The following is a 70,702-nucleotide window of genomic DNA, read 5'->3' on the forward strand; positions in this document are numbered from 1 at the left end:
ATGGACACTCCAGTCTTCAACTACACCCAAGTCTGGGATGCAAGGGGGCCTGAGCAGCTGGCTAACCCAGGATGCCCCAGGTCACCATTTCCCAGACTCTAGGTATCCTGCCACATGCTGCACATGCAGCGTCTTTGAGTCCTTGCAGCCCTGTGAGGCACGCTATCATTACTCCCGTTTTACAGAGGAAGATACTGAAGCTCAGAGAGTGCCTGAGCAGCCCTGGAGGAGGAGTGTCGCTTTTCCTCCATCTCTGCCGCTGACTGGCTGGATGCACAGGAGGACTGGGTCTCCAGACAGGACTGTAAAGGGCACGAGGGCTGCTTGTCCTTATCAGAGGCTTCCTGAGCACCAGCCCTTAGAGACAGGGAGGAAGGCAAGAGTGCGCCTTTGAGGAACGCACAGCCCAGGAGTTCCAACAGGGCTGCAGTGGAGGCTAAGTTGCAGCAGGACTTTTGAGCAAGTATGTGCAGACACCAGCAAGAGCAATTGGAGACTGTAGTGAGCAGGGAAGGTTCGCAGGAGGAGGGGGACTGGAGCTGGTCATGGAAGGGTGAGGAAGAGTGTGCTTTGCAAAGGGGAGCTACGGGGAGAGCTGGGAGCAAAAACCAGGACTTTAGAGTTCGAGGCTGAGCAGGGAAATGACAGGAGAATGAGGGCTCCTCTTTGGCAGCACACCCTTGGTCTCCAGGACAGAGATAAGGTGCAGGAATATGCAGGTGTCCGGGGAAGAGGGTGTCTCTGGGAGCACATGCTTTATGATGCTGGCACCCACCTTGGTAGCAAAATGAGATTTGCATTTACTACAGTCAGAAAACCACTTGCCTCAGTGTGTGTGTGTGTGTGTGTGTCTAGGTTTGAAGCCTTATGTCAAAGTCCTTTGACATTCATGATCTCTTTGTCCTTTCCCAGCTACCCTGAAAAGGTTGGTCGGACAGAAATATCCTCAAAGACATAAAAGAGTGCCGGTGGGAGGAAACGTCTTGCTCATGGTCACCATGGGGCTCCATAGTTGAAAAGCCAAGGCCCAACCAAGACTGCCCGCCCCAGCTCCATGCTCCTGTCCCCGAAGCTTTGCCCAGATCCCCATCCCAACTCCCAGCACCCTGCATGCCATCTGCCTCCTCAACCCCTAGGCATTCTCCCATGGAGGAGAGAAGCACTGTGTGAGCCCTTGTGTTTGCATCAGAGTTCAAGGCCAGGGTCGACAGTTCATCTTCTCCCTAACCACTTTGCTGGCTTTTAGTGCCCACCTTCCTTAAGGAGCAACAGCCACAGACAAGAGTGAAGCCCTCTTCTGAGCCTCGGAAGGGAGTGGCTGGGAGGTGGTCCTCTGGCGAGGGCCTACTAATTTGACCCCTTCTTTCCAGAATCTCCAGTGGATTGGCACAGAGAGGACTGAGGGTCTGGGGGGGTCGACCTCTGTGCCTTGCCAATAACCGTGGGCACCAGCAAAGCTCTCGCCTAGTGCCAGGCACTGCTCTGAGTGTCTTGCGCATACACGCTCTTCACACCGCCTGGGGAGGCAGGTACGATTATAACCCTCGTTTTACAGGTAAGGAAAGTGAGGCACAGAGAGGTTAAGTGACTTTCCCAAGGTCATGCAGTGAGTGGCAGCGCTGGGGTTTGGGCCCAGGAAATCTGCCTCAAGTAGCTGTTTTGCCTCAATAAATAAAAATAATAACAACGACAGCTGCCATTTGACGACCCCTTCCTATGTGCCTAGTGCTTTAATTCCTCAGAGCAATGCTGTGACTTAGGCGTTGATGTTGTCCGAATTTCTCATTTCATAGATGGGTAAATGCCAGCTTAGCAGGGCGCCTGGAATGAGGTGACTGCAGAGGCTCGCAGACGTTAGGTCTGCCTAAACCGAAGCTTCCACCCTCCTCTGCCTCTGTGACTTTGGAACTTTCGGAGACTCAGTTTCCCTGTCTTAAGCCCTCTGCTCCTCTTGCTTCCCTGCTCCAGCAAGTGAGAGTGGGGTGGGTTGCAGTGCCTGGCGGGTGCGGGTCGCCGGGCAACTTCGGAGTCTTCCCTTCCCCATCGCCCCGCAGCATAAGTCCCAGCTCCCGGCGTTTTCTGTCTCTCGGAGAGTTGGGGCGGAGGGAGTGGCGGGAAGGTACCGGGTGGGCAAGGTCGGAGCTGCGTCACCGAAAGGCCTGCAAGGCCAGGGAGAGAAGGCCCCGCTGTGATTTGGGGAAGGGCCGGGGGGCCCATAAGTCACGTGCTCGGGGCTGTTGTGAAGAAGCGGACTGTCCTCTGGGAACACACAAGCGCCCCCGACTTGAGTAGGGGCGGGGAGGGAGAGCCGAGGAGGCAGGTTCTGGGCCAAGGGGATGGGGGTGGGGGGAGGTAGGGAGCACGCGGACAAAGGAGGCGGCCGGCGGCCCAGCTGTTTTGAAAAATGCTTCCTGTTTCTTTAAAGGCGCTCGCGGCTCGGGCGGCCGGGGCTGGGGAGGCGGTGGCGGCGGGAGCTGCCTCCTCTCCGGGCGGCGGCGCTGACTGATCTCGCGAACTGGGCTTCTGTGTAAACTGAGGCTAAACAAACACAGATGGAGCGCAGCGGGCGTTCTCCAGAAATGCTGGCAAGGCGGCAGCGACTTCAGATGACACTCTGAGCGCTCCGGGAACCGACAGCCCGGCGGCTTCGCGAAGCCGGCGGCGCAGCTGCCCCGGGCGAGGGGGAGAAAGGGAGAGGAGAGGGAGGGGAGGGCGGGCGAAGGGGGAGAGCCAGAGACTCCTCGGCGCTGAGCGCGGCGGCGGCCCGGGCAGCCCCACGCTCCTGCCTCGCGCGCCGCCCGCGCCATGAAGCACATCCCGGTCCTCGAGGACGGGCCGTGGAAGACCGTGTGCGTGAAGGAGCTGAACGGCCTCAAGAAGCTCAAGCGGAAAGGCAAGGAGCCGGCGCGGCGCGCGAACGGCTATAAAACTTTCCGATTGGACTTGGAAGCGCCCGAGCCCCGCGCAGTCGCCACCAACGGGCTGCGGGACAGGACCCATCGGCTGCAGCCGGTCCCGGTCCCGGTGCCGGTGCCAGCCCCAGTGGCCCCGGCCGTTCCAAGAGGGGGCGCAGACACGGCCGGGGAGCGCGGGGGCTCCCGGGTGCCCGAGGTCTCCGACGCGCGGAAACGCGGCTTCGCCCTGGGCGCAGTGGGGCCAGGACTCCCCACGCCGCCGCCGCCGCCGCCGCCGCCGCCTCCTGAGCCCCAGAGCCAGGCTCCTGGGGGCCCAGAGGCACAGCCTTTCCGGGAGCCGGGTCTGCGTCCTCGCATCTTGCTGTGCGCACCGCCCGCGCGCCCCGCGCCGTCAGCGCCCCCAGCGCCGCAAGCGCCCCCGGAGTCCACTGTGCGCCCAGCGCCCCCAACGCGCCCGGGGGAAAGTTCCTACTCGTCAATTTCACACGTAATTTACAATAACCACCCGGATTCCTCCGCGTCGCCTAGGAAACGACCGGGAGAAGCGACTGCCCCCTCCTCCGAGATCAAAGCCCTGCAGCAGACCCGGAGGCTCCTGGCTAACGCCAGGGAGCGGACGAGGGTGCACACCATCAGCGCAGCCTTCGAGGCGCTCAGGAAGCAGGTACCCGCTCCCTGCCGCACGCCCTCACTGCGCCCGGGGACGACTGCTGGAATGGGTGGACGAGTGGCCCGGGCGGGATAGAGGTGTGTTTAAAGGGCAGGCTGCCCCACCCGGTCCGACAGTGGTGCCCAGACAGGTGTGGGCAGTCCTGGGGCAGTGACTTTGCCACAGCGTTGGTATGGATCATAGTTTTCAAAGTGGCTATAAAAGTTGGGTATCTCTGGCCCGAGCACCCCCCACCCTCAACCCCCGCCTCGGGTTTGTAACGCTGTCTGCGCGTCTGACTTCAGCCTCCATAGTTCACTTTTATGGCAGCGAGTATTTGCTTGCCGGAATCCCCTGGGCGCGGTGCGGAGTGGAGAGGGGACATGTGGGAATCTGTCTTGGTCAGGGCAGGAAGAGGGGGAGCCTTCTCCAGGCATTTGGCATGGTCAGGGTCTTGGCCCCCCGTTGGTGGTGGCAAGACCCGGAACGCTGCGGTGGGACAGTCCGGGGGTGCTTGTCAGCCCCTCTTCAGGACCCAGCAGTGATGCCCCGAACACTCAGGTTGCTTGCGGGCTGTGCACTCCTTGCCCTGGCATCCTCAAGAACCCGCACTACAAGCCTGTGCCCTCTCCCCAGGGGTGGGCTCAGGAATGGGCTGGTGGGAGTCTTTCTAGGAGATCCCTTCCTTTCACCCGTGGTGAAGCAGGCAGCTCTGCTGAGGGGACTGCCTAGTTGGGGGATTCCCTCTGGGGCATCTTCAGAGACTAGTTCTGGGGTGAGTCGGGGACTTTTTAGTTTGGAGCTGGTGCCGGCTGCCCTAACCAGACAGTGCCCCTGCGCGGGTAGTGGAAGAATACTTAACCCAAGAATTACCTGTGATGGGGTCCGACAGTTGCTTGGGCTTCTAGGCTTCTTATTTTCTTAGCGAGAAGGAGCTGTAGGAAGGAGGTGGTGAGTTCTCTCCCACCCCTACACAGGGCGTGGGGAAGGGTTAGGGTAGATGTGGCTGGTTTGAAGGTTTTTTTTTTTTTTTTTTTTTTTCCTTTTTCTTTGCATGCTCTGCAGCTGACTTGCTGTGTGACTCCAGGAATGTTGCTCAACTTCTCTGGTCTTTAGCCAGCAACAAAACATTTCAGAAACCATGATCTTCTTTTTGGATCCTCTTCTTCCTGGGGGTTGGGGTGGGATGGGGCAGTAGTGCCTGTGTCCATCCATGGAAGGGAAATTGGATCCCTGGAGGAAAGAGGCCATATGACTTTTGAGCCAAAGTGTCTTGCTTGGGCTTGGGGAAAGTGGTGAGTGAGGTTGGGTGGGGGTGGGGGACGAGTGGCTGTCACAGACCAGGCTGGGCCTCTGCCCTCAGCCACACCAGCTGGAACCCTGGGCAGTGGGCCCAGTGGAGCAGTCAGTCCCACCCTGAGCCAGCAGCTCTGTGTCTGCATCGCTGGGTAGAGGTGGCGGTGTGTGGGGGATCCTGCAACCCACTCCCCAGGACAGAAGGATTACAGAAGGGCAGAGAGATACCTGTCCACCTGCCCACCTTGTCACTAGGGAAGCCCCTCCTAGACTGGGGAGGCACGTGCCCAGAGCCTCATCGCTGTTGAGTAGCAGGTCAGGGCTGGCACCTAGGGGCTCTGACTGCAGGTTCTGGGCCCTTCTCCTTCTATTACCCCTCTGTATGCTGAGACAATACTCATCTGAGTGCTCTGTTACATCTTATGTGCCCGCTGGCTTTTACTTCGTTCAACAATCAATTCCATCTCATTTGATCTAAACAACATCCCTGTCAAAACTGGATTAACTCATTTTATAGTATGGAACACTGAGGCCCAGAGATGGAAGGAGACTTGTCCAAGATCACTTAGTGGGTTAGGGAAGATGAGAGCAGTTTCTGGAATGCCCTCCTGGCCAAATGCCTCCCACAGTGCCATCTGTATCAGCATCACGTATCACCCCCCAACCCCCAGCCTGTGATGTTTGTTAACAATCAAGGCAGGGTACACACTTGGCAGACCCTTTGAGATGAGATTGTTCATCCTGGTCTCCTTTTACTTCCCCCATTACCGTGGGATGTTCTCTATAAAAAGGGCAAGTTCAGTGTATCTAAGCAGAAGGCACACCCATGCCCTCTCAGGGAGAGAGTGTGTGTACGATGCAAACACACAGGCAGGTACACACACACATGCTCCTTACACGTGCTCAAGAGCACACACAAATGCATGGTCACAAGTGCCTGTTCCTGTTTGTTTCCTCCTTGCCCCAGCCATTCTGCCCCTTCCCTAGAAAGGCTGCCAGGCCATAATGGCACCTGCCTGTTAGCTGGGAAGGAAAGAAATACAGCCAGGACGTTTCTGGTCGTAGAGCCAGGGGCCAAGGCCGCACCCACCATGTCCCCCTCACCACCATGGCACCCATTCGATAGGGGAAGACCTGTGTTCTGGAGGAGCCCCTTCCTCCTCTGGGCCTCAGTCTTCTGGGTAAAATGTATTCCTCACCCCCTCGCCCAATCCAGACAAGCTGCAGCTCTGGAGCTAGGCTCGGGCCTGACTGAAATGGGTCCTTGGAAATGGGAAAGGCAGATCAGCTCTGCCTGAAATGGGGCCTTGGCCAGTGTGGCACCAAGATGGGTTCTGGGATTGTGGCTCTGGCCTGGGACTTCGTTCTCCTGAGTAGCTTCCTGATACCATGAAGGAAGCACTGACCTGGGGAACGGGAGGCCAGGTATTGAGTTGTCCTCCCTTGCATGCCTTCTGTGTGGCTGTGGACAAGTCACTGACCCTTTCTGGGCCTCAGTTGCTGAAGTTGTAAAATGGTAATATTGCTGACCTCATCCACAGTGTTGAGAAGAGCAAGAGCAAGTGAGGAAAGGAAGGAGGCCTATAAGAGCAGTGAACATTTCTTTCCCTTCCCTTCCTTTTCCTTCCTTTCCCTTACCCCCCTCCCTCCCTCTCTTCCTTCCTTCCCTCTTTCTCTCTTTCTTTCTTGACAGAGTCTCTCTCTGTTGCCCAGGCTGGTTCACGTGATTCTTCTGCCTCAGCCTCCCGAGTAGTTAGGATTACAGGCGTGCACCACCATACCTGGGTAATTTTTTGTATTTTAGTAGGGATGGGGTTTCACCATGTTGCCCAGGCTGGTCTCGAACTCCTGAGCTCAGGTGGTCCACCCACCTCGGTCTCCCAAAGTGCTAGGATTACAGGCATGAGCCACTGTGCACAGCCAGAGCAGTGAACATTTCGTAAGCATCTCCAAGGTCCTCAGGGCTGGGCAAGGCTCTTGACAGATGAAGCAATAAGAATTCTTTAATTATTTTAATAACTGTCACAGAAACTAGCATTGAGCACATGCTTACTTTGTACCAGGTGTGGTGCTAAGGTTGTTATGTGTATTAGTTCATTTAATGAAATAAGATACTGTTATCACACCTCCTGCCCTGTTTCACAGATGGTGACTGAGTTTCAGAGAGCTTATGTAAGTTGTCCCGGTCTTTTGCCACTGCACGTGGCCTTGTGGGTTTTGTGCTACATGCTACCTTGGCACACCATTTGCCAGACTCTAGGGTGGCGGTGCTTCGTGGCCGTGTATGGTGGCAGCCTGCGTAGTTGTGGGCCGCTGTTACTGTGGAGCTTGGGTTGGACTCCCAGGGCCCCGACTCCTAACAGCTCTGCTCCTCAGCCTGTCTAATGTCCTGGAGCCATCTACCCTCAGCATGAGGAAGCCAGACAGGCTCCTACTGTGTCATAATCCACTGTCATCTCAACCAGGAAGGCAGCAGGGAGGGTGGCTGCAGGGCTGCAGATGGGGAGGTGCAGGTGAGAGAGAGAGAAGCCCTCTGGTCTGGTCTAGGCTGGGTGGTGTGGGGCAGATGGTCAGGCCATAGCACATGCCACCAGCGCAGCTGCACCAGAGCCCTCCCCACCGCCTCATGGAAGGCCATGTGTGCACAGCTGGCCTGACCCGGGAGTGCGGCTGCTCCCTGCCAGGTGGGAGGGGTCAAAGGGAAAGGCCGGCCTTGTGGGGTGGTGAGGGAAGGGGCCAGAGTGGCAAGACCTTCTGTCTCACAAGCTGTGCCCACCTTTGGGGCATGTGGTGTGCGTGTGGATTTTCTCCCTCCCCTCAAAGCCCCTCAGTGTTGATGGAAGATGGCAGCAATGGAAGGCAGTGCGGGGCCCTGGTTTCTGCCATGGTCCTCTCCACGGAGGAAGGACATGCCAAGCAACTGGGACCCAGGCTATCTCCCCTGCTGCCCCTGGGGCCTCCCAGTGGGTCCTTATGGAGTGAAGTCAGGGTTGCCCTGGAGGGAGCGTGGAAATGGTGCTCTCAGCACCTCCCTCACTCTGGAACCCCACAGGGTGCAAGGAGGGCGTGGGGAGTGCAAAGCAGCCTGTGCACCGTCCCCTCAGGCAACGAGGGACAGGCCTGCTTGCACTGGGGGCTCCATGCAGGTAGGTAAGGGTGACAGAGGCCTTCCTCCTGTTCCTTCATGTCCGCAGTCACCAGGGTGGCTGCTGTGGAGCCTCACTGCACTGAGTGAGGCCTTACCTGAGCCTGCTGTGTGGTGTCCGTTGTGCTGTCTTCCCATTTTACAGATGAGGACACTTACAGAGAGGTGATGCAGATTGCTCAAGCCCACAGAGTGACCAGGATCTGTACTCAGGCCTGTCTGGCCCTGGGGCCATAGCTCCTAACGACCAAGACCCAGTTTCTCAGGGTCCAGCCTGGTGGCAGTGCAGGAGGTTGGGATTTTAAAGGACCTATTTAGATAGACTTTGGGAAGGACATTGAACAGCTGTGGGTAGAGTGGCTTCACGTCGGGAATCCAGCACTCACTGACATGAGACGATCAGACGATAATTTCACTGGAATCCGGTGCTCTTCTGTGTGTAGTGGATGTGGTGCTGTTGGAGCTCTATGGGCTCAGGAGTCTTGGTGGGCTTCCAGGAGGGCGTCTTGGGCTGGGTCTGAAGGGTGGGCAGGAGTTGGCACAGAAGCAAGAGCATGGCGGGCTTTGAGGCCTTTCCTGCATTCTCTGGTGGGTTCTCGGCATTGCTTCTTTAGGAACTTTTCCCTCACTTGCCCCTGTGATCTCATTCTGAGGTAGCAGGTGTTCTAATGCCCATTTTACTGGTGAGGAAACTGAGGTCCTGTAAGCTTATGGATCTGCCTAAGGTCACCTGACTGGCCAGTAGTAGAGTCAGGCCCTCGGGCTCCCAGGCCAGTGCTCTTCATGTTTTTTCATGCTTGCTGGAACTGGGTCCAGCTTAGGGTGGGTGGGGTGGAATGTTTTGGGGGCATATGGGACCTTGCAAAAATGCCAAAGTCTGTTCCTCCAAAGTTTATTTTATTTTATTTTATTTTATTTTTTTTTTGAGGCGGAGTCTCGCTCTGTTGCCTGGACTGGAGTGCAGTGGCTGGATCTCAGCTCACTGAAAGCTCCGCCTCCCGGGTTTACGCCATTCTCCTGCCTCAGCCTCCCGAGTAGCTGGGACTACAGGCGCCCGCCACCTCGCCCGGCTAGTTTTTTTTTTGTATTTTTAGTAGAGACGGGGTTTCACTGTGTTAGCCAGGATGGTCTCGATCTCTTGACCTCGTGATCCGCCCATCTCGGCCTCCCAAAGTGCTGGGATTACAGGCTTGAGCCACCGCGCCCAGCCCTCCAAAGTTTAAAAATCCTTGTGGGATGAGCACAAGGCAGATCCTTTTACTTTCCTGGCAGTTGGGCAGTCTGTCGGGAGTGGGAGCCAGGTAATTCTGCCTCCTCTTTTGGCCCGTGTCCTCTGACCAGGGTGAGCCGACAACTGCTGTGGGGGACTCTGTAGGCGGTGGGGGTGGGTGGGCTCTGGGCCTTGCTGTGGATACTCTAAGAGGGATCTCATGGCATCATCGGCCCAGAACTCTCCATCCCTAGCTCAGTGGGGTGGGCTGCCTACCTCCCCATCTTAAGCTATAGACACTTATTCAGATCCCCAAGCAGTTCCTGCTGGCTAACTGGAAAGAGCCCAGCTAAGCCACAAGTTCAAAACCCAGCTCATCACTCACCAGCTGAGAGATCCAGGAAATTCCTACATGCCCGAGAATCACACGCTTTTCTGTAAAGTGGAAGTGGCCATTGCTACCTCATTGGGCTGCTTAAAAGATATTGTATCTTTTACAATATACAATGTACAGACATTGTATTTGAAACATCCACCCTCTGCCTAGCCTTAGTAGACGGTAATAACAGCAAAGTGGCCTGGGCCCAACAGTCATGGAGAATCTGTGCTGCTCAGACTCCAGTGGAAGCTGCTTGATACAGTCCTTGAAGCTCTGTGGGCTGCCCAGGCATTGCTACCCCGACTTTCCAGATGAGGAAACGGAGGCTCTGAGGAGTGAAGGCACTTTCCACAGTTACACCGCTTGTAAGTGCCTGGAATTCAGACCAGCTCTTTCCACCATACTTCAACGTCCTAGAACCAGAACGGCTGCTAAATTCTCACTTTGCAGTGGCGGCCCAGTCTGGGGTGCCTCTGAGCTGGGATGTTGGGGGCTGAGGGGCTGCATCCTGGAGCATGGGCACCAGGAGGATCTGGAATTGGCCAGGTGGTGAGGAGCTGCCCCTAGGGGTTGGGGAGGAGGAGAGGTGAGCAACCTGAAAGAGGCCTTTGGTGTCCCGTATGTGGCTACCTCTGGTGTGATGGTGGGAGCTGGGAGAGCCTAGTGGCTATGTGCCTGGTGTCAGTCAGATGAGTTTCTGACTCCAACCAGGTCTTAGCTGAGTGATCTGGGGCCCAATATGTCATCTCTGTTTTTGTGTGTACAGATGGTGGGGAAGGTTTTAAATGGGCTAATACTACCTGTAAATAGCTTCCACAGTGTCAGATATACAAGAGCTCAGTGGATGGGTTTCTTCTTGTTAGATCTAGAGCTTGACAGAGATAATAGGGCAAAGTGACATATCTAGGACAGAACTGTCCCAGAACCTGGCATGGGGATCTCTAGATTGGCCTTGGCCTCAGCTGTCACTTTGTGGTCCTACAGTGACCCTGGATCACAGGGTACAGATCCCTTCCAAAATCCCTGCTCCCTCCTGGAAGCCCAGCTGTTACAGGCCAAGGGCTCAAAGAGCTGGGTCTTTAAGGGAAACTCGTAGTGTGGCCTCTGTGTGAAAACAGTGCTGAGGGCTGTGTCACAGAGCTGCACCCAGTCCCCAGAGCCCCCCTCAGGCTGCCACACCCTCCCTGGGGTGAAGAGGAGGCAGAAGTGCTGGCTGGCCCCTGAGACCCCCTTCCCTGCCCCAGGACTACCAGACCTTGTTTATTTGTTCAGGCTGATAAAGCAGAATTCCCTGGACTCTGGCTGGGAACGAGCAAAGTGCATTGTTCTGCCAGCATTTCTGGGATGGGTTTGGAGCTGCAGCCAGGCCTGGGAGTGGGAGATGGGGTGAGGGGTGGAAATGCATGGGAATTGGCTTTCTCTGTTGCCTTCCTCTCCCTCTCTGGGTTTCCTAGTTTCAGCACCCCCAGAGGGTGGAGGGTGGGGCAGGCACGTGTCCTGGCTCCAGACCTCCTGCTTCTCACCCTCTCTGGAGCCCCTCTTTCAGGACCATAACACTTTCACAGACCTCTATCAGGCCTTACTCCATGCAATGCACACATCTCATCTCATTTAATCCTTACCACCTTGTGAGGTCAGTCCTGTTCCCGATACGACAGGGAAACCGAGGCTCAGAAAGATTCTGTCCCTTGCCCAGAGTGTTACAGCTAGACAAAGCTAGAGCCAGGGGTTGAATCCATGTTACAAAAAGGTACACTTAGCTTTATGCCAGATAGCTTCATCTTCATCGTCAGAGAGAGGAAAGGTGTTTGAGCCCAGTTCAAAATATTCCAGAGTGAAGATCCAGAGGGAGAGATCATTGATTTGTTCACTCATTGCCTCAATCAACAAACCCCTTTGAGGGCCTGTTACGGGCAGGACCTGTGCTAGCCTCTGCAGACATAGGCCTTCCCCCCACAGTTCATAGGGAGACTGAGCACTCAAGAGCCACAGTGTGCGCAGTTAAGGACAGATGGGGTGCTATTAGGGCACTATTGAGGGCAAGCTGTCCCTCCTGGTGTAGGGTAGGGGAGGTCAGGGAAAGCTCTTGGACACAGTGAGGTTTAAAGTGAGATCAAAGTGGGTGATGTGTTTAGGGTCCCCAGTCTGGGGTGACTGTCTTGTTCATGCTTTTTCTCCATGCTCAGGAATAGGGATTTCCATCCTTGGCACTATTGACATTTGGGGGCAGGTAGTTCTCTGTTGTGGGGGCACTGTAGGATCCTGTGCGCTGTAGGATGTTTAGCAACACCCCCACCTCCGTCCCTGCAATGCCCCCACTCCCCTAGGGCACAAAATCATCCCTGGTTGAGAATCACTGGCCTGAAAGAATGCCTGGCATATGGCGGGCGCTCACTAAATACTTGTGTAGATGCATCGTGCCGTCCCACCCGCTGTGGGATACGGGTTCATCAATGATATGGATGACACGTGTAAATCCTGAAGAGCCATAGCGAGGAGAAAACCAGGAGCCATAGTTGCTGGGTTTTTAGCCCTTTAGGTGAACAGTGCATTATAGGAACCGTGGGGTCTTAGTTAGCATCTATCAGGTTGATTTTGTGGAGCTATTTCCAGGTTCCAAGACAGAACTCTGTTCAGTGTACCACAGTCTTTGGAGCTTTTTGCTCATGCAGCACAAATATTGGTGGAGAGAGGTATTAAAAAATCAAAGGCTCCATCTTTCACCCCATACAAATCCCTGTGCAATTAGTGAGGAGCTGGTTGGTGATGAATCATTGACAAACGTGTCAAGTTTGTTCAGTGCTGTGTGTATTATGCCACTGTTGCCTGCCCAGCAGCACCCCAAGTCCTGAGGGCACCGAGTAAAAGATTTTTAAAAGATGAAAACCAGTCATGTTTGTGTCTTTCCAGCTGAGCACTGACACTTTCCTTCCTGTATGTCCCCAGAGTCCCAGGTGTGACATCATAACCTCACTCGAGCATAAGTTCTCTGAAGTAGGAATCAAGTTATTCGCTATTGTGCTCCCCAAGTGCCCAGCAAAACAGGTGTTGCTGAATGAATGAATGGAACATCAGAGCTGAAAAACCAACATGCCTGTTCTCTCAGAGAGATTCCTGCTCAGGAGGGTGGAGGACAGAGCTCCGTGGTGGCTGTGGAAATTCACTGAGCTTCGATTCATACTGACTGGCTGGCAGGCATGAGCCGAACCTGTTTCTTCCCCTGCAAAATGGGAATGTGGGTACATCTCAGAGCAGATGAGCCGACGTGTGTGTGTATGTGTGTGTGTAAACAGCAGGTGCATAGAGCAGATCGCAAGACCAAGGTGAAGGGCCCAGATATACCGTAGACAGGCCGCCTCCCATGCCTGCCAGGCTGGGCACCGCGCCCCTGCAGCCCCTCCTGACACTTTCTCCCCTCAGGTGCCATGCTACTCGTATGGGCAGAAGCTGTCCAAACTGGCCATCCTGAGGATCGCCTGTAACTACATCCTGTCCCTGGCGCGGCTGGCTGACCTCGACTACAGTGCCGACCACAGCAACCTCAGCTTCTCCGAGTGTGTGCAGCGCTGCACCCGCACCCTGCAGGCCGAGGGACGTGCCAAGAAGCGCAAGGTATGCACCAGCCTGGTGGGCGGTAGCTTCTGGGGAGCATAGGGGAGGCAGGGACAGGAACTTGGGGGTGCCCTGCATATGCCCAGAATTCTGAAGGGGCCAGAGAGATCAGCTCTTAGAGGTTTGCTGGGAGTTGCCTCAGCTTCAGGGCTCCTCAAATGCCTGGGATATAGGTGTGTCTCTCCTCCTGGTAACTGGCTGCTGGGTGGCCTTGAACAGTCACCCAGGGGAGAGGACTATTCATCTGCAAAGCCCCTTCCTGGCCTTAGGTGCTCTGGTGCTGAATTCCTTGGGTGGCCCCCGATAAATGTCATACCAGGACAAGATTCCCCTGAGCAGGGTGACAGCCCAGGAGAGCCCTCTGGCAGGTTTTGGGAGGGTGACTTGGCCTGTGGGTTATCTGAGGCTATGCATTAAGGGGGGTGATGGTCATTCATTCATTCATTCTGGAGAGACTGATGAAGCTCCAACCATGTTCCGAGCACACTGGGCAGGGGTATAAAGATGACAAACATGTGATCCTGGTCCCCATGCAGCTCACAAGAGGGTCAGGGAGACCCTCTTGTAAGTAGATGAGGGCAGGAGCCCTGTGCTAGGGGCAGTGGAAGCCTAGGTAGAAGAGAGACAGATTTCACCCTCCTGCCCATGGGAGTTTGAAAGGGCATCTTAGTGTCAGTGACGTTTCAGCGGGGACCAGCAGGACAACCAGGTCACCAGGCAGATGAAGAAGGGAACAGCATCCGAGGCGGAGGGAACAGCTTGAACGAAGCCTGATGTGGCTGGGGAAATGCGTGCAGGAGGAAAGGTGTTGGGCGCAGCTACAGGGCCCCAGATGGCCAAAGCTCTGGGCATTCCCAGTCAGGGGTCAGTGCTGAGCAAGGCTTAGTGCAGCCCTCTGGATCTCCGTTCCCACGTGGCTTCCGGGGAGAGCAACAGAGAGTGAGACCCAGTCTATGTCTGTGAGGCAAGATGCCTGTCCCCGCCTAGGGCAGGGGGCAGACCCTGTCATTCTCCATCCATCCTTTGCGCTGCCTTCTTCCTTCCTGGCCTGCCCCTCCCCCATCCCTGATATTCCTCTCCAGACCCCTTTCCAACAGGCCCCTCTGTGGGTTCTCCGGGTTTCCCAGTGGTCCCCCACGGACTCCAGGCTCATGCCAGGGAGGGCACCTCCTCAGGGCTCCCCGCTGCCGCTGCCACGGTAACTGCACGTTGCATTCCTGGGAGTGCTTTAACGTGGACCAATTAGACAAAATCCTCATCAAGTGGGCGAGAGAGGAAGCACCACTGGCGGCTCTGGGCAGCTTTCCTCTGGTACGTGACACTGGTAAATTAGGGCGTGATTGATGGCTCCCGCGGCGCTCAGTGACAAAGGAGGTTTGTAAACTCTCGGTGAACTTCCCCTGGCATTCAGGCGGTCTGGAGGTGTAGATGGGCAGAGTGGGCAGGCGCCCCGTCTCCATCTCAGCCCCTTACTGCCCTACCCCCACGCCCTCCTCTTCACCCAGGGAAGGCAGAAGCGCAGCATGGAGGTCCCACCTTCCCTTTGATTGGAGCAGGGTGTTGGGCTGGTAGGAGGCTGGATGCCTGGCTGGTGAGGAAAGAGGGACAAGTTGGGTGGAGAGGCCCGACAGAGCCAAGCTTTTGGCTTCCCCTGAAATCACCTCAAATCTAACATATCTTAGACACCGTGTGGGCCTAGTCCAACCTCCCCATTGTGGAGAGTCTGGGACTTTACCTGAGGCTACGGATTGTGGTTAAGAGCATCACACAGCCCTGAGTTCAAGCCCCGGCTCACCACCCACCAGCTGTGTCATCGTGCACCCATTGCTTAGCCTCCTCCACCTCAGTTTTCTTGTTGATAAGTGGGGACTGTGGAAATACTCACTCATGGGCCACTGTGAAGATGAAAGGAGTCACTGCAGGAGAGCGCAGTGTCTGCATGGTCGCCATCCTCAGGGTAATGAGCCCCTAAAATGCTTGAACTCTGAACTTGAGGCTCATCCTATGGGGCTTACTTATGTGGTGAAATTGCCCTGGAGGGGGATTTTGGGGGTCGAGATGGAAGTTCCACGGTAGGAACCGTCTGTTTCCTCTCCACCCTCCCTCCCCCACACCCAGCCGGGGCCTGAGGGCACTTCCTGCCTCCTGCCCTCTGTCTTTCCCAGCTGGGTGAGGAGGTCACCCAGCTGGGACTCTGGGAGGTGGGGTCTGTATGTCTTTGCCCTAATGACCTTCATGGTCTCACAGACTCACATCGTATGTGTGGTGACACATTTCTCATATGAAACCACTCAGGAAGCCCTGGCTGGCCTGGCGTCTCCCCATGGGGGCCGGTGGTCATAATTCCAGCCCTTCCCAGACCAGCCCCTTCCATAGTTTTATCTGGACAACCAGGATTTGACCTGGCAGCCTTTGCAAGTATGGGTATCTCAAGCAGCCAGATTCCTTCCCAGCTGGGGACCCCTGGAGTCGCTGGAACCCTCAAGCTCCCAGGCAGCCCTTTCAGGCAGACCCCGTGTCCCACCTCTGGGCACCTATGCTTTTGCTGCCATAATTGCTAGCTGTCACCCTCCCTGTCTGTCTACCTGTCTTTCTCTCTCAGTCTGGCTCACACTGTCCCCTCTTTATCTGCTCTCTTGGTGGGAATGTGTGGCCCCACACTGAAGCCCAGCATAGCTGGCCTTAGCTGGTCCGCTCGGCAGATGTCCTGCCCCAGGAGTGGACTCGTGGGCCCTGAGACTGAGTGGCCTGGAGCCCCAGGGCAGGGTACTTCCCTGGCTCCTGGGGCTGCTTGTCCTTCCCTTTTGTTGGGGGGTTTGAGATGGCCTGAATGAGGAGCACATCTTTAGATATGTCCTGGCTTTTGAATTGCAATTGGAACCTCACCAGTTTTATTTTCTTCCTTTTGTGACCTCCCAGCCTGGGCCTCTGAGGCCCCACCTCCATTTACAGAGATTCTGTTTGGGGAACAAACCCCCAGGACGATCGAACCAACATTCTTTCCTCACGTCTGGGACTATTTCTATGAAAAGACTTGCAAAGGTCTACCAGTAGATTGCACCTGGTTATGAGTTTTTGGGAAGAGGTGACTGAGAGTACGCAGTGCTCACGGCGCTCAGTCCTGCCACACCACAGCCTGGGAGCCAGGCAGGGGCCAAGGGAAGCCCAGGAACTTACAGCATGTGCAGTGAGGAAGAGCCCCTCTTCCCTACCCTTCACCCTCTTCAGCAGGTATCCACCCCTGCCCCCAACAAGGCATGTGACTACTGTAGGGGTTCCCCGAGCAGGAGATGGGAATCTCAAACTGTTCCTTGGTATTCTGTCCTCCCCTCCCCTCCCCTCCCCTGCCCTTTCCTTCCTCCCTCCCTCCCTCCCTCCCTCCCTCCCTCCCTCCCTTCCTTCCTTCCTTCCTTCCTTCCTTCCTTCCTTCCTTCCTTCCTTCCCTCCCTCCTTCCATGAACAGCTATTGAGTGCCCTCTATGTACCAGACACGGTGCAGATACAAAATAATTTACCACATAGTCCCCACCATTGTGCTGCGACTGAACACCTCTTGGTCTAGAGGATTTGGAAACCAGGAGTGGTTAGAGTGAGAAAAAGGAAAAGCAAACCAAAGAATTTCTGCTTCTAACACAAATCTCTAGCCGTCAGGGGCCATCAGGAAGCTGTGGACTGTGGAGGGGACCCAGGAGGGCTGGGGAGATTGCCCGGAGTCCTGCAGGGGCACAGGAGGGTGGGAGAGGGGTGAGAACTAGAGCCTTGCATCCAGACCTGCTTTGCCCTGTCTGGGCCAGGAGATGGATTCATGGGTTGGAGTCCGCACCACACAGGGTCTGGATTAGCACACAGTCCCTGGGCCACCACCCTGGGGCTTGCCTCTTGGCATCACCTTAAAGATGGCCCTGGGACAGAAGCGTGGGCCCAGTTTGAGCCTGAATGTTATCACAAGTGTGTAGTTTCTCTGTGGGGCCCCTCCACCTGACTTCAGGCCACTGTCCCTCTCACGGCCACTCAGGGCTGCTGGAGTCCTTTGCTGTTCCTCTCTGGAAAATGACATGACCACCTCAGGCCTACTTGCTTCCCAGCCCTTCCTACCCCAATGAGCCATGCTTGCCGCTCCATGTGTCTATGGTTGTGGAAGTCTGCCTGGTAAAGGAATTCCTGACAAGGTGCATGGTGGCCCATAGCTTCACAGTCACCCTCCTGGCAACTCCTGCATGTTAACTGGGGTTTAAAGCCTTAGGGTACAGGACTGCTGATGGGCCTGTCAGGCAGGGCTGCAGGAGGCTGGGAGCAAAAAATTTGGGGACCAAAGGCTGTGAGGCCGCAGCAGATACCTGCTGTAGCAGCTGCGATGGTGGTGGTCATCGCTGGTGTGACTGGTGGCCATTTGAACTGTCCCACGCAGGGACTGCTTCCTCAGAGCTCGTGTCCAAAAGAGGCTGGGCGGCCCTCCTTCAAGATGCCCACTTGGGAGGTTGAGCTCAGTGTCCTCTGAGGTCCCTCCCACCCCAAGGAGCTGTGCTGTGGGTCCAGGTAAGCATTAAGAATGAGATTTAAAGTGCACTCGGCTTCCCCTCCAAGCCCAGGTGCATCCTTCCGCCCATCTCAGCCTTTCTCAGCAGCGGGTGCGGAACCTGCATTCCTTGGCCAGTGAATCCTCCCCTTCTGGGCCTCACAGATCATGACTTTGAGGATTTGGAGCTCCATTTGGAAGCCCCAGTAGTGCAGAGGCCCATGTCAGAGGCCGCCCAGCAGAGAGACAGGCGGGAGGTGTGTAAGGACTCTGGGGAGTTCAGTTCTGACTCTAGCTGCAGCCGGAGATAATGCACGTTAAGCACCTGGCTCTGGGCCACGTTTCCGCAGCTCCTGTTTTTAAAGCAGCAACTCCTGGGAACTTCTGAGGAGGAGGAGGGGAAAGAGGAAGACAAGGAGGAGGCAGAACTGTTTTTTCACACCTGGGCTGGATGGGCCACCCTAGACCTATGGAGTAGGAAAGCACTGATTTTGCACAAACCAGGGCATCGTCTTCTAATAATTTTAAGCCATCAAGTAGTATAATAATAACCACAACAACAGCTACTCAAACTGATAGCATATTTTGAGCCCTGGCAATAAATGGCCAGTAAGTTCCTGCCCTCAAGTTGCTCAAAGGCCCTGGTTTTGCATGGGAGACAAGATGAACCAGAATGTGCTGAATTGAGGGCTGTACCAGAGGCCTAGCCAGCAAGTGAGACGCCCCCGGGCGGTGTGCCTGCAGCCGTGTGTGCCAGTGCCGGGAAGGCTGGGTCTGCAGGGCTGAGAGGTTTGCTCCTGGCCCTGTGGGTGATCTGAAGCCAGAAGTGGCAATTAAGCCAGTGCAGCTTCATGAGATCTGTGTCCTCCCTCTTTTCCTTGCTGCTTTCTGGGGACAGGGGGCAGGTCCTAGTATGGCCTGGCTCCTCTTTGGAAGAACGTCTTGGGTGCAGACCCCTGTAGCTTCGGTGCCAGGGACAAGATGACAGGGATATTGGATTTTGTCAGGTGAGGGGGGTTTGGTGTGAGCTGAGGGTGTGTAGGAGGGGCCCCCTTCTGTCTGGACAGCTGAGCCCAGGCCTCGGACAGGATCCCTGGGCGCCAGCCTCCTCTGTGGACTGTGGGAGGCGGAGTCTCCAGAGCCGCACCCTGCCTGGATTCAGTCCCACCTATGGCCCTGAGGGTGCCCACCAAGGGACACTGTCCCAGCTTTGTTCCTACTTCCCATGTACATTGTCAGCCCTGCTAAGGCCTTGTCTCTGAAAAGTGAGGAGCTGTCATAAGTGATTTCTAAGGCCCTTGCCAAGCCCACCTCAATCCTCTTTCTGCTTTAATGACTGACCCCCATGTTACTTCTCAGGGCATTTCACAGAGATTTGAAAGTCACTCCTAGAGACTACTGGGGCCCCAGGGCAGTTTGCCCTGAGAATACTGGCAACATCTGATGTTCGGAGAGTGTGGATCGTGTGCCAGGCATGTGCTTGGCACTTCCCGGATATCACCTCCTGGGCTCCTCTCACCAGCCTTTGAAGTGGGGGGCTGGTGTTACTCTGACGCACAGATCATGAGTCCGGGGCTCCCCGAGCCCAAGGAACTTGCCTGAGATCACCTAACCACTAAGAGAGGTGTGTGCCCCCAGCTCCTACCTACCGCTTCCCTGTCATGCTTCTCACATGGGAGTGGGGTTGGGAGGAGGTTGGTGGCTCGCATCTCCAACCCCCTCAGCCCAGTTATTAAGTTAAATACCATCTGCTTTCAAAGCCCAAGGAGGCCATCTATGCTGGGGAGAAGGGGGGTGGGTGGGAAACCACCATCAAATTCCCAACTAGCCATAAAAATGGATGCAATTTATTTTTTCTGGCATTCCAATTACATAGATGTTTGTCGCCAGCTGTTTGTTCTAACACGGAGTGTTCTCTCAGCTGCTGTTTCTCTTCTCCCATTTGACATTGTTAGGCCACAAGTCTGGCAGGGCCTGGGCTGGAGGGGTCATTGGCTGGGGAGCCTCCCAGGTGAGCTGAGCTGGCTTTCCCTGAACATGGACCGTGCCTCTGATGTTCCCCGGGTGGTCTCGAGGCGAGGCGGGAGAAAGGCTGGGGTGCTGCTTCCTCCCTCTTTTCACATTTTCTGCCCCTTTCCTCCTGGTCTCTCTTTTTCCAAATTACTCCCCACCCTCAACATGCGCTCCCAGGCCCCACCCTTCTCCCCAACACACTGGGAATGGATGAAAACTTGGGGTTTCTGACTTAGGAAGAAAAACCAGCTGTTCCTGCTCAGAAAGTCTCTGAGACATGGGAAGTCCCCTCTGATGCCCTAACTGACAACCCTAAGGAATGCAGAGAACCCTGGAGTACCTCTGAGCCAGGTTCCTCTCTGGAAGCCCCTGTGGAGGCTCAGTGGCCCTTGGGACGCTGGAGAAGGGGTGTCTGTGTAGGGTGGGGGCTAACCCCAGAGAACGCTGTAGTTCTTTTTTGGTGCTCTGTAGTGCTACCATTTTCTGGTGCTCTGTAGTTCTACCAGGAACGCACACTATGGCGGCCCTCAGCAAAACTGTGAAGTAGGCAAAGTGCAGATCTTTGGGGCCAGAGACCTGGGTTTGAGTCCTGGCACTGTCACTTCTCGCTCTGTGGACTTGGGCATGTTACTTGACCTCCCTGATCCCCAGTCTTCTCATCTGTAAAGTGAGAGCACACAAATCTGCCTTGCTGCCTTGCTGAAAGGATTAAACAAGACCCCATAAGAGAAAGGGCTGGTGTGTTCTCGCTGAGTGCCAGAGAGGAAATCTCATGAATTTATAGCTACAAGGTAACAACTTAATTGGAACCCCAGGAAGGAACAGCTCAGAAAAGGGCGGTGACTGACCAGCCAAAAGGCAGATGGGGAAGGACCAACCTTTCTGAGTGACAGATTCCTTCCTCTCTAGCACTTCAGACCAAACCCCTGGTTCTGCACCCTTAGCATGGGGTGCAGCCTGCAGCCCATCCAGAAATCCTCAGATTTCAAAGTGCAGGGAGTCATACCAAGAAACGTGCATAACATGTGGTCGTACAATAATGCTAATCAGCAGTGCAGCAGATCACCACCACCAAGCACATCAACCATGTGGTGAGTGCCATCGTGTCCCCTTATGGGCACTCCACTCACATTATCTCTACCCCGTGTTATACTAACCCCAAAGTTGGGACCACTTCCCTCATTGCACAGATGGAAGACTGAGGCCAGGAGAAGGGCGTAACTTGACTGGGGCCACATGACCAGGAAGTGATGGAGCTCAGTTTCCAGCCTGTTTATCTCTTTGATTCTGAGTTCTGAGCTCTTCAGTTCTTGAGGCCAGCCCGCTGCCTGAAGCTCACACACTGCCCAGCACAGTGGCCTGTGCCCAGGAGGCCCCCAGCAAGTGCCTGGTGCCGAGCCTTGCCCGGAGCAACAGCTCTTATGTAAGTAGCCCGGCTGCAGTGTGTGGAGGCTTCATTTAGCTGTGGGGAGCCAAGAGCCTGCTGGTGGTGGCCCTGGTGGTGGTGAGGGGTGGGTTGGGCAGGGAGGTGTCATCAGCTGCGGGCACCCCCAGCTCTGTGCCGCCGGTGAGGCCTGACACCAGGTTAAGTCGCCTGGCGGCCTCTGGCTGCAGCTGGGAGCGCGCCTGGTTCGCATTCGGGTGCTGTGGTTTTGATTAGCTGTTCTGCGAGGAGGGCCTGCTGGTGAGTCCATGGGAGCTCCGCTGGAACAGAGGGTCCCCCGCCCCGCCGCCGCGGCCCCCCCTCCTGGCAGCCCCAGACTCCAGATGTTCCGAGCGCTCGCTGGGAAGGCCTGCTGGCGCCACGGAGGGCAGAGGGCAGGGAAAGCACGCGAGCTGGAAGCCCAAGCACTCAGTCACCGCAGGCCTTGGCAGCCCGCCCGGCCCTCTGCTGGCACATTCCCCAGCTCTCCCCTGGCCATCTGTTCCCAAAAAACCCTTTCAGAGCCTCATCATCACTCAGGATACAACAGCGCGAGCAGCTGGTTTGGAGGCAGCAGGGAAAACCGTGCAAAAGGTTCTTTGTGAGAGAGGAAGCTCGCTTATGAATAACAGGACTGGACGCCGTAAAAGTTGGCGGCTGGAATTCTTGTTTCTCAGGCGCCGCGGTTTTCTCTTGACTTTTTATCTCTGGTTTTTATTTTTTTCCCATTTTCTTTTAATGTTGTTTCTTCCTCTTCTCACATCAGTTGTGACTTTTTTACCTCCTCTGCGAGCCCGAAGGCCACCTCATTAGTGCTCCTGACATTGCCAAACTTTTCTTGTCTCAAGGCTGTTGTCATTGGGGATGGTTGGAAGTGACTGTTTTCCTAAGAAAACAGCTAGAGGGGACATGGGAGCAAGAAGGTGCTTGGGAGGGCACGTCAGTGGTGAGGTTCAAAACAGGCAGCGCCGTGGCAGAGTCGTTCCGCCGTCACCCTGAATAAACCCTGGGCATACAGATGAGAGCAACGTCTCCTCAGAGGGAGGGTCTGGGAGACCGGACACCATGCAGAGACCCCCATCAGCTCATCTGAGAGCTTCACGGAGATGTTCTGGGAGGACAGTCACATTCATAAATACCCCGGTGCCTCGGCCCCGCCGCTGATTGCAGCATGACATGAAGCCTTTTTAAAGAACTGACTGCTGCTGACAATGCCTTCTGGGAGATGTCTGCCCGGAACCTGGGCACCTCCTGGGAGTAGTCACTGGGTGGCCTGTCAGGGGCTGTGGGGTCCTGGGGCAGGGCCGGCAGCTGAAAGGCCAGCCCCGGGGAGGAAAGGAGAAAAGGGCAAGGCTGGGCTGCTTTCCTCACAGCCCCTGGACCCTGAGGGAGGAGCTGAGTCGGGCCTGGGTCTGCCATGTGTCAGACAGTGGTGATGTGATGGGGGGACACAGGTCAGGGGCAGGGTACTGGGAGTTTCCCTTTCCTTTCTCAGTTCTTTGCACCCATTTTCCATGGGCTGCCTCCCAGATCCAGAAGCCCCAGCAGCCCCTCACTCCAGCAGTGGAAAAAGCCCATCATCGACACGGCTGTGGGTGGCCAGCTTTGCAAAAGCCTCACATTTGGGGCTTTGGAGGGCGTTTTGCGTTTCATCTTTACACAGGCGCCTGCACCTCATTCCTCTTGCCCTCCTCTCGGCTTTCCTCCCACTTCCAGTAAGAGAGATGGCAGCTCTGGCAGGACAAAATATTGATGTTTATCGCAGTTTTAGGGCCATTCATCTCACCTGGGCTCAGCGCAGGCCCATGGGATCCTCTCTCCTTGAGTGACCTCTGGGGGCAGGTATCTGGTTTGGATGCTGGAGCTGGTCCCTACTCTGCCCTTGAGGGCTGTGCGGCCGGGTGCTCAAGTGTTTTAACCTCAGGACCCTGATTAGTTATCATGAAGCTACCCCCCCAGCTCCTGGGTCTGTTCATGGATCAATGGCATAAAGGACATAACACTGTTTTGAAAAATCTGCTCTCCCTCCCGTGTGTCCTGCCCAAGAAGTTGGTCTTCATGGGGCCGAACGCAAGGAGGACCTGAGGAAGGAAGAGGAACCACTGCCCCCAGCTCCTGGCACGGCATGGAGTCAGCCTAGTGACCAGAAATTGCTTTTGAACTCTGAGGCTTCCAGAGGACAAGAGGAAGAGGAGGATAGGGCTGCCCTGCCCACTGCTCAGCCTTGAGCCCTGCACCTGGCACAGTGTGAGGTCTCAAACAGAGGGTGTCAGCAGGCCCTGGCTCCCCACACCCCATCCTTAAACAGGCTGTGCCCTTTCTACGTGCCCCAGCAGACCAGAAAGCAGTTTCCATGGGAAACAACAAACTTTCCTTGTGCTCCCGGGATAAGTGTTTCTAGAGGGCAAAGTCGGGAGCCATTCTCTCCTTTAACACCTTGCCACCTCTGCCCAGAATTCACAACCACCGGGGCCTGTCTTAGCTGCCCTGGCTGTTAGCCCCCCCAGAGCCCCTCTTGGCTGCTCTGCTGAAAGCTGGTCAGACTGCCTCACTCCATCCCCTGCTTAGCTCCCCTAAGACGTAGGGGGCTCCCTACTGGCCAAGGGACAAGGCCAGACTCAACAGGACACCTGATGGGCCTCCCAAATGACCTGACCCTGGCCGATCACTCCCTATGTCCCAATTTACACCCCAGCAGCACAGAACTCCTCGCCCAAAGGGGCTATTTTTGGCCTCTGTGCTCATGCCATCCCTTCTGCCTGGAATGCCCTTCTCCGCTGTCTGTCTGGCTAACTCCTGCTCATTCTGGAAGGCTCAGCTCCTCCTGAAAGCCCTCCCTGACCCCGACCCCAGCTTCTTCCTCAGGGCATCATAGCACAGGGATGCTTTTGGTCTAATTCAGGAGAGCATCATGTGATACACTTTTAAAGTAATGACTTAAAATGTTATACAATATGAAACTCTATTATGTGATATGTTAGATTTCATGTCATTACATTGCATTATATTTTTAGGTGGTATGCTATGTGACATAGGATGTGATGTGATATTACATCCCATGACACTATGTTACACAGTGTTGGATTAGTGCCTGTGTCTCTGGCTAGACTGTGAGCCCGTTTCTCTTTGTGTCCCATCTTCTGGCACATACTAGGGCCCCCAAATAATGACACACCATTCTTTCCACTACAGTCCACACTGCGAGGGCTGAAAGTCCCTATGCTGACGGCAACGGACATTCCCTTCTAGGGAAGGATTAACTAAGGGCTTTAGGACGCAGCTAGGGAGATGCCCCTGGGCTCTCCTGTGCTCCAGTTGGGCTCACTCCCTTGTTCCCTTGAATCTGTAAGGAAAGCATTGTGTTTCAAATAACTGAAACCCCTCAAGCAGCAGCTTAAATTAACAGGGGCTGGCATTTTTCATAGTTCAGAAGTCAGCTGCTCCCTGGGATCCAAGAGTCCAGGCTTCTTTTGATCTTTGCCTCATGGCTGCAGAGTGGTTGCCACAGCACCAAGCTTTTCATCCTCAAGCTGCATCTACAGTCAGGGCAGGGTGCCATGCTAGGAAGAGTGTTTCTCCTCACCAGGGCAGTCAGCCTTGCCCAGACAGCCCCTCCCTTCTTCCAAAGGAAGATGCTCCCCTCGAACCCGAGAAAAACATCAAGGTCTGTCAGCTGGGAGGGCAGCAGAGAAAACAGCCACGTGGCTCATGCCTGGAGGGTTGACCCTGATTTGTGACAAGGTGGTTTTCTTCCCGGGGAGCTAACCATTGTCGTTATCTTAACCACAGTGTCCGAGCCCCACTTCTTTGAGCTTGCTCAGTCCTCACCACGGGTGTCACCAACCCCATTTTCAGGTGACAGCGCTGAGGTTCACAGAACTGAAATGACCTGACTAGGCCCCCAGTGACCTCGTTCCTGTGCACAGCACTTTCCAGTTTGCAAAGCCCTCTCACACCCGTGATCTTCTTGAATCCTAGAACAAGCTCCTGGGGTCCACATTATTAAACATGGGAGTGAGATGAGGCGAAGTCGCCCAGGCTCAAGCAGCTGGGCAGGGCTGGGTGGGGCCTGGACAGGCTGAATCCAGGTCACCGCTGTCCTCTGTCCTCTGCTTTCTCAATGGTGAGGGTGTGAGCTTCATGGGTTGCCTGGCAGCGTGGGGCCTGAGGCTTGGAGGCACGGGTCTGAGTCTCAGCCCAACCACTCAGGAGATCTGTAACCTCAGGCACTTACCTTCAACAGGCTTCACTTTCCTTATAAAATATGGATAAAACCAGGTGAGGAGTGTTTGGGGAAATGAAGGCTGTGAAAGCATTTTGTCAACTGGAGGCACAGCACTCAGAGAGGGTCACTGGAGGCCACTGCTGGCCCGTCAAGAAGGTGGGCAGAGGGACCTAAGTGTCCTCTCCTCACCCAGTGACTTAGAGAATGTGAATGCATGCACACACGCAGGTGTGCTGGCGTGTCCATAGGCCCCGTCTGTTGGGGTCCAGTGGAGGGCCTCCTGCATGGTGGGCCGATTTCCCATGCACATGGGAAGGGGGTACCCCCTGGAAGGCGGCTGGTTGTCTTCAAGGATTTCAAAACTGTTCTCCCTGCACAGGGCCCAGGAGCCATTAAAGATGGCCCCTCAGTGGCAGGCAGGGCAGGGCAGAGCCAGGCAGCTGGGCATGTGGTGGGCAGCTCTGGGAATGAGCCGTGCGGAGCCCACCTGGAATCTGAGAGCTGCGACTGGGCACTGCTGGGAACTGTCAGTCCCCTTCTCAGCAGCTGTCCCTCCTGCCTCGCTTTCCTGCCAGCCCTGTTCCTGCCACCACCACGTACACACGAGTCCCTGCCACCACAGCCCACCCACCCCCTCCACACGCACACACAGGGGTTCTTCACTTGTTCAGTCTTTTTAGGTACATGAGTATTAAAAGATGAGTGAAACATGAAGGGCCCTGCCCTGCACATCTACTTAAAAATAAGTCGCCAGGAGTGTTTACTCTGTGTCAGGTACTGTTCTAGTGCTGGGGGCATTTTGGAGAATAAAACAGAGGCCCCACCCTTCGGAACTCAGAGCTAAACTACAGAAAGGCTATGCATAAAAATTCAGAGGAGGGCACCTCGGGACGGTCTTTGGAGCCTACTACACTTAGTCTGTATATAGTTCTTATGGGCTTGACTCTCAGGTCCCTCAGATCTGAACATCAGAATAAAAACAGCCTATGAGGGCAGGGGTCGGGGGGTCAGGTCCTGTAGCAGGTACAGAGATAGCACCCAGAATCAGCCAGCGGCCTCATCGAGTAAGAAGAAACAGACACATGATAAAGAACAAGGCCAGAGGCTCAGAAGGACCGAGAGGCTGGGGGCCCCCTTAGTGTCAGGGCAGAGAGCCCGCAAGCCTCAGGGACCTTGGAATTGTGTGTGCACTGATGTTCATGGACTTGACCTTGAGTTGTCAAGAGGAAGCTAAAGTACATCTAGTAACATCGGGCTGAGAATGCAGGGAAGTGCATCAGTTATTGGGAAAGGGCCCATCCAAGCTGTTTTGGCAAAGAAAACATGTGGCTTCCTTTCTCCAGGGAAGTCGGCTTCTGTGCAGGAGCCTGTTCTCCTAGGATGGCGGAGCTAGGAGGGCTGGGCTTCTCGTCTGTTTTGTTCACTGTGGGGTCCCCAGAGCCTCCAGTGGAGCCTGGCGTGGTCTAAATGCTTGGTAAACATTTGCTGGATGAATGGAGCAATGGAAGCATGAGGCAAGGCGGTGTTTTCAGTTGTTTTCCACAAATATCGAAGGGGAAGCTCCTCTGTGCCCACACAGAGGGAGGCCCTGGTGATCTGAAGTGGAGACAAAGTTCCTGCCTTGAGTTACTGATGGGTAAATGGGGCGACTGGGGACCCTTCCTACCCCACCCCCATGGAGTCTCTGTGCTCCGACATGTAGATACTAAGCACCCAGTGCTTGCCTTTGCAGCCACTGTATTCTTTAATCTTCCTGACAAGCTCATGCAGTAGATACTATTATTACCATTTTATAGGTAATGAAACTGAGGCACAGAGAGGTTAAGCATCTTGCTCAAGGCCATACAGCTGGTAGAATGGGGAAGTCAGGATTCAAACAGAGGTCGTCTGGTGCCATAGCTGGCCCATTTAACCACTGTGCTGGATTGTTTGCCAGTGAGTGTGCACATGTGTGTGTGTGTGTGTGGCAGTGAGGAAAGACCTCTAATCAGAGATGTCCCCACCCCCCACCTGGATCCCTCAGTGGCACCAGCATCTAGCTACGGGAGGGGCTTAGGGACAATGGAAGAGGCTGAGGGAGGTGTTCCTCATCTTAAAACTGCATCTGTATGGAATTTGGGCTTCCCAAATGGCTCACGTCCTCTCCAAACCGCGGGTACCCCAGTGATCCTGGAGTATCCACAGCCGTGCTCCCTTCTGGGAGTCTCCTGGAGAAGCACTGTGATCTCTGCAAAGGTTTGCTGGCCAGCACTTTGGTGTGATTTGGCTTGTCTGGTTGGTGCCCATCAATCCCTGCTGTGACTTTGCAGTAAGGATGGGGAGGGGAGGCGCTTCGAGAAGCAGCAGGGTGATGGGAGTAGTTCCCAGTCTAGAAGGAGGCAGGCCTGATGGGGACCCTCCACCGTGGTTGTGGCATGTGAACTTACATGTTGTGTGGGGCTGTCTGTGTAAAGATTGTGAGCCAGGCCCACAGGGCAGGTGAAGAGCAGAGCCTTTCTCGCATGACTGGACCACCAGTCTGCCTATTGGTCTGCTTTCCTCCACCTTGGGTGCCTCCTCCAGCCTGAGTGGGCTGTCCCCTCCTGCTTGAGTGCTTCCTCCAGCCTGGGTGCCTCTCCAGCCTGGGTGCCTCTTCTGGCTGTGCAGTGCGGCCATGGGCCTTTTGAGCTGCTGGCATCTGGAAGAGCAGTGAAGCCAAGTAAAATGACCGGACAGTGTCACAGGATGGAAGCAGGTGGGAAGCCGCAGCAGCTGCCTGCAGCTTCGCCTGGGCCAGCTCGACCCTCACAGTGCCCCATGCTGGGGGTGAGCTGGGGTGGGGGCCAAGAAAGATAGACTGGTGGACGTGGAGAGAAAAACAAAGAAGAGGCCAAGGAAGAGTTGGCAGAGACATATAGGCAGAGCACGGAGAGGGAGACAGCTCGGCAGCCAGAGAGAGTGGTCTGCAGCCTGAGAAGGCGTCGGCATGGTGTGGCTGCCCGTGTAGGCCCAGTGGGCTCCTATGAGCTCCGGCCCTGGCCCTGGGGGTGCTGGGCCTCCCACTGCCAGCCACCTTCCCTTAGGCTCCAGGAGTCGAAGGCCAAGATTTTCTTGGAACCAAGTAGGTGACAGTTGGGTGGATGGCTTGGGGACCTGCTGTTCCTGTTTGCCTATGAGGAAACTGAGGTCTGTAGGGGTTAAGGGTCTACCTTGCTCTGCTGCATCCTAGCAGTGTGGCCTAGGGCAAAGGAGGTCACCACTCAGGCCTCCCTTTCCTCATCTGCAACATGGGCACAGCGGTAGGCACCTCCCAGGAATTGCAAAAGACAGCACATGCAAACAAGTGCAGCATGTGCTTGGTAAGGGGCTGCCCTCTGTAAATGGTGACTCTGAGCACTGATGCACTTGCTTCTGTTCCCAGGCTCTGGGAGGATGGGGTGCTGGTGGTGGAGGTGTGTGGGGTAGGGGAAGGAACTGTGGCAATCACACCGACAACCATTTGTGGTGTAGGGGGATGTAGGAGGAGTTGGGATAAAGAGCTTCAGGAGTTCAGAGGAGGAACCCATCGTCCCCACCTTGCGTTGGGCGTGGGGCTGGTGGGGGTAAGAGGGTGGACATGAGCAGGTCCTCATTGTCCTGGACTAGGGAGGCAGCAAGGACTCAACTGACAACCCCCAGCCCCAGCCCTGAACTTGTGGAACCTACATTCTAGTGGGTGGAAGTAACTCCAAGTAAGGCCCTGCAACACTGTGGAGTACATGGTAGGTGCTCAATAAATGCTAGCCTAGGATACCTGGGACCCAGCAACACCTCTAGCATCTTACCACAGGAAGGGCTCCCCAGGTTACCTGCTCTCGTCCTCACCATTGCCTGATGCAATGATTGTTTCTTACTGATAGGAAAGTTCTTCTACACGGCCTTGACTGACTCTGTGGTTTGAACACATCCATTGGCCTCAGTGAAGGAGGGCTTTGACCGCTGGCCCTACCTTGCTCCTGACCTGGGGCCTGTGGGGCAGCTGTCTGCACAGCACGGCTGAGGCTGTGCCAGTCCGCTCCTCTCTGGTAAGCAGCCTTGAGAGATACAGAAAGGACTGGGTGGAATCCGCAGCAGCACCCAGCAACGGTGGTCTTCAGCTTTCCCTTAGAGTTAGACTGTAAGCTGCCCTAGTGCATGGGACAGGACTGGCCCCTATTAGGAACTAATACATCTTTGCTGAATAAATGACTTTTTCTCCCCATTTTTGGCCTCCAGGCCAACTGTCCTGGCTCACTAAAGGCTCTGGCCGTAACTGAAACTCTCAGACACTTGGGACCTTGAAGGGCCCTCCCAGCCCGGACACAGCACTATCCTCGATTCATGCCCTGTTCCTGCCCCCCGCAAATAGCAGCCAACTCCAACTGCTCATAAATTTCCTGCCTGTCACCCATGGTGCCCAGGCCAGGCAGGCAGGAGGTGCTGGGGGCTGACTGGTCCATACCTGCTTCCAGGTCCATGGGAGCTTGGAGGCCAGAAGTCCAGGCCTTGCGCCTGTGCCCAGAATAACCTCTGCAAAGCCTGGCCCTTGGAGAAGATGTGAAAGCAGATCTGTCAAATGCAAGGATGTCCAGGCTTGAGTGTTAAAGAAAACACCAATGCAGCTTATGATGCAGCTTGTACAGCGTAATTCCACTTCTCATAAAATACTGTATGTGAGTACGCATATGCATGGGAATAGCATATGGGACAGTAGTCACCCAAATGTTATCAGTGGTTTGCTGTCAGTGGAGAGATTAAGGTGATTGAAACAATTTTCTTTCTGTTCACTCTTCTGTATTTTCTTTTTCTCTTTTTTGAGGCAGAGCACTTTGGGAGGCTGAGGTGGGTGGATCACTTGAGGTCAGGAGTTCAAGACCAGCCTGGCCAACATGGTGAAACCCTGTCTCTACTGAAATACAAAAATTAACTGGGTATGATTATACACGCTTGTAATCCCAGCTACTCGGGAGGCTGAGACTCGAGAATCATTTGAACCCAAGAGGCGAAGGTTACCGTGAGCCAAGATCACACCACTGTACTCTAGCCTGGGTGACAGAGTGAGATTCTGACTCAAAAATAAATAAATAAATAAATAAATAAATAAATAAATAAATAAAGATGAGGAAATTGACCAGGCATGGTGGCTCACATCTGTAATCCTAGCACTTTGGGAGGCTGAGGCTGGAGGATCGCTTGAGCCCTTAAGTTCAAGACCAGCCTGGGCAACAAAGTGAGACTCCATCTCTACAAAAGATTAAAAAAACTAGCCAGGTGTGGTGGCATGAGCCTGTGGTCCCAGGTATACAGGAGGCTGATTGGGGAGAATCAGCTGAGCCTGGGAGGCTGAGGTGGCAGTGAGCCTTGTTCGCACCACTGCATTCCAACCTGGGCAACAGAGCAAGAAGCTGTCAAAAAAAAAAAAAAAAAAAAAAAAAATGATGAGGAAACTGAGACTTGGAGAGGTTAAACATCCTGCTCAGGGCCCCACAGCTGACTTTGGGGCCAAGATGAACCCCAGTAAGAATCAAGAGCAGCATTCAGAGGCAAACATGCAGCCCCCTTTCTAGCCCACATCCTGGTATACTTAACAGTGAAAGGCAAACTAATACTGTGGTTTTTTAAAATTCTCTTCCCATGCCATATCTGCTCTTTTTTTTTACCTTTTAGTTTTAAAATAACATTTGAAATCTGACTGCCCTGTTTAGGAAAGACCAGTTTAAAAAAAAGTCAGGATTTCAATCCCATTGGAGGTTTATTCCCTCCTGCATGTAGAAGGCTGTATCAAAATTGCTTAAATACAAAAAATGTATAATTTGAAATAGTGGAAAATGGTTAAGTAGGTAAAGTGGGTATCATAGACTGACAGTAAATGTAAAAGGTAAAATAACTTAAAGGCAGATAAAATCGTTTTTTTAAATACCCCAAAGTGGTAAAATTACCCTGCAGTGCACAGAAGTGATCAGGAGAGGAAAACAATTAGAAGTTTGTTTTTTTTTAAACTGGAAATGAACAAAAGCATAAAGGATGCTAAATTGTTCCAGGGTTCATAACAATTACCACAACTTCCCTGAAAGTATAGATAGACCCATTTACAAAAACGCTCCATATTGCATTTGAAATAGGAGAAATATTTTGTAATATACAAAGCAACAGTGAGTAAAATGCTTGTGACTTGAAGTAGCTATGATTGAGTCAACCAGTATTTATTTGTTGTTGTTGTCTTCCTCTGACACCCAGGTTGGAGGGCAGTGGCATAATCTCAGCTCACTGCAACCTTTGCCTTCTTGGTTCAAGAGATCCTCCCACCTCAGCCTCTCAAGTAGCTGGGATTACAAGCGTGCATCACCGCACCCAGCTAACTTTTGCATTTTTAGTAGAAATGGGGTTTTGCCATGTTGGCCAGGCTGGTCTCGAACTCGTGACCTCAACAGATCCTCGTGCTTTGGCCTCCCAAAGTGCTGGGATTACAGGTGTGAGCCACTGTACCTGGCCCAGTATTTATTGAGATACTGCTGTGTGTTAGACACTGTTCTGGGCATTGGAGCTACAACAGCAAACAAAACAGGCCACATCCCTGCCCACATGGAGCTGGCATTCTGGCCATAAACAAGTGAACAGATAAAAAGATGATTTCTGCTTGTGATAAATGCTCCCACTTTGCCACACTGACCAAATCACCTTGCTCTGACTTGGCACGTCAGACTAGCTGAGAGGGACCTGTGAGGCTATCTCATCTAGTCATTCTCAAGGTTAATTTTAGTAGCAGAACCTGTTGTTTAAAGGACATCTTCGGCCGGGCGCAGTGGCTCACACCTATAATCCCAGCACTCTGGGAGGCCGAGGAGGGCGGATCACCTGAGGTTGGAAGTTCAAGACCAGCCTGGCCGTGGAGTAACCCTGTCTCTACTAAAAATACAAAAAATTAGCCGAGCATGGTGGTGCACACCTGTAATCCCAGCTGCTCAGGAAGCTGAGGCAGGAGAATCGCTTGAACCTGGGTGGCAGAGGTTGCAGTGAGCCAAGATCGCGCCATTGCACTCCAACCTGGGTAAAAGAGCGAAACTCCATCTCAAAACAAATAAGAATAAATAAATAAATATATAAATAAAGGATATCTTCCGTGGTGGCAGGGGTTCTGAGGACAGTAAGCTAGGGAGTAAGCCAGACCCAGAGCCTTGGCTGGCAGCAGAAACACAAAAACCCACAAAGGGCCAGAGCTGGGGGGAATGCAAGCCTCTTGCACTGTGCCCCTCACATGGGACACAGGATGTTGCCAGGCATTCCATGAAAGGGGTTCTGTGGTGTGGTGGTCACAGCGGGGATGCTTGCTATCCTCCATATTTGCAATTATGCACCCCCACATGCAACCCACCCCACACACAGCCTCTTATGAAGAGGTATCATTGGCATCTTTGTCTCCTATCCCTTGGCCACAGCTGATTGGTCCAGGGGAATAAATCAGACCTAGGCTAGACCAATGGGCGCCCTCCACTGGGTCTCGGGGATTGGCATGCCGGGAGACCAGGCCAGTCGGTAGTCAGGGAGGAAGGCAGATACCTGCAAGTGACTGTTAGCAGGCATCTAGAGGGCAGGGCCACAGACTGCCCCTACTGACCTTTGCAAGCCCTTTGCTACCTTTCCTAAGACCTTCCCCTGGTCTCTGTGAAACGCCCTTTTGTAACTTTAAGTGAGCTTCCCTTTCCTGGAGGGTTGAAGTGAGTTTCTGCTCCTCACAGTGCAGTAGCAATTACATGATCAAATCAGTTAGGAAGGCTGGCTACAGTGGCTCACGCCTGTAACTTTGGGAGGCTGAGGCGAGGGGATTGCTTGTGTCTGGGAGTTCAAGACCAGCCTGGGCAACATAGTGAGGCCTTGAATCCATAAAAAATAAAATCAAAAATTAGCCAGGCATGGTGGTGCATGCCTGTAGTCCCAGCTCCTTGGGAGGCTGAGGTGGGAAGATCGTTTGAGCCTGGAAGGTCAAGGCTGCGCTGAGCCGTGATCTTGCCACTCAGCCTAAGTGACAAAGTGAGACCCTGTTTCAAAAAAAAAGTCAGTTGGGAAACTGGGTCATTAAAGCCGCACAAATTTCTTCGCTATAGGACTTTTTGGAGCCTTTGATATCGTAATACATGCAGCGACTTCCCAAGTTGGGGTCAAGGTATGTGGTATTTCCCAAATTCATGGAATGCCTCACCTAGCTCGTGTTCCACAGAACACCTTTTGGGCAATGCCAATCTGCCTCCTCTCCCCTCACTGTACAAGTGAGGGAATGAAAGCACGGAGTGGGAGAGTGAGTTACCCAAGGTCACACAGCTGCTGAATTGCAGAGAAAGTCCTGGTACCTGAGGCCTCCCAGTGTTCTTCCCATTACATCCCAGTTGTCATAAGACTTCCTTGGATGGATGATGTATGTGCTGAGATTCCTGGGCCGAGGTGGTGGTGGTCCAGTGTAGACACCAGGAAAAGGGTGGGGTCAAGAACTGAAGATCAGGCCTTGGCCAGAGAAACCCCTGTCTCCTTTAATCTTGGATGGTAGCTGTGGCTTCAGCAGGGACTAGGAGCCAACAGAGGGCTTGGGGCTGGCTCCAGGCTGCCCCGACCGCCTTTACAGCATGGCCAGGAGGACGGCTCCAGCTAACCCAGCCTCCCCTTCTTCCTCAGGCCACGGGCAGGCTGAACAAGAGAAAAACTTTTTCTGCCCATGGCAGGGCCCGCCCAGGCAGCCAGCGCCGGGATGACGCGGGCTGTAAATCACCCTGTGGACCACAGACCCAGTGCCATCCCCACGGGTTTCCTTTCCGCTTCTTAATCCTCCTCCTCAGACTCGGTAACACAAAGCAGATTCCTGCTGGGGCCAGCCATGCACAGTGGGCTTGGAGAATGTGGCCTGGGATTTACCACATCAAGATGGTCCCGCCTCTCACTTTTCCTTTTCTCCCTCCTGAGCCGCTATTAGCTGGAGAGCACTCCCTCCCTCTGGCCCGGCTCCCTCACCCTCCTTGGACCCCACTTCAGCCTTGCCCCAGCCTTGCATCTTGGCTGGCCGCCCCGGCCCACGGGGCTCACCAGGGCCTGTGGTTAGCAGGCCCTCCAACGTCGTGGTTTGGCTCCATCCCGGCTCCCCAAGCCTCTGTCTCAGTGAGAGCAGCCTCTGTGTGGTAGAATGAACACTGCTGATCTGGATTCAAATCCTGGCCCTGGCAACTTCCAGCACTTCCTTCTCGGAGCCTGGGATTGCTCACTCATGAGAGGGGGGAATGAGAGTGCTCCCTGGCAGGTCGGAGGCGCCTGACAGATGTTTTGCTTTAAAAATAACTACTTATTAATAGCTGTTGGTTGAGGGTTGGAGCAAGAATCAAAAGGGTGTTTGGAGTTGCTTTAAGAGGGATGTGTTGTACCAGGTTCAGGGACTTTGTTATTTTCATCCTGGTTGGATCTGGAGGTCTCACAGAGCCTCCCCACCAGCTCTGACCTCCCCAGAGAGCTAAAACCCCACAGCCCCCATAACCTTGCCCCCTGTCCCATTGCTTCCTGGTAGCCAGTTACAACCTCTGCTCAGCGCCAAGTTCAGCTGCCAGAATGAGGATTGCACAGATCAGGGCTGCAGGGAACTTACAGGTGGTCTAACCTAGCAATTTTCAAACCGTGCTCCTTAGCACCCTGATTCTCAGACATGTCCCAGGCTCTCTGTTGGAAGGAATGCAGTAGGTCTCTGGGTCCCCCTCCCTCTGTGTCCCCTGACTCCACTGCACCAAATAGACAGAACCATGTTTTCTGTGTTAGCTAACACGTACTTCATTCTCCTGCTTAGAAGGAGCTTTCATTGATCTGCTCCAGCCATGCCATTTTACAGATGAGGACACTGAGGCCTAGAGAAGTCAAGTGACTTGTTTGAGGTCACCCAGCTGGCAGGTGAATGTGCTACAATTAGAATGGGCCTTGTGACTCCTAGGACAGCGCAAGGAAGCTGCAGACGGCCATTCCAGTGGGGCTGAGCCTGCAGAGGAGCCTGCCACCCCAGGTGGGGACGGGCCTCTGAGATCCCTCAAAGGGATTGTGGTGTCAGCCCCAGGTGTCCCTGAGCTTCCAGCGGCCCTGGCTCCCACTACCCACTGTGGTCCTCTTCTTTCCCCAAACCAACCAAAACGCAAGGCCTCTGAAATGGAGCACTAAGGAGGATGGGGGCAGTGTGGGCTCTGGAGGCAGCCAGGCCTGGGTTTGAATCCTGGCTCTTCCACTTATCGAACCCTTCAAGATGGAGGCCCCTGCCTGGAGGACTCAGTGAGGGGACATTCTGCAGGTGTCCGGAAACAGGAACCAGGTGGAGTAGGGGCAGCTTCTAATGGCTGGTCATGTCTTTCAGGAGTGACTGGCTGCGGGCGAGACCAAGGCCACCACTGTGGGCCCTCCTTCCAGTCAGGCCTGAGGACAAGGTGAACTCGCTGAGTCCAGCCTTGTGGTCTTCTCCAAGATGCCGCCAGACGCCCGGCCTACAGCCTGTCAGGGTCGGATCGGAGCACATCTGCCTCCCTCTCCCCTCCGCCCTCACCCAGCCACTCCGAGGCTGCTTCGCACTTTGCCCTCTGCCTGGTGGGGAGGGGAGAGCTCAGTCCCCTACTCACTCAGAGCCCAAGGCCCACTGTCCAGCTGCAGAAATTCATTGCCAAAGATTCGACAGAGACACCGAAGGAAATGGGGTGATGAAACCCCACAGCGAAAAGCCACACCGTTGCTCTGTGACTTTTGCTCCTCCTGTTGCCTGAGCCCCATCTCAAGCCGAAGATGAGTCAGCGGTTCTGCCAGGAGCTCATGGAAGGGATGGGCATTTGATGAGCCCTGGGGCGCCGGGCCCTCTGACCTGGCGCTCTCTCTCCACCAGGCCTTGCACTGACTGAGTGCAAGACAAGTCTTAGGGGCTGTGAGAGGGAGGCTGGGGTGCCTGGGCGGGGCCAGGAGTGGGGTCTGAGTTCCCTGCCCACTCTTTCCCCTCCATTGGCTGCCCAGGCCGCCAGCCCCAGTTCTCAGTGTCCCCTGGGTCCAGGCTCCTTGGGCCCTGAGCATCACCGGAAGGGAGTAAGCAGGGAGAGAAGCAATGTTACTGCCTCCCCTACACCAGGGACTTGCACCAGGGCAGCTACCTACGGGTCTTTGCTCCCCCAACCAGCCTCTCCTCACCGTGACCCATCTCCATGGGCCCCCATCCCAGCCAGCACCATGGGCGGGCCCTGCCATGGACAGAAAGAGTTTTTCTCTTGTTTACCCTGCCCATGGCCTGAGGAAGCAGTAGAGGCTGGGTTGGCTGGGGCCATCCTACTGGGCAAGATGGAGCCCCACTTGGAGGACGGTGGTCTGTTACAGGGTGTGCAGGGACAGAGGAGGAAGGGACCAGGGGACTGGGCCAGTATGTGGAGGACGGGAGCCGGGGGGCATGTTCAAAGCCAAGGCCTGCCCCTTCCTTGTGCTCAAATGGCCAAAGCTGTTCACGTCTGTGCTCAACCATCTGCTTCAAATTGAAGTAAAAGCCCCAAGATGTCAAGAAAACACTTGTGTTGAGTGGACTCTGTGGGTGACCAGGACTTTGGCTGGTCATCGGCTGGGGAGTGTGAGGGAGGGGGTTGGTCTCTAGCGACAGGTTGAGAGCCCTTCAGGAGCAAGTGCTGTGTGAGTGAGAGTGTGTGTGCCTGTGTGTGGAAGCGGGTGAAGGGTGGTTCTCACAGTAGTCTCAGCCTGGACTAGTGACCAGGAGGCCTGGTCAGGAACACATGAGGAGCCCTCTCTGTCCACACTGCACTCATTCTGCACCATGTATTTATGAGATGGGGGCCCCTATTATTAACCCCATTTCACAGGTGAGGAAACTGAGGCCCCAAGGAGACAGGGCCAGTTGGTGACAGAGCCAGTTGTTGAATCAGGATGGCCTCACTTCAAATCCTGTGCTCTCAAACCTTTTCCAGCCCCATCACCAGTCCCAGCCCAAAGTCTCTGTGTGGCCTTGTCACATCGCTTCACCTCAGTGGGCCTAAGGTAGGGACAATAAAGGCCCACTGGGACTGGGGGAAGAGGTGATAAGATAAAAAATAGGAGAGCACTGTCAAGGCAGAAGGGACAGGGCTGGCCAAGGAAAGGGGGCTAGGAGGGGACCAGAGGCTGCGGCCATGCAGGACACAGTTTGTCCCTTGGTTTCACCAGTGTCACTTTCTCATCTCTGCTGCCTGACTCCTGGGCTGGGCTGGGGCTGGCTGCAGGGAGCCCCCCTAGTGTTTCTCAGGCTGGCCCTTTACCGAGGACCGTAGAGTCTATGCTGTCCTGGATCCCTGGACTGGCACAGAAACAGGGGACCCAGGTGGCCCTGAGCACTCCTCAGAGCAAAGCTGCTCTGGATGCAGACGGGACAGAGTGGGCATGGAATGGGGCCAGGAGGGTCCGTTAGGAAGGTTCGGTCACCCTGTGACCTGGCACAGATAACAGCACCGCTCTGTTTTCCCTCGGAGCCTCTGAGTAACCCTGACGGTACTTCCTAAGGAAGCAGGACATGGGGACCGACCAGCGTCTAACTGTTGACATAGAGGACGCTTTCTATTACTAAAGGGAGTGTACACCATTCTGCTGCCAAGGGAGCTGACTCATGGCCTTACCACCCAGAAACAGCCCATCCTCCACCTCCCATCCCCCTCCTGCATACATACTTCATTACATACTTCCCTTGCATTCTGAAACGTCATTGATGACCAGCTGCCTGTCAGACACTAAGACAAGGCAGGGGGAATGAAGAGATGCATCTAGTGTAGTGCGTGGCATCATGGAGCTCCGGGTTCTGTACGGACGGTGGGACAGACAGGTAGACAAGCAAATAATTATGATTACATTCAGATGACTAAGGTGTTGTTGGGAGCTTCAGGAAAGGAAGAACTAACCCCTGGGGAGGTTCTCAGGAAGGATTTTCCTGGAAAGTAGCCATGGGACTTGGGTCTTAAAGGGTGAGTGGAAGCTTTCCGAGCAGGGGAGTAGGAGAAGGGCTTTCTAGGCAGAGGAGCACTCAGCGCTGGCAGGAAATTGGAATCGCCAAAGGAGATTATTACATATTGATATGAAGTATTGATGCCCAATTTCATCTCCAGAAATTCTGAGGTATTGGTCATTGGGATTTTTACAAGCTCCTCAAGTGATCTTAATGTGCAGGCAAGGTTGAAGCTGCTGGTTTAAGTGAGGTCTGGTCTACGAAAAGAAAGTGACTTCGAGCCATGGATTTGGGAGACAGGCTGTGGGTGAATGCATGTGTGTGTACACATATGTATGTATGTGGATGACTAAATGCATGCTCTCCTCTCCTTTCCCAGCTTCCTCTCCAGCACAGCAACTTGTGTTCATATGCATACACACGCACACTCCCTCTCATGGGCACATGCACACCCACACACACACTCGTGTACATTTCCAGAAAATGGAATTCTATTTCAGATAGATTCAGATTCCACCAGCAATCTTCTAAACAGTTTTATGCAGGCAGCCATTCAAGAAGACCCTCAGCAAAATATAAATGATGAGGAGCTGCCCTCATGGGGCCTGTGAAAGCGCTTTGCAGTCCAGCCTCTGGTTTGTGGTCACAGAGTCACCTGCACACTCTCCTTGCTTTGTCTGCTCTGAGTCACCAGGCACAGGCCTTAAAGGGATGAGGGGACCCTCTCCAGGGGCCCACAAGATCTTCATGGGTGTGTCTGCATGAAGCCCCGCGTGTGCACACCCATCTTCATGCGTGTGTGCCAGCCTCCTGCTCTCTGCAAGACAAAACCAGAAAGAATGGCTCTGGGAGTTGGAGATCTCAGCTCACAGGCCAAGCTTTGCAAGACTCTCCAAAGACTGCTCACAGACTGTGCTGCTTCCTGGGTCTGGCTTGAGACTATCCCAGAAGAGAGGGTTAAGTTCCGGAGATGAGGTTTTGAGCAAGTGTCCATCTCCCCACACCATGTCCCTTCCTGTCTCCATGGCCACATCCTTCAAGGCTCTGTGCTGTTCTTCTTTTTTCTGGATTTCTCCACCTCCACCAAATTCCTCTTTCTCACAGCTAGCGGAGGCATGAGTAGGCAGGTCCCAGGGGCCGGGAACTGGGTAGCATTGCCATGTGCAGGTACAAACAGAACTCTCTGCTCAAGAGCTTGCCGGTGAGCCTGGATAGAGGCACAGGTGCAGCTAATTAGGATAAGACAGGGGCCGCGCTGTGGTCAGCCATGGGAAGCCGGCTAGGGGGCTGGAGTTGGGGTTACACCTGCATCCCTCCTATGCTGCTTGCTGAGCCACGAAGTGGTCATTGCCAGCCGTCCAGGCAACAAACAGCAAGACTCAGACATCGTCAAGGACACCCTTCGAGTGGATCTGTACCGTTGTCGTTCTCTTCTTGCCCTCTTGCTGCCCCGCCACCTTCACAGCTGCTTTCTGTTTCCTGGTTCCAGGAAGACAGCGGGGCACAGGGTCCCTGCTTTGTGGGGAGGGGCTGGCTTCACCCTTTGCCCCCGGGTTTTGCTGTCCCACGTGTCTCCCTTCTGGTGACCCAGACCCCAGACAAATTATGCCTGCCTCCCTGAAGCCAGGCACCCCGAGGAACTTGGACAAACAATGACAGTGTTTTCCAGAACTGTGGGTATGTGTCTAATCTCAGATAGTACTATAAATTCCTGGAGAGTAAAGTTTGGATCTAATTCAACCCCCGATCCTCGAAAGGGCCTTCTTGCAAAGTGTATATATTGGTTTCTTTGCTGAATGAATGAATAAAACGTGGAAAATGTGATAATGCACTCATTTTTGTTTTCTTCCTTCCACAAGTAACTCCCAAGCATCTAATTTGTTCGAGACCTGGAGAAAACAGGACCCAGGCCAGGTGATCTTTTATATGGCTTTGGAGAGGCTTGAAGGGAGAGGGGCTTAGAGCTGAGAGAAGCCTGCCATGGACCTTTTGCTGTTTATGTGGCCGAGCCTTTGAGAGCTGAGCGAAGAGGACAGCATCGCGGCACACGTGCCGGCGCACAGGCTCTGAACGAACGGTTATTGAATGTGGAGATGAATGAGTGAACGGAGACAGCATCGCGGCACACATGCCGGCACACCGGCTCTGAACAAACGGTTGTTGAATGTGGAGATGAATGAGTGAACGTTGCCTCCTTACAGCCCCACCTCGGACATCACTAACCAATAGTGGCTTTTTTTCTGGAGGCGCTCCCTCGCTGCCTGAATTCCGCTCCAGACAATGCTCCAAGCAGTTATTACTAATCAACTGGAGAGATGAGCTCCCTCTGCCACCCTGGTCCCGAGGCCTCCCTGGAGTGGGCCAGCCTCCTTGGGCCACCCCAGCACGGCGTGTTTGAGGTTATATCAGGAGTTCACCTTCACTGTTGTTCACGGGCCATGTGGCTGCCTCCTGACTGGCCTCCCTGTCAATGGTCTGTCCCTTCCAACCCTGCCTCTGCCATGGCTGATTGAGGTTTATTTCCAAACTTTGTCCCCGGGCCCATCGCCTCCAGACTACAGCCCAGGCTCCTTAGCTGCCCATCATGATGGTCTCATGTACCCTCCAGGTCCACAACATCTCCCTGTCGCCACCAGGTCTCGGCATGCCCACAGCTTGGCCATCTGGAGGTGGTGGCCGAATCCCATCCTCAGATATCATTAACAGCCCCTCTTCCTCAGCCATGGCCCTGTGTCCTTCTCTCTGGCTGCCCATGAAACAAGATTCTTTCTGACCTTAATGTTTGTTGCAAAGGAAACAGTTCCTTTTTGTCCTGATATTACCCGTCGTTGTGTCCCGCCTAGCGCCTGGGTTCCTGGGGAACTCTAGTTCTTTCAATCACTGGACAGAGAGGCCCTACTTAACCTGACGGCAACAACCTAGGTGGTCACCTTTCTGCTCCCGGAGCTCATCTTTTTTCACATGTAAATAAAAACATCTCCACTCCCGGGCACCATGTTCCGTGGGAAGCCAGCCCAGCACTGCCCATGTCTCTGAGAATTTTCGAGGGACTTACATCCTTGGCTTTGATCTTTGGGGTCTACTGAATTCATTTCTTGCTCAGGGGCCCCCTAAGGCTGCTTCCTTCTCTCTACCTTGTGGCCCTCAAGAGAACACAGACACCTTTCCTCGATTTCCCCAAAACATCCCTCACCCAAGGCAGTGGTGTGGAGAGGAATTATTTTTTCCATTCCTGATGAATTTTTTTAAAATGCTTACATGCGTGAAAAAACAAACAGGACCTTGCCTTTTACTTCCTAACTTACGCAGCTAATTTCATGTATTTTTGACGGGTTCATCATGTTTCCGGCAGTTGTAACTTTTTTCCCCTCTGGCTTCACTCCCTGGTGCTACATTTCTGGGCTGTGACTCACCCGAGGTTGTCCCACAGCTGGCACTTAAATCTAGTATTTTTTCTTCATTCTAACATCTTCCCCTGCCCCACTCCATGCCCATCACCACCAGTATGGTGGCTAACGGATAGACTATGAGCAAATACAGCAGCTGGTGAGGGCGCTCACCTACCCTCGGCCAAGCAAGTATTCAAGATCTCACCTCCGGGAGGAAAGATGCACCACCCTGGACCAGCCAGCCTATCCCCAGGCTCTCCTGTCACCAAGGCTTGTCCAAAGGCAGCAGATGTAGTGAGACACAGCAGGTAGTGAGACCAGGACAGAGCCTGCCCCCTCCCCAGGAAACCGGCAGAGCCAAGCCCATGCGCCCAACCACCTCCAAAGCCGTCTGGCCCACAGACAACATGCTTTCATCCTTTGGGATTTCATTTCCAGCACCACAACCAGAAGTTTCTAGAGAATTCCCCTCTGGCAAGCACCCACATGCACATGATACACACACACACACGCACACACGCACCCTTTTTTTTTTTTAAATAAAGAACTCAAAAATGCTTCTAAATCCCAGGAAAGGAATTTCTATTTTTGGAGAAGAAAATAGAGCAAAAACAACAAGTTTATTTATTTCTTTATTTTTAGTATGCTTTGAGATGGCTACACTGACCTTTATTTCCTAAATAAAAATCAGGACAAGAGGTTTGATGAAGATTCAAGTGCTTTTTCTGGACAGGTCCTGGTGTGAGAGGCAGTCAAGGAAGTCCAATATTGTAATCTGGGGAGCACATCTAAGATGAATAAGATTAGGCTGTCTAAGAGCAATTGATTCAATGATCCTGTCCACTGAGGACCACAATGTAACATATCCTTTTCCTAAAGGCTCTGAAAAGTCCTGCAGTAGAAAATGTCATTTAACTTTTTGTACTCAGTGCCTCTCAAACTTTTATGAACACTTATCCTTTACAAAAATTTTATTATGGTAAAATATACATAAAATAATACTTAGCGTTTTGACCATTAACTGTACAATTCAGTGGCATTAAATATACTCATAATGTGTGCAACCATCACCATTATCTATACCCCAAACGTTTTCAAGCCAACAAAAACTCTGCCCCCATTAAACAATAACTCTCCTTCCCCGCCTCCCCCCAGACCTGATAACCTTTATTCTACTTCCTGTCTCTATGAACTTGCCTATTCTAGGTGCTTCATATAAGTGGAATCACACAATATTTGTCCTTCTCTGTTGGCTTATTTCGCTATGCATAATATTTTCAAGGTCCATCTGCATGTTGGCATGTGTCAGAATTTCATTACTTTTCATGGCTGAACAATGCTCCGTTGTATGGACAGATCACATCTCTGTTGACGGAGAATGCTTATCCTTTATTTCACGGATCCTTCTCTTCATGGGACACCAAGAAAGGTCCCCAGAACACAGTCTGGGCACTGTTGGTTTTTGGAGCCACTAGAACGTTTGGATTTAGAAGGACCCAGGATGTTCATGTTCTTACCCACACGGTTGCCCCAGGCACTGACAGAAGGCCTTCAGTCAGCCCAGTCTCTAAACTTAAGGCAAAGGCTGAAACCCTGAGTGGGGAAGCTATCTGGGAGGTACCTGGGGAGTGGTGGTCAGTGGTTAGCCCTGGGCGGAAAGCCAGGGCTAGCCTTGTTCTCTAAATCCCATAGGACACTTGGTCCTGCTGGGTTGTGGGGCCTGCTGGGAAGGCTGACAGCTCAGTGTTGGTGCCATCTGTCAGGGCTGCCGTCCCTGGTTTTGAGAACAGGGCTGGAGAGGAGCCAACTTTGAGGGGAGCAGTTGCCCGGGAGGCCCTGGCCCCTTTTGGCAGCCTACAAGGAACTGGACACGCTGTTCTGAACAACTGCCCCTGCCCTTCCCTGTCAGCACCTCCCACGGAGACCCCTTTCTAGTGGGCAGACATGCTGGGGATTAATGGGTTAGGGGGCCCAGAACCCCAGTTCAGGCAAGTGAGGAGACGCCCAGAGTCGAGCTTCCATGTTGTCCACGTGGACAACATGGGCCCCTCTAGGAACCCGAAGGCCTTGTCTCCAGCTTGGCCTGGTCCTCCACTCCATGCCTGTAACCTCACACTGCTTTGTCCTGCCCCGATGCTGGCATTCAGGGTCAGATTAAAACTCCCCTCGCTGGCTCTACTGCCCCCGGAGGCCAAGGACCCTCCCTGTTCTTGCTGGAACAGCTATATTTCCCCTCCTGAGAGATTTTCTTCTGAGCCAGAGAATTATTTGAAAGAGCAAAGACCTTCCAGAGTTGTTAAACAAAACAACACAGCATCTCTAGAGGAATTACAAATAAATGGGGGTTCGCCCTTCAAATCTGGATAAAGCTCCTCTCCCCAGACCTCAAACCTGCTGTTCAACTAAAGCTCCCTTGACCTTGGCCAGACCTCCCTGTGCCTGGGCTTCCCAGGACACATCCTGTCTCCCCCGTGGCCTGGTTCCTTGCATCTCCATCTATCTTCCTGGCTCCGTCGTGCACTCCTGGAAGGTGGTGAGTGTGACTGGTCACCTGCCCCAGGCAGAACGACCCTCAGGACCTGCGTTGATGCAGCGCTGCCGGCCTGGGCTAGAAAAACTTTTCGCGATTCTCTGGTCTGGTGAGGGGCTGCAGGGTCCTGCCCACCTCAGCGCAGCCCAGCCCAGCCCAGCCCTGGGGTTATCCTGCAGAGCCCAGCAGAGTCAGATTGGGAAGGAAGTCTGAATTAGGATGAATGCTCTCGGCACAAAATGGCTAAGGAGCTGGAGCCAGACGGAGGGCACAGTGAGAAGTACTGCGCTTCTCCAACCCAAAGCCAATCGGAGCGATCGAAGTGAATGTCTCGCTCACAAGGTGGCAGTGTCTGTTCCTCCCAGAGCCTGTCTGCAGCCCCCAGCCCCAGGTCCTGAGCCTACCTTGAGGCCTGCCTCCCTGCAGAGCTTCATCTCTGTTTCCCACTGAGCCAGGCCTGTCCTCAGGACCCCCTTTCCTCCCCACAGAGTCCAACCCTCTCAGAGCCAGCCCTCTCTCAGCTCTCCCCACTCTATCCCGGCCCATTCTGCCTCAGCTGCTTTCCTCAGTGCGTGGATTCCAGTGGCAGCAACATCTGCTGGGCACTGTCTGGCCCGTAGGTGGTCACAGGGTGCCAAGGGCCCTTATGCTGGTTCTTAGCCCTGCCACTCACTGGCTGTGTGACCCAGGGCAAGTCGCTCCCTTCCCTGAGCCTCAGTTTCTCCCTTTGTAAAAAGTGGTTGGAAGAGATGATGACTCAAGCCTTTTCCAGGTACCTAACTGATGCAGCCCGTTCCCCTGCTGAGACACTGTCTTCACTTGCTCTGCGCCTCCATCTCCCTAGTTTGGCTCCTGCTTCTCTGGCTGCTCCTTCCAGGCCCCCTTCACCTGTGGTCACACTCCCGGGCTCAGTCCTCAGGACTCCCCACTCAGGCTGCTGACTTCCAATTCCTGTCTCTATCCCAGAGACGGATAGGATAATATCTGCTCATTCAACAACAGACTGAGTTAAATATCTAAGGAATTTCCAGTCTAAACCCAGCGTTTAGAGCTGGGTTTAGAGCCAGCCCTGCCCCACTGGGCATCATCCACAACAGGCAGGCAGAGACATTTCATTCTGTCTGCCTTCTCCCTCAGCACTGGCCTCGGTCAGCCTGTCCTTGCCCAGGTCCTCTGGGCCCTCCCAGGGCTGTGGCCTTCCTCTGGCCGGGACCTTAGGCAGGGCTCATTTCCTCCCAGGCCTGAGCACTTTCCCAAGGAGCCAGCGCCTGTCCCTGCTGCCCAGTGCTTCCTCAGAGGCAAGACCTTGGCAAGCACTGCCTTGCTGCTGATGAGACTTAATTAACGCAGGGATCCGCTTTCCTCCCGGCTCTGGGAGAGAGGCGCCCGCCTTGGAGCTCAAGGACACAGGGTCCCCCATTGTTCTCCGGAGAAACACAGCTGCCCCTCCGCAGCTGCTGCCCCGGGCCTGTCAGCTGCCGTCCCCACTCTCAGAAGTCCTTCCCACTCTCCTCCCTGAGGGGCTTATTCAAGTGCCCACCAGCAGCCATCCACGTCCTTCCCCTGAGCTGGTCTCTTCAGGGTGTCCATGGTGCTGACTCCACGGGTCGAGCCTTAGGCCTCACTGGACTGGATGTGCCAGGCATCGGCACAGCCCGTTCCCCTGCTGAGACGCTGTCTTCACTGGCTCTGCAGCTCCGTCTCCCTGGTTTGTCTCCTGCTTCTCTGGCTGCTCCTTCCAGGCCCCCTTTGCCTGTTTTCACACCCCAGGGCTCAGTCCTCGGGACTCCCCACTCACTCAGGACTGCTGACTTCCATTTCCTGTCTGTATCCCAGAGATGGATAGGAACAGATATTGCTCTGTCTATCACAATAGATATTCCTATCTGCATCACCCAGAGCGAAGCTGAGTCCTTGCCTTCAAGGCCTGGCACCACCTGCTGACCTCACCTCCCTGACCTCACCTTCACTGCTGTCGTCATCTGTGTGGTTCTTTGACACACCAAATCCAGCCACCCTTTGCGTTAGGCCTTTGCATCAGCTGTTTCCCCTGCCTGGAATGCTTTCCTCAGTATCCGCTTGGCTCATTCCCTCATTATCTTCAATTCTCTGATCGAACACCACCTTCTTAGCAAGCCCTTCAATGATGCCTCTATTTTATTTATTTATTTATTTATTTATTTATTTGTTTGTTTGTTTGTTTTTTGAGACAGAATCTCACTCTGTCACCCAGGTTGGAGTGCAGTGGCGCAATCTTGGATCACTGCAACCTCCCAGGTTGAAGTCATTCTTCTGCCTCAGCCTCCAAGTAGCTGGAATTATAGGTGTGTGCCACCATGCCTGGCTAATTTTTGTATTTTTAGTAGAGATGGGGTTTCACCATGTCTGCCAGGCTGTTCTTGAACTCCTGACCTCAAGTGATCCACCCGCCTCAGCCTCCCAAAGTTTTGGAATTACAAGTGTGAGCCACCACGCCCAGCCAATGGCTCTATTTTAAATTGCAATTCTCCCCTACTTCCCCTAGCCCTCTCTCCCCTGCTTTATTTTCTCCATAGTACTCATCACCCACTGCCACGCTATGTCAGTTTGAAAACACTATCACCTGCCTCTAGACCATAAAGTTCATGGGAGCAGGGGTTTTTGTTTTGCTGACCACTGTATCCCTTGTGTCTAAACAGTGCCCCCTTGGGGCTTGTTGGAATGAGGAATGCTGTCTTCAGTCCCTAGTAGCTGATGAACAAATATTTGTAGTGCAAATGGATGAGTGCTTCATTAAGTGTACTTGTACACGTATCTTTATGTCCTGGTGATTTGACTTCTGTAGACTAGATCCTGGAAGTGTGGTTATTCTGTCCAGTGTATGTATAGAGTATTTTTAATTTTAATCAACAACTCCAGATTACTTTCCCAAGAGGTTGTAGCAATTCATGCCCATTTCTCTGCCTGTGCTGGATGTTATCACACTTAAATTCTTGCCAGTCTTCTAGGGAAGCGGGGAAGACATCTCATTGTTTTAATTTTCATTTTCCTGCCTAATAGAGAAGAACATTGTTCACATTTATTGACCACTTGAATTTATGTTTCTGTGAATTGTCTTGTTTATTATAGCCTTTGCCCATTTTTGTTTTTACAGGGGAGGTGGGTAGGGGAGGACTGATGTTTTCTAACGTGTGTAAGAGGTAATCTGCATTTTTTTTTATAAAGCATCCCAGGTAATTCTGATACTTATGGCCATTCCCAGCACTATTGCTCTAGTATGAGGACCCTCCTGGTCTGCTACGGCCTGGCAGGCTCTGGGGTCCTCTATGGGTTTTAGAATGAAAAGTTTTAAGGTTTTTTTTCTTGTTGGTACTCTGTACTTTCTACAATGATCTTGTGTTACTTTTTTAAAAAGGACATTAAAAAATAATCATAGGAAACCCCTTGTGGAAAAACATTTACAGTTAGGATGTACTTTCTGATGAGAATGGTATAAAAAAGGCTCTCTGTATGCAGAATACTCTAGCACTGAATGGCCAGAATGAAAACATAGCATTGTGGGTAATTTTTCTTACATGGAAGTTTTCCTTGCAATGGAAGGCAGACAAGTGGGGGAAGAAGAGGTGAGGGTGAACCCCTAGTGGGAAAAGAGTGCCTGCTGGAATGGTGGCACTTGGGCTAACATACCCTCCTTTTTGTGCCTTGACAGACATCACTAATTAATCACTTCAGCAGTTCCTCCTAAGCTCCAGCTCGGCCTTAGAATCTTTCTCAGCCCCATAGTCCAGGGAGCTACTGCTCACATATCAGAGCTGGCAGGCGACATTAAATCCAGTTACCATCCTTGCCTGAGCAGGGGGCAGCGCAGTCAGCCCTGGCAGCGAACTCTCTTGCTGGGGCAGCAACAGGCTCCCTGGCAGCCGTCGTGGCTATGTTGGGGCTGCAATCCAGTTGGTTCCTCCTGCCTAGCCATGCCCTGGGGGTGGGAGAGGCACCTGGGGTCTTTTCAACCTGCACTGGCTCCCATCTCTTATACAGAGCATAGCTTTCTGGAATCTCTTCTTCTCCCAGCCCTGGGGTCTTGTTGGAAATGGGAACATTGTGCTCAGCCTGATGCTTGGCCCTGGTGCAAGGTCCACATGTTTTTTTCACCATTGACATTCAGGGCCAACATGTGGACCCTGGACCCTGAAACATCCCCTCCAATGCCACACCTTGGCCACTCTCACTGTTTGGGCTGACTCTCCAGCCTCTGACCTCTGCTTTCATGATTTTTGGCATAAGCCCTCTCCACTCACATGGTCCCAGCTGTGACTTCACGCCCTGATGCGGTGTTCACTGGCACATCCTGACTATCTAACCAGGTCCCTGGCTCTGCCCCATCTGCCCGCCCTGCGCTTGGCGTGACTCAGAGCTGACAGGTTCACTAGCCAGACTCACTGCACAATGCCAGGAATTCCTCATCAATCTTCTTCCTCTAGGTTGGCTTGTGGTTGGCAGGGAGGTGGCATTGATTAGAAAGAATAGGAAGAAATATTTTTACCGCTTTTTCTGTTTTTTTTTTTTTTTGTGTGTGTGTGTGTGTTTGAGAAATAGTAAATGATATAGAAAGGTGACATAGAAATATATGAGGAAATCACCAATAATCTAATCACCTGGAGATAACCACAGTGACTGTGTTGGTGAACATCCTTCCAGGCACCTCTCTGCCTCCACACTCATTGAGATACACATATGCACATTGTCATAAATGGCATCGTGCTCTATTCAACCTGCATTTTTCATTCAACTATATGTCATGAGCATTTTCAATAATGTCAATGATGAAAAAACATGTTTTCTTCTCCTAGAATGTAAATTATATTCCACAGGATTCTTTTTTTCCCTCCTAGCATATCTGTGTTTTTGCTTCCTCTGAGGCAGAAATGTCATTCATTTCCCATTTCTCTCCCATAGTAATAGATCACCAATTCCTAGTTGTGTGGACAGCCACTACAATGAAGACAACGTATCTCAGCTTCCCATGGGGTTCTGTATGGCTGTGGGACTGAGTTCTAGCCAATGGGTGCAAGCAAAAGAGGTATGTGTACAACTGCCTGGATGTGCCCTGTGCTAGGTAGTTTTATATATGGCCATAAATTATTTGACAATCCTTTCATTTAGGTGGAGGCTTAATTCCCTTCCTTTAAGCATAGCCTGCACTTTGTGACTTGCTTCGAATGCATAGAATGTGGTAGAAGCAATGAACACCTGAGGTTGAACTGAAGAGGCAGTTGGCTTCCTTCTTGCTCTCTGTCTCTTGTATCATCTACTCTGGGGAAAATCAGCTGCCATGTCATGAGGACAACGTAGGAGCAGTCCTGTGGAGAGAAGACCCATGTGGCAAAGAACCGAGGCTTCCTGCCAACAGTCATGTGAGAGAGCCATTTTGAAAGCAAGTCGTTAGCCCCCAAACCAGCCTTCAGGTGACTGTGATGCTGGATGACATCTTGACTGTAAACTCTGAATTCCCGACCCACAGAAACTGAGATAATAAATGTTTATTGTTTTAAACAACCAAGTTGTGGGGTAATTGCTTTGCAGTAATAGACAACTGATACATGCCCTTAAAAGGATGGGTTGGTCTTCCCTTCTCCTTTACCCTCTATCTGGATGGAAGGTAGATGTGCAGTGTGCCATCTGGGATCTTGCAGATAAGGGCAACATGCTAGGGATGGAGGAGCAACAACACAGAGGGGGTCTGGGCCCTTGATGGCTTCATAGGACAGGGTCAGCATAATAACTCAGACTTCTACGTGAGAGGAACGTGAACGTCTATATTAATTAAGCCAGAGCTTCCCAACCAATGTTGGGCCTTCCTGGAGTGTTGTCAATGGGTTGCAGGTGTATGAAGCTACTGATCTCCTTTGTCTCAGGGCCAGTTGCTTCTGCATGTAAGCAGCCTGCCATGAACTGAATGTTTGTGTCTCTCCAAAATTCATATGATGAAACCTAATTCCCAATGTGATGATTTTAGGAGGTGATTAGGTCGTGAGGGTAGAACTTTCATGAATGGGATTAGTGCCCTTATAAGGGACTAGCAAGACCAGAGATTTTTCCCTTTCCACCATATGAAGACACAGCAAAAAGACACCATCCATGAACTAAAAGCAGGCCTTCACCAGACACCACTCTGCCAGTGTCTTGATCTTGGACTTCCCAGTCTCCAGAACTGTGAGAAATAAATTTCTGTTTATAAGCTATCCAATTTATGATATTTTGTTTTAGCAGTCTGAAGGAACTAAGACACAGCCTTATTCTTTTACCCCTGTGAGCTACACAATTATTACAATTTTCTCTGTGTGCTGTGATGGGCATAATGTTTGGGGAGCTTTGGGTCTCTGTCATGACAGCCAAATTTTATCCCAACGAATACATTCTCCAAAGTGAGATGTGGCTTAGTACTTTTAACACATGCTGCTCTCCTTAATCAGGCCATGGGACACTCATGCTCTGAGGGGTATGTCAGGTCTTGGCCGATGAGGTGGCAGGTACTACAAGTGGTCGGGCTTTCTCTAGGTCACAGAGGCCCCAGGTGTTGGTGATCATTCCCCTTGCCTGTGCAGGGGACTAACTCTGCAAACAACAAGAGCAAACCCTCCTCCCGGCCGTGGGGAACTATTCACAGTTCGCTTCTGACTCCGGCTCTCTTCCCCCTGAGCTGTGTCTGTATCCCAACCCCCTTCTCTTCTCAGGCTCTGTCTGTTCAGGAACAGAGGTGGCAACAGCGCGGAGGTGGACACTGCTTAATAACATCATTTCTCCCTGAGAGCAGTCATGGGTCACACACCCAAATCAAATTAAGCCTCCCGAGGACAGAATTCTATTAGGAGGTACGGGACTGGAGCTTTCCTGATGTCGCCCACTCAGAAGAGTAGAATCTCTATTTTAATGGCTAGGTGTTATGCACGGAATATTTGTGTCCCGCCTAATTCATATATTGACATTCTAACCCCGATGTGATGGTACTCAGAGGTGGGGCTGTTCAGAGGTTATGAGGTCATGAGGGTGGAGCCCTCATGAATGGGATTCATAGGAGCCCTGGGGACCTCTCACACCCTCTTTCACTGTGTGACCACACCACTCAAGAGGGCAGCTTGTAACCCAGGAGAGGCCTCAGCAGCACCTGACCATGCTGGCACCCTGAGCTCAGCCTTCCAGACTCCAGAACTTCAAGAAATACATTTCTGTTGTTTAGAAGCCACACAGCCTATGGTACCATGTCACAGCAGCTCAAATGGACTGAGACAGTGAGGTTCACATGACCCAGGCAATCCGCTGGATGTGTCCTCCCCTTTGCTTAAACTCGGGGCTATATGATGGATCCATTAAAAAGGATCCATTTTAGCATGAGTGACATCACAATGTAACATGAGAACCATACACATTTTGTGGCATTGCTTATGCAGACTTAGATCTACACGACCATAAAGATTCCACCGTGGTGGCTGGGCACGGTGGCTCATGCCTGTAATCCCAGCACTTTGGGAGGTTGAGGTGGGCAGATCGCTTGAGGTCAGGAGTTTGAGACCAGCCTGGGCAACCTGGTGAAACCCCGTCTCTACTAAAAATACAACAATTAGCCAGGTGTGGTGGTGCATACCTGTAATCTCGGGGGGCTGAGGCAAGAGAATGGCTTGAAGCCTGGAAGGCAGAGGTTGCAGTGAGCTGAGATTGTGCCACTGCACTCTAGCCTGGGCAACACAGCGAGATTCCATCTCAAAAAAAAAAAAAAAATTACACAGTGGCTTCTAGTCTCACTGCCCAGTGGCTCCTCATTAATAACTGATGGGAACCCCAAACAGCGTGGCCAGGAGACTACATCTGCTTGGACCTGGTGGGTCCCTCTTCTGACAGGCCCTGCTGCTCCCTTCAGCTCTCCACACTGCTCCATGCCCACAACTGCTGGTATTGGGATTGAATGTTTCAGGGCTCTTATTTCCAAACTAGTTCAGTATCTGCTATGGTGATTGTTCAAATTTTGCTTTGAGCATTAAGTTGGGGAATTTTTTTCTTCTTTTTTTTGTGGAGGGAACAATTTTTTTATTGTGGTAAAAATATATAACATAAAATTTAACATTTCAAGCATTTTTGAGTTTATAATTCAGTGGCATTAAGTACTTTCACAGTGTTGTACAACCATCACTACTACTCATCTCCAGAGCTTTTCATCATCCCAAACTGAAACTCAGAAGGTATCAAATAATAATTCCCCATTTCCCTTCTGTAACCCCTGGCAGCTCTATTCTACTTCTGGTGTCTATGACTTTGCCTATCCTAGATATCTCATCTAAGTGGAATCATACAATCTTTCTTTCTGTGACTGGCTCACTTAGCATAATGCCTTCAAGGCTTGCCCATGCCGTAGCATGGGTCAGAGTTTCCTTCCTTTTAATGGCAGAGCACATAAGTTTTTAATCCATGGGTTTTATCAAATGTTGATGTTTTAATGCACTCTGCAAAATTCCTGCAGACACTTACTAAACGTGGAGTTGACTTCTTTTTCCTGCATCATTCTCTTCATTCTCTATACAGTGACTGTGTGACATCTGGTAGTGCATAGGCAGGTGTTTCATTCATTCTCTTGAATGAGAGGAGGTCCTCCTGGGTTGGAGGTCTGTGCTGGCAGCAGGTGCCCCGTGGAGTGGCACCGGCAGTGACACCAAGAGACGCCCCTCTCTGGTGACAGCTCCAGAGCACTGCCTGTTACTTTATTCTTACATTCTGGAAGCCTCACCAACATCACGCTTTGGTATTTTTCAGTGTGTCTACACATTTCTTACTTCGTTTAATCCAAATGCCCTGATGGAGGCTATGTGTCAGTAACACTTTTAACTCTGAGGAAACTGAGACCCAGGGAGATGGCTCTTGCCTCCACAGGAGGTCAGTGGCAAGTGGGGGGCTGAAGCTCAGGGCATCCACGTCCAGGACTGTTTTCTGTTTACCCCTCAGGGAGTCTTGAAGATGGCAGAGGCTTCAGGTTCCCTCCTTTTTGCATTGGCTTTTCTCCTCCTACCTTGATGGGCATGGATACAGTGATAGGGGCTGGAGAAGGTGGGGAGATGGGGGAGAATGAACACCAACCTTTCAATTCCTCAGCTTGTGTAAACCTTGTTTCTTTTGAACTGTCTTCAGGGCTGAGTCTGGCACTCTCAAAAGGCAAGGGTGGGAAGGTGGCAAGAGGGGCTGTGGCCACTTCCTGGGGACTGGGGCCAAAACCACTGGGCTGGAACCTTCCCCTCCCGCTGCAGGAGGATATCGGGAACTACAGACATTTGAGAATAAATGATTTGTGCATCTGGTTTAAAAATTATGAAATAAAGGAAATGAGGTGAAAAATCTCTTCACTTTTGTCACCAGCAACCATTTCCTTCCTTAGAGGCATCATTGTTTTCTACTTTTGCATGTCTTTCCTGAGGACTGTTATGTATGCATATATACACAAATACATATATACACATATATGTATGTATGCATGAGCATGTGTGTGTATATATATTCTTGCTTCATTTTCACCCGCAGATAGTATGCATATTATATATATTGCCCTGTGCCTTATTCTTCCACCACCTTCACATAATGTATGATAGTAATAGCACTGAATATTTATCAAGTGCTTACTATGTTCTGGGGTTCTGGGTACTGTTGGCTAATAACTTGATATGGGTTAATCGTCTTAATACATCTGATCCTCACAACAACCCCATGAGATAGCATCATTTTTTCAACCTATATATAGTAAAAAGGAAATGCAAGTTAAAACAACCCTGAGATACTATTTTTCATCCATCATGCTGTTAAAGATCAAAAATCTCACTAACACACGGTGTGGAAGAGGGTGTGGAGACACTGATACTCCATAGATTTTTGGTAAGCAATTCAGCAAAAGCTATTACCATTATAAAGACACATAACTTTGATTCAGCAATTCCACTTCTAGGAATTTTTCCTGCAGATACACTTCACAGATGCTGAATGAGTGGGGCACAAATTATTCACGCACCATTGCATAGTAGCAAAAGACTGGGAAAAAGTTAAACATGCATCAGTAGGGACTGGCTACATATGGTATATTAACATCCATTAATTGAAATATTAGACTGTGAGTTTTTAAAAAATGAGTAAAATATTGATGCACAGAGGTGGTGTTAGTCTGTTCTCACGCTGCTAATAAAGACATACCAGAGACTGGGTAATCTGTAAAGAAAAAGAGATTTAATGGACTCACAGTTTCACATGGCTGAGGAGGCCTCACAATAATGGTGGAAGGCAAAGCAGGAGCAAAGCCACATCTTACATGGTGGCAGGCAAGAGAGTGTGTGCGGGGGAACTGCATCAGTTCTCATGAGACTTATTCACTATCATAAGAACAGCATGGGAAAAACTCGCCCCCATGATTCAATTACTTCCCCCCAGGACCCTCTCACGACATGTGGGGATTATGGGAGCTACAATTCAAGATGAGATTTGGGTGAGCACATAGACAAACCATATCAGACTGGCTACATACGACATATGATATGATATATTAACATCCATTTATTAAAATATTAGGCTGTGTGTGTGTTTTTTTTAATGAGTAAGTTATTCATGCACAGAGGTGGGATGCTGTCCAAGATGCAGAGGTAGTGCAACATCGTGGTTGAGAATCCAACTTGAGCCAGGCTTCCTGCGTTTTAATTCTGGCTCTGCTGCTTATCAACTCTACAAAATTGGACTCTACCTCTACCTCTCTGCACCTCTGGTTTCCTCACCTGAAAAGTGGGGCTTGTAATAATAGCATGTTGTAATACCTCCAGCTAACCCTCAGACAAGTAAGAAATAAAAGGTCATGGTTATATGCCACTGGAATTTTTGAAAAATATTTTTTTACACAGCATGAATGCGGTGATAGCTAACTGGTACAAGTGCATAGTAGTTGCTCAATAAGTATTGCTTAACAAGAAACTGAGCAAGCCCTTTCTTTATAGTGGGGACCTTCACAGGTTACCTGAAGAGCAACTCCATGTAGAGCCCAAAGAAGAAGCTCAAGGTTAATATTCAATGTACAACCAAATCACTGGGGTTTTATTTATTCAGCAGGCTGGGTTTTTTTTTTTTTTTTTGAGTACTGGCTGTGCTAGAAGGTGACACACATACAAATAGAGTAAGGATTGACCCCTGTCCTCAGAGCACACACTCTCTGGAAGGAAAATATTTATAAACAATTAATTATAAGTATCGTGGCACTTGCTGTAACAAATGTATGCAAAAAGCGTGCAAAGGAGATAACAAGCATTTCAGCCCATGGTGGATGCGGGTTGAAGGAGGTGAAGTCATGGGAGGGGGCAGCCTGGTGAGGGGTAAAGGGATAGAAAACTGCAAAGGTCAGTTGAATTCAGCATGGGAAGGGCCTTGAAAGCTTGGGAAGGAATTTGAGTGATACAATTTTTTGACAGAGGGGTGCCATGGTTTTGGAAAGATCACTTTGGTGGCAATGTGGAAGGTGCAAAAGACAGCTATCAGGGTCCAGGATGTGGGGTTGATTACATCAGACCTCCTGCTACAAGGACAGAATTGATCAGGGACAATTTCTAGGGACAGGATTGATCTGGGGGACATGTGGTCCCAGATGAGGAAAGAGAAGTCCAAGAGTTGGTAAAAGAAGTCCTTTCTTCTAACTCCCCTGCTAGGCACTGAACCAGTTGGGAAGGCGTTTGGCTGCAGGTAACAGAAACCTGGTTCTAGAAGTTTAATCACACAGGGGTGCATTTTTCTCATAATAAGAAATCAGTAAACGGTGGTTGCTGACTTTGCTGTGGTAACTCGACAACTCTGAGATTCTTATGGCCTCTCCTCGTGGTCTTAATGTGGTTGGTACAACTCTACGTATCGTGTCTATGTTCAAAAGCAAACAGAGGCAGAAAGGTGGAGAGAGAGGTCCACACCAGCTGCATCTGTCCCCTTTTGTCAGGAAACCAGTTTTACCTGACACTTGCACCCCACCCCCTGACTCCAGCTGACTTCCACCTATATCTTATGGCACAATCCTGGGTGCAAGGGGCTGGGGAGCTGGGAAACAGGCTTGTCATGCTGAGTGGTGGAGCCTCTTTGTGGGACCAGGCCCATTTCCATTCCAAATGAATTGGGTTTGTTACAAGGAAGAAGGGGAAATGGATATTGACAGGCAGAGGCATGTCCCCAAACACGGCCAGAGATGTTGTTTCTTCTGCCATAGGAACTCCTGGTGCATGGCACGAATTCAGACATCCTGCTTTCTGCACCTGACACTGTGAAGTCCACTGTGTTCCCCCACTCCCATTCCAGGTCTCTGCCTCAGTGGGTCCCAGTTCTTCCCTGTCCATCCCAGAGGGGCCCTCTGAAGTAGATCCAGGCCCTGGGTGGGGGCAGTGGCTAGTGCTAAGCAGAGTGGGATGTGAGCACCATCACTGAGTTCCCTACTGACCGTTTCTAAGCTGAGCTGGCACAGGGGTCCTGGGGACAGCGACTGTCTAAAGCCTGGTGTTCTGGTAGCAGAGAGGGCTACTGGAAACCTGGTCTCTTCTTGTGGTACGTGATAGTAAGCCATGAGGACTCTTGAGAATAGATGGGAAGGTCATATGAAAACTCCTAGCAAAGCTCATTGACTGCGGAACGAGGATGACCTGGAATCTTCCAGAATCCAACTTGGTGATAAGCTGAGTCATGTGTGGTAACAAATGCCCCTAGAAGTATAATTGCTTAAACATGAAGATACATTTCTTATTCACTCTGAATGTCCATTGTCAGTTCACTGGGGCTCTGCTCCATTTCTCCCCACTCTGGGACCCAGGCTGATGGAGCACCCACCGTTTCTAACTTGCTGGTTGCCATGACAGAGGGAATGAAAGAGATCTGGAGGGTTTACTATGGTATTTCCTATTTATTTATTTATTTATTTATTTATTTATTTATTTATTGAGACAGCGTCTCATTCACTGGATGGCCCAGGTTGGAGTGCAATGACATAATCTCAGCTCGCTGCAACCTCCGTCTCTCATGTTCAAGCGATTCTTCTGCCTTGGTTTACAGAGTAGCTGGGATTACAGGTGTATGCCACCACGTCCAGCTAATTTTTGTATTTTGGTAGAAATGGGGTTTCACCATGTTGGCAGGTTGGTCTCAAACTCCTGGCCTCAAGCGATCCGCCCACCTCGGCCTCCCAAATTGCTAGGATTACAGGCATGAGCCACTGTGTCCAGCCTCACTATGACATTTAAATGCCCTGATTTGGGAGAAATTCACGTAATTTCTGCTCATAACAAATTGGCCAGGTCCAGTTTCATGGCCCTGCCCCACCTCAGAGGGGCCCTGAGTGTGATCTTACCATGGACCTGGAAGACAGAGAGGGGGGAATGCATTTATGACAACCACAGTGACCTTGGGAAAGTTGTCTTTATTATCTGGGTGAAGGGTGCATGGGACCTTCCTGTACGTTTCTTTACACCTTTCTATGAATCCGTAATTACTACAAAATGAGACCAAAAGAATCCTGGCTGGGCACGGTGGCTCACACCTGTAATCCCAGCACTTTGGGAGGCGGAGGCAGACGGATCACTTGAGCTCAGGAGTTCGAGACCAGCCTGGACAACATAGTGAGACTTCTTTTCTACAAAAAATACAAAAATTAGCTAAGCATAGTGGTGTGCGCCTGTCTCAGCTCGTCGGGAAGCTGAAGTGGGAGGCTGGCTTGAGCCTGGGAACTTGAGGCTACAGTGAGCCATAATCGTGCCACTGCACTCTAGCCTGGACAACAGACTGAGACCATGTCTCAAAAAAAAAAAAAAAAAAAAAAATCCCTTCAGCCACCCATAAGCAAATGTGCTTTGGGGGTCAGGAGCATTCGTATATTTAAACGCCTAAGTCACTCTTAGTCCTGCAACATGTTCCTGATGGGCTGAGGGGCCAGCAGATCCCACCCCCCAGGGTGTCATTGCATAGAATACATGAAGAACCCCCCGAATCACTGCCACTGCCATTTCTCTGGCTCTGTCATTTTTATGGTTTTCACTGGTCCACGGCTTTTTATCAGAAACCCTTGGGGCCAGGACGTTTTGAAGTTGTGTATTTTTTTTTTAAAGGGGAGTTAGAAAAGTTATCTAGGGATATGGTGTTTATTATGTAACTCTCCCTCCCCCAACAGGATGTGGGGCAGACTCTGTCATCAAACACATTTATATTCATGTAATTAATATTCTCAAATGTAAGGTATAAATACTCCCAAGGAGTGAGATAAATACAGACTAAAATTATCTCGTGTCACTTCAAGTCACCAGATGAGTTTTGTTCAGGTCAGATTTAGCCCTGGACATGACACACATGCTCACACACATGCACATACGGCTGGTTTTCTGAGCTTTTGGATCTGGGAATTGCAGAGCAGAGGCTATGCAGCATGGCCGTGCCTGCCGTGATTCCTCAGGTGCCAGGCCCAGGCCCTGCCTGACCCGTGGGTTGTGTGGACAAGAGGCCATTGTGCTTAGGGTGCCAGGGACCCCAGGCTCCTGAGAGTGAGGGGCTCAGAGCTTCCCCAGCTATCACCTTCACACCTGGCCACTTGCCCCTAGATCTGCTGGACCCTGAAACACACTCCTCCCCTTACTGGCTGGTTGTGGGTGCCATGGTGTCACAGCCCCTGGAGAAAAACTCCCCACCCCCACCAACCTTTGTCCTCTCAAGAGAGCATGGGCACCTTATCTGCATTTATGCCCAGGTGGCTCCCAATCTTCTTAGACTCCAAGGTGCTGGGTATGGCAGGAGCCAGAGATGGAGCCCAAGCCCGCCCTGGTTTTACAGATGAGGGAACTGAGACCTAGAAAGGGTGGGTGAGTTACCTAGACTCACACAGCGGGTCAGTCTGGCCACTGTACTGGCAGGGAGAGGGGTGCTGGAGGCATGTTTAAAAATCAGGGACTGGAAGAGCCTCTTAGCCTCAGAGAAGACATCTGAAGCAGCCTCCCAGCCACAGGGAGCGCCCCCCGCCCCCATCCCAGTGAGGTGGGAGAGGTTCCCAGGTGCAGGCGGAGGAAAGGGGTCATGCAACCACGTCCTTGCCTCCCGCCACGAGTGTACCCCGAGTCCCCAGGTTTGCTCAGCAGCAGCAGTGCCAGCCCCGGCGGCTGGAAGGCGGCGGCTGGGCCTGGAGTGGGTGTGGGCGCCCCCGGCCTCCCCCCCCCCCCCCAGGCCCCCCCCCCCGCCCCAGCAGGCGCCCCGGTCCCTGTGTGGGCTGCTTTGACTCAGCGCCGGGAGCCGAGCTTAGGCAAACCACGCCGCACTGGACGCCATTCAAGCTTTTACAGGCCCTCAAATTGAGGCTGGAGCCGGAGAGGAAATACTAAAATCCTGTGTACACAACTTCTGTCTGGGCGCGCCGGGGCTCTGGGAGAATCAGGCGCGGCGAGGGACACATTTGGACTGTTCAAGGGCTCCTTTCCCCTGCTCTGCTTTTAACAGGCATCACGATGTGTCGCCTAAAACCAAGACACCTGGGTGTGGGCGCCAGGAGGGTCTGCGGAGTGTGTGAGCTGAGGCGCAGCGGAAGGAACTAAGCTTTTCTCCTGCCCCCCACGTGCCAGGCACACATGGGTCCAAAGTTGGGTTCAGAAATCCCTGTGGTCCATAAAGCACACACTCTGCAGGGCCCAGGCCCCTTCCCCTGCAGAAAGATGCAGCTGTCGGATGCTGGATCCTGAGAGCCTGGGCTTGGGAGTTAGGCAGGCCTGGGTGGAATCCCGGCTCCCCACTTGGCAGCACTGTGACTGTGGGAGAGGGCCTCTATTTCCTCATCTGTAAAATGGGCTTGATCATGGTAAGTTACCTTGGAGGTTAAAGACATGATGTAGGTGGGGAACTAGCTCAGAGCCTGGCACATAGTAGGTGCTCACTAAATGGTAGCTGTTAGTATTTATATGGATTAATAGTGATAGCATCATGTTGAGCCTGGCACATGCTAAGTGCTGCCTACAAATCAATTCATTTAATCCTCACAGCAGCCCCATGAGGTAATACTTTAACCCCATTTTAAGGGCAGAAACTAGGTCAATTGATTGACCTACCCAAGGTCACAAAGCTGGTGACTGGCTGGCCAGTCAACTGAACAAATGAACAGTTGAACCCAGGCCATCATTTTCATAATGCAGGTGATTTGCCACACTCTGAACTGTAACAGAGGAACTGGTGGCCAGAGCTACTGGTGAGCTGTGTGTCCATGCCATCCTCAGCCTGGCACCGAGCCCCCCACACCTGGGCCTCATCCCACTGTCCCAGTTCCAGCCCTGCCAAGTGCCCTCAAGCACTTCCCACCTTGGCCCACCAAGTGTCCGAGCTGCCCCCTCCTACCTCTCTGCCTTGGCTCAGCCTTTCCCCCACTCCCCAGCTCGCTGGCTGCCTGCCTGTGCATCAGGCCACTCGCTGGCCACCCCTCCGGTGAGGCTGGCTCCTCTGAGCTGCAACACTTCCCCAAAAAACCAGTGCCTTCAGCCTCCCTTCTTTTTGACTTGGGCCACGCTGGTCTGTGATGTGTTTGTTTCCCTCATTCTGGTCCTTTGTCAAACCCTACAGATCTGAGACCAGACGTAGTGGCTCATGCCTGTAATCCCAGCACTTTGGGAGGCCAAAGAGGGTGGATCACCTGAGGTCAGGAGTTCAAGACCATCCTGGCCAACATGGTGAAACCCTGTCTCTACTAAAAATGCAAAAATTAGCCAGGCATGGTGGCACGCGCCTGTAGTCCCAGCTACTCAGGAGGCTGAAGCATGAGAATTGCTTGAACTGGGAGGCGGAGGTTGCAGTGAGCCAAGATCATGCCACTACACTCCAGCCTGGGCAACAGAGCAAGCTTCCATCTCAAAACACAAAAACAAAAAACCCCAAAACCCTACAGGTCTGGTCTGGTCTGTTGTGCAGAGCAGGGTCTCCCATTTGTGGAAATGAATTTTCACTGGTGGTAACTATTGGGTGATTGGGGACATTGTCCTCACTGGTGACTTGTGCGAAGGAAAAAGAGAAGCCCCAGACAGTTTGTATAAGGAGGCAGGAGACAATGTGGGCATCACCTGGTGTTCCTGACATCTGCTGCCAAGCATGTGGGGGTGTGACTCCCCTGCCCACCCTTCCCCCTACAACCCCCTTAATTGTTCTGTCATCAGGGCCTCCCAGGAGCCCATGCTGTCTCAGGTAACGGCAGAGACCTTGCAGGCATGTGAGCTCCTGGCTGGGCTGCCTTATACCAGCAGCCTGCAAAGGATTTCCATTCTGGGATCAGAGGGGCTCCAGGCCTGCCCATGAGCCACATGACACCAACCTCAGCATGGGCCATGCCAGGCCTGAGACCACATACTGGATCTCCCAGACCTCTACTGGGCAGCTAGAGCTGTCATCCTGCTTCCCCCAAACAACCCAAACCCTCAGTGCCCACACCCAAGAGGCACAACAGTTTCGTGGAAATAACATGGCCCTTGGAATCCAGAGATCTGGGTGTGGGTCCTGATACTGCAGTTCCATGAGGTCTTGGGCAAATCACTTAACCTTCCTGTGAGCCTCAGTTTCCCCGTGGCAGTGATCCTGTATATTGTACTGTGGGATTGAGAGAGAGGAGAGGTATGAGAGCACCTGGCACACTGTGGGAGCTGAAGTGTTGGTTTAAGTGGGAGTCACAGTTGTGGTGGGGAGCTAGACTTGAGGGGTGACAGGATGACCCAGTGAGCTGGCCCAGCAGTAAGAAGGGAGGAATTGATGATGGAAAGGCTGGCGTCCCCTGGTCTGGCCTCTGCAGGACTCGTAGTTCACTCTCCCCACCCCTTAGAGTGGAGGGTGTTCCTGGCCCCAAACACTTCACACCTTTGAAGCTTGAGGGAGGGATGCATGTACAGATGAAGGCTGCTGGGAGTCTGGAGTGCCATGTGGGATACCCCAGACATCTGGCAGAGCTGCAGTGGTGCCCTATGGGTGCAGACTGGTATGGGACCACACGTGAGCCACCCCAGGGGCTTCCAGAAGGGCACGGTGCCAAGGCAGCTGAGGATCTGCGAGTAAGGAGCCTAAGGGGGCCAGAGAACCCGGGGGCGTGTTACTTGTGTCTAAAAATTGGCAGATCGAGGGTCAGGGCATCTGGACTGCTCCAGTGAACAGGAGAGAATGCACACTGGCCACCACGTGCTGCTGGTACTGTACCCCCGGGAGAGCTGGTGGACTTGGAGCAGAAACAGTCTGCATGGCGTGGCAGCGCCCTCTGCTGGCCAGGCTGGGCTGGCATCGGCGGTACAGGCTGATCCTTACACCGGCGTGAACAGTGCCTCCACTTCAAGCAGCCGGGGCTCAGGGGCAGGAGGGACCCTGGTAGGTGGGAAACTCATTCCCATTTTCCAAATAAGAAAACAGGCTAGGAGGAGTGCAGAAAGTTGCTCAGGGTCCCACAGCTATTAAATGGCGGAGCCAGACCCATCCTGCAATGCCCTTCCTTCTACCCTAGACCGAATCATTTTATGCAAAATATAACAGGACTCAGGGATGCTGGAAACAGTACCCTTCTTTATTTTATTAAAAGTAAATTAGATCTGACTCCGCCTCTGGCTGGGCTGCAGAAAACTTCATTCTGACTTGCTTTTGGAGGTGGGAGTGGGTGCTGCTCCTCCCTAGGCCTGTGCAAGAGCCAGAGAGTCTAAAGTGATGCCAGAAAATGGGTGTGAGGGGGTAGTGTTTAAATGTTAAGTGCGTCAGGGCCACTGTGAGAGCTTCGTGTCCAAGCCTTGGGGGCTGTGCTGCCTCCTTGCCCAGTTTGGCAGCCTGGTGCCTGAGGCCATGCCACTCACTCCCCTGAGGTCCCCTACAGCTTGGCCATGCCACCTGAGGTCCTGTCCCTCCACCCCCACCTCAGCAGGCACTGCTGCTCCCAGCCATGGAGTTCTCTCAAAACCTTCCTCAAACCTTTTCCTCCCCTCCCCAACCCCCAGCCCAACAGCCTTCAATTGCTCCAGATTCCAGAAAATAAAAGCAGGAAAGGTTGGCTGAACAGGGAAGGAAAATATGTCAAAAACAAAAGACAAATGATTATTTCAGGAAAAGTTCGTGCCCCTCTAAACTCTGTGCTGGGTAGCCACACGTGCCCGTGGCAAAGCGCTGTGTCCTTGGAGAGCCCTGCGTGCTGCAACTGAAACCAACAAGACACGGCTCAGACAGGGAGCAGGTTGGTTGACTCCATTTGCAGAAACTTGGGGCAAGGGGTTGGATGTGAGGAATGTGGCATGCCACTCCCCACCTGAAGCAGTGAAAGTTAAAAGAAGGTTATGGAAAATTGGGGAAGGGGCTAAATGCCCAGGAGCCCGGATGCAAAGCCAATCCTATCTGAGAAGAATGAACTTGGGGCCACTTGTTGTCATCACAACTATAAAAAGGGCCTGGCAGGTCCAACTGTGGCCCTCTGGACTCTGCAGCAGCCAGATCTGCAGTCCTCAGTTTTGAATCTCTAACCAAGAGATTTGGTTAGATATCTAAATTAGAGACCTAGTTATCCTGAGCTGTTATATTCAGTCCTCAAATCTTGTTATTCTGTTTATAAATAGGGCAAAATAAAAAGTGACCTTTAATTTTCTTTAATGAGCTATTAACTCAACTTGAAGACACTAAGCTCCCCCCGCCCCCGCAAAAAAGGCACTTGTGGCAATAAAACTGTCAGCCCGGTGTCACCCATTACCCAAGGGTGGCACCCTCGTCCTGCTAGAGATGGTGCATCTGCTGCTTCGAGAGCCCTTTTGTAACCTGGGAAAGCTTGAGTTTAAACATGAAGATAGTGAAATAAGGTAAGCCTTTAGAAGCAAAACTTTCATGCTAAGTTTAGGAGTAATCTGTGTATGTTTGTTTCTTTAAAATACTGTAACAGTCTAAAGAATCGAACATTAAAGACCGACAGATTAGCCTGTCGCCTCCAGTTTTAAATATGTACTAGAATTTAGACTTGTCCTGGAACCAACCTAAGTGTCCACCAATTGTTGATTGGATAAAGAAAATGTGGTTTGTATACCCCGTGAAATACTATGCAGCCACAAAAATGAACCAGATCATGTCCTTTGCAGCACCATGGATGGAGCTGGAGACCATTATCCTAAGTGAACTAACTCAGAAGCAGAAAATAAAAAACCTCATGTTCTTACTTGTAAGTAGGAACTAGACAATGGGTACACATGGGTGTAAAGATGGAGATAATAGACACTGGGGACCCCAAAAATGGGGAGGGGGCTGGGAGCAAGGAGAAGGGCTGAAGTGGGGAGAAGGGTTGAAGAATGACCTATTGCATATGATGTTCAATATCTGAATGATGAGTACACTAGAAGCCCAGTCTCCACTCTTACACATGTAATACCCATGTAACTCAAGTACATGTACTCCCTGAATCTAAAACTTAAAAAAAATTTTTTTTTAAGAATTTAGACTTGTGATTTTAAGTTGTAAAGGGAAAAATTGACCTTATTTTTGTGAATATTATTGGGATTTCAAGGAAAACTGATGCTTCACTAGTTTAATAACATTTTCTTTCTTAATTATAAGAATTTATTATTTGAAGATATTTTGCTTGTTAAGGCCGTTTTGCTTTGGTATTTATTATTGGCATTATTTGGTGTTTATTTGGAATTTATTATCTGAAGATATTTTGCTCTGTTAGGCAACTGAAGTGCTCACAAAAGAAATGTAATATATTACATTTATAATGCAGTTCACAGTGTTTAAGAGAATTTAATTAATTAAATTTACAAATGATTATTAAGGGAACTTAGTGTCTTCAAGTTGAGTTAATAGCTCATTAATCAAAGAAAATTGAAGGTTGCTGTTTTTATTTTGCCCCATTTATAAACAGAATAACAAGATTTGTAGACCAAGCATAACAGCTAAGGATAACTAGGTTATTTCATTTTAATGGAACATTAATTTAAAACCCAAGCTACTGTAAGTAGTCCTTTCTGGACTGCCCTCAAACCTTAAAATAAAAAACAAAACAATTCACAATGACAGATATTAATACAAATAGCTAATGTTTGTATAGTGTAATACTCTCATTTTATCTTCCATTACCGATGAGAAGCACTGGGAGGTTAGTAACTTGCTCAAGGCCTCGCGTCTAGGAAGTAGTGCAAGTTGGAGTGGAGCTTGGCTCTTTGACTCCGGAGGCTGCACTCTTAACCACAGTGTCAGAGGATGTTTGGGTCTTGGTTTCTAGGGTCTGCAACTGAGGTCCCTGGAGAAGGGCTAACACTTTCCCAACATACTCCAGTGAATGCTGTCTGGTGGTCAGCACTCCCACTTGCTCAGCCACTTTGGTTCTCAACAGAAGATGTGGGCCGATCCTGGCTGCCTAGAGTTGAACCCCAAATTACGGCCACAGGTGTGTGTCCTTACAAACACGGAAATTCTGATATCCACGTATGACCAGTTACAGATGTGAACTGTGAGAGCTATGCATTATTTTCTTCCTTGTGAAATACATTCACCATTTTCCCTCACTGTCTTTCTCCCAATCATTTACATTTTAAAAGTTGGTGGCATTTAGCATTACAGTATAGTTTTTAGGTAACAGCAGAAAGTTCCAGTGGGACTGGTGACTGAACTAGATGAGGAATTAATGCAGCCCAGAGATGGAAGCAGTGGCCTTCGTGTCGAATTTTTCGTGGAGAGGATGAGTATGTCTTCATCCAGGCAAGTAGTGGCTGTGTCCTGCTAGGCAGAGCGTGGGTTGTAGTCAGTGTTGTCACATGGAAGTTTAAACATGGGTGACATGGGAACTATTTGGTGGAGTGCACTGGGTCGTGTCTATTGTCTCTCACCGTCTCCGCCATCCTCTCTACTGCTGGGACTGGAAATCTGAAAACTATATTCCAACACTCCCTTGTCTTTCCGTCTGTTAGGTTCTGCTAACAGTGGGGAGGAGACATTTGGCAGCACCTCTCCCAAGCAGCAACGGTAGCAGTGGTGGCAGCAACAGCAGCAGCAGCTGGTGAGTATGGGCCCCTCGGTAATACCATTTTCCCTTTTGCTTCCTGTAGGTAGAAATATGTAGGTAGTCTTATGTTCTTACAGCAATTCTAACACCTCTGTCACTAATGCTTTGTGTTGAATCTCTCTATTTAAAATGTTTGCCACCGTTTCCACTCTGCTGATTGGATGCTGATTGATACAGATCTCATTCTCTGTTCGCTTGTTGCTCTCAGCTGTTTGATTTTAAGATAGGTCCATCTTGCACTGTAGACACCAGGTTGGTTGCTTCTGACTGCCACATAGTACCATGGAGCATGCGTCGGCCACATTGTACCTCCCCCTCTCCGAGGGATTGCTCATTCAGATTGCCGCCCAACATGCTGTGATAATTTTTTCTTTTTTTTTTTTTGAGACAGTCTCGCTCTGATGCCCAGGCTGGAGTGCAATGGCACAATCTCAGTTCACTACAACCTCTGCCTCCCGGGTTCAAGCAATTCTCCTGCCTCACCCTCCCGAGTAGCTGGAATTACAGGTGTTTGCCACCACTCCCAGCTAATTTTTGTATTTTTAGTAGAGATGGGGTTTCACCATGTTGATCTAGCTGGTCTTGGACTCCTGATATTGTGATCCTCCCGCCTCAGCCTCCTAAAGTGCTGGAATTACAGGTGTGAGCCTCGCCCGGCTGATAAATATTCTTAAACGTGGTCTTTTTAGAGCTGTGTGTGAATTCCCCAGGATAAAAGTATATACCCAGGAGTGAGATTGCTTGATCATAGATCATAGCTATGTCATACGCTAAGTACTGTAAGATAGCCATGCTCCCCACCCAGATAATACTACATGTATTATTCTATAACTGGATTTCTTTCACTTTATATATGACAAAAATGTAAACAGTTGCAACTGGGGAAATTTAAGAAAAAAATTAAGGTGCAAACTATAATCAACTGTGGAAACAACCAAAACTGGGTTTAGTGTAACAGCTTCTAGAGTCCGCCTGCACAGCCTGTCTACCACTCATTAGCTGTGTGACCTTGGGGTAATAGCCTAACCTCCCTGTGCCTGCCTCAGTTTTCTCATTGGTAAAATGGATATAATAATAGTACCTACCTTATTTTAGGATGTTATTAAATAATGTACATAAAGTGCTTAGACTACTCCCTGGCACATAGCAAGAACCCAGTGACTGTTGGCTATTATTGTTGAATATTTAGGTAATTTCCAGTATTTTTGCTATTTCTCAACAATGCTCCAATGACATTCAGGGTTTTTTTTATTATTATTATTTAATGTGGCAAAAAACACGTAACATTGTATTTACCATGGAAGTTCAGAATTCTTAAGTGACCACCTGAATACTCACACTAGAGCTCTGGCAGTGAACACCAGCCTGGGTCTAACAACTTTTTGGCTTGGGAGACTTGGATCTCTTTAGAAGTAACAGGATCTCTTCAGACTGCCTGTTCCAATTGCTGGATGGTCAAGGCCTGTGACTGGAAGTCCCCTTCCAATGGTTTCCCGATTTCTGCATAGCCAATCCCCTGACCAGGGCTAGCTTGAGCTTCTGAGCTTCTGGGGTGGGTGAGTCTCCATAGTCCTCATCTCAGGTCAGGTAGGGAATGTCTGTGCACAGTTGCATGACATGAAGGGGCAGCATTGATTCAAATCCCTGCTCCGTGGCTTAGCATCTGTGTGATCTTAGGGAAGTGATGCCACCTCTCTGAGCCTCTGTTGCCTCATCTGTAAAATGGGAATGATACCTGTTTCACTGTGTTGATGGATTTGAGAATTGCAATGTGTCTTAGTCGGTTCAGATTGCTATAACGAAATACCATAGATTAGGTGGCTTATAAACAGCAAATATTTATTTCTCACAGTTTTGGAGGCTGTGAAGTTCAAGATCAAGGCACTGCAGTTTCAGTGTCTGGCGAGGGCCTCCTTGACTGGTTCAGAGACGATGTCTTCTTGCTATGTTCTCATCTGGTAGAAGGAACAAGCTAGCTCTCTGGGGCATCTTTTAAAAAGGCCAAAGAACCCCAATCAGCAGAGCTCCACTGTTATGACCTAATCACCTCCCAAAGGGAGTTATTTGCATGGCTGTACTGAAGAGCAGTCCTCCTCTATCAGGGAAGGTTGTCCTCTTCGACCGAGCACACAGCTTCAAGAGGAACACATGTGAAGTGGTGAGGGAGGAAGTGGACACGCACTTAGCCAGCCTCACATCCTACCATACTTTTGATTTCTATCATTTCCTTTTGATTCTTTCCTAGATTTCTGATTTCTCATCTCTCTGCTTATATTACCCATCTATTCTTGTATGTTTTTTACTTTTTCCATTAGAACCTGTAATTAATTTTAGGTGTCAATTTTGAGGTTCTAAGATGCTTGTTGAAAGTGAAGATATTTAAAGTGTTGAAAGAAATAAACAACCATTACATTCTGTAGCTAATGAAATTATTCTTCAAAAGTGAAGGAGAAATAAGATTTGCTCCCAGTCAAAGGGTATTTGTAGCTGTTAGACCTACCTTTCAAGAAATGTTAAAATAAAATTTTCAGAGAAAAGGAAAATGAAATAGGGCCAGAAATGTGGATCTAAAGAAATGGAGAATGTCAGAAAAGGAATAAGTTTAGATTGGCTGACTGTAGACAAAAAAAAAAAAAAGGAATAAATGAGATAAAATAAAATCTTTGTCTTATTTTTAATTACTTTGATAGATTATTACTTTGTTCAAAGTAATAATAGCAACAATGTGTTGGGTGATTATAGAATATGGATAAGTGAAATGAATGCTAGTTGCATTATAAGTACAGGAGGGAGGAATTGGGAACAGTCTTCTTATAAATGGACTTATATTAGCTGTAAATGTATATGGAAAACTCTAGGGTAACTTTTAAAAAATTTAAAGAAGACATAATTGATATGCTACAAGAAAGAAAACAGAATCATATAAAATGCTTAATTAAAACCAGACAAGGCAGAAAAAGACAGAAAATGTTTTAAAGGAAGTAAGAACAAGTGCAACAAATAAAAAACAGCTGCAAAGATGTTAGAATGTCAACCTAACTATATCAACAATCACTAAATGCCAATGATCTAAATACATGAATTAAAAGAGACTGTCAGAGTGGATAAAACAAAGCAAGACCCCAACTATATGTTCAGAGCAATCTTCTTTAAATGTAAAGACCCAGATAGATTCAAAGTAAAGGAATGGAGAAAGATAAACTATGCTGTCACTAGTCTAAAGAGACCTAGAGCCGCTATGTTAATTTCAGGCAAAGCAGATTCAGAACAAGGAAAGCTGTCAGGGATAAAGAATACATAATGAGTATCATTATGTATTCTTCTACCTCATTAGTGACAGCATAGTTAATCTTTCTCCATTCCTTTACTTTGAATCTATCTGGGTCTTTATATTTAAAGAAGATTGCTCTTAACATGTAGTTGGAGTCTTGCTTTGTTTTATCCACTCTGACAGTCTCTTAATTCGTGGGAACATCACACACTGGGGCCTATTAGGGGGTGGGGGGAGGGGGGAGGGATAGCATTAGGAGATATACCTAATGTAAATGACAAGTTAATGGGTGCAGCACACCAACATGGCACATGTATACATATGTAACAAACCTGCACGTTGTGCACATGTACCCTAGAACTTAAAGTATAATAATAATAATAATAATAATAAAATACATAACGATAAAGACATCAATTCTCTAAGAAAACATAGCAATCTTTAATGTGTAGGCATCTCAAACTATCTGAGGCAAAAACTGATGGAACCGCAAGGAGAAACAGACAAATCCACTATTATATTTGGAGAGGCCAATACCCCTCTATCAGTAATTGACAGCCCCAGAAGGTGGAAAATCAGTAATTACATAGTTTACCTGAACAGCCGCATCAATTGTCTGGATTAAATTGACATTTACAGAATATTTCATCTAACAACAGCAAGAATATACAGTCTACACAAGCTCACGTGAAACATTCAGCAAGTGTTTGATATTGAATGTTTGTGTCCCTCCAAAATTCATAGGTTGAAGCCCTCACTACCCATGTGAGTGTATTTGGAGATGGGGTCTTGAAGGATGTAATTACAGTTACATGAGGTCTTAAGAGGGGAGACCCCACCCAATAGGATTGATGTGTTTTTTTTTTTTTTTCTTTTGAGACAGGATCTCACTCTGTTGCCCAGGCTGGAGTGCAGTGATGAGATCTCAGCTCACTGCAACCTCAGCATCCACAGCTCAAGTGATTCTTCTACCTCAGCCTCCCGAGAAGCTGGGACTCAGGTGTGCACCACCGCGCCCAGTTAATTTTTGTATTTTTTATACAGACAGGTTTTCACCATGTTGTCCAGGCTGATCCTGAACACCTGGGATCAGATGATCCACTTGTCTAGGCTTCCCAAAGTGCTGGGATTATAGGTGTGAGCCATG

The 70,702-nt window shown here is 51.3% G+C and overlaps 1 protein-coding gene across 2 annotated transcripts; it reads left to right on the top strand.

Annotated features, from left to right (window-relative positions):
- The first annotated feature begins 2,507 nt into the window (after positions 1-2,507).
- On the top strand, positions 2,508-36,924 carry ATOH8 (atonal bHLH transcription factor 8). Of its 2 annotated transcripts, none has more exons than XM_023224972.3 (3): positions 2,508-3,579; positions 13,015-13,206; positions 35,747-36,924. In XM_023224972.3, exons 1-3 carry the CDS (start codon positions 2,806-2,808, stop codon positions 35,750-35,752), a joined length of 972 nt encoding a protein of 323 aa, XP_023080740.1. In that variant the 5' UTR covers positions 2,508-2,805; the 3' UTR covers positions 35,753-36,924. The 2 variants fall into 2 exon arrangements, with proteins under 2 accessions (XP_023080740.1, XP_023080739.1); XM_023224971.1 differs by lacking the exon at positions 35,747-36,924 and adding an exon at positions 21,681-24,266 and having other exon boundaries at positions 2,806-3,579.
- The last annotated feature ends 33,778 nt before the right edge of the window (positions 36,925-70,702 follow it).

Source organism: Piliocolobus tephrosceles, chromosome 15 (genome assembly GCF_002776525.5).
Source record: "Piliocolobus tephrosceles isolate RC106 chromosome 15, ASM277652v3, whole genome shotgun sequence".
Classification (NCBI taxonomy): Eukaryota; Metazoa; Chordata; class Mammalia; order Primates; family Cercopithecidae; genus Piliocolobus; species Piliocolobus tephrosceles.

Coding starts and splice junctions, on each gene's coding strand:
- ATOH8 (XM_023224971.1), top strand. CDS start 2,806: ATGAAGCACATCCCGGTCCTCGAGGACGGGCCGTGGAAGACCGTGTGC. Junction 3,580..13,014: donor TCGAGGCGCTCAGGAAGCAG/GTACCCGCTCCC, acceptor TTCTCCCCTCAG/GTGCCATGCTACTCGTATGG. Junction 13,207..21,680: donor GACGTGCCAAGAAGCGCAAG/GTATGCACCAGC, acceptor AAACCCTTTCAG/AGCCTCATCATCACTCAGGA.